General features: G+C 40.0%; 1 protein-coding gene across 5 annotated transcripts; it reads left to right on the forward strand.

Moving 5' to 3' along the window:
• The first annotated feature begins 20,185 nt into the window (after window positions 1-20,185).
• LOC133807103 (uncharacterized) lies at window positions 20,186-48,620 on the forward strand. 5 transcript variants are annotated; one of them, XM_062245258.1, is made up of 10 exons: window positions 20,186-20,343; window positions 20,510-20,581; window positions 20,648-20,722; window positions 20,895-20,978; window positions 21,613-21,693; window positions 22,507-22,576; window positions 22,655-22,746; window positions 28,946-28,987; window positions 29,085-29,165; window positions 48,264-48,620. In XM_062245258.1, exons 1-10 carry the CDS (start codon window positions 20,317-20,319, stop codon window positions 48,333-48,335), a joined length of 696 nt encoding a protein of 231 aa, XP_062101242.1. In that variant the 5' UTR covers window positions 20,186-20,316; the 3' UTR covers window positions 48,336-48,620. The 5 variants fall into 5 exon arrangements, with proteins under 5 accessions (XP_062101242.1, XP_062101244.1, XP_062101243.1 ...); XM_062245260.1 differs by lacking the exon at window positions 29,085-29,165; XM_062245259.1 differs by lacking the exon at window positions 21,613-21,693.
• The last annotated feature ends 23,469 nt before the right edge of the window (window positions 48,621-72,089 follow it).

Genomic DNA, 72,089 nt, shown 5'->3' on the forward strand with positions numbered 1-72,089 from the left:
ATCTTCATCCTAGTAGCCATATCCTTCAACATTGATTTGTCACTTAAACACCATTTCATTAGTTTCCCACGTATTAAACACATTTCATGAAAATATGAATTAGAAGTAACAAACAAAGAGGCACTAAATTTTAGGGTAGCTTCATAAAATACTTTCAAAAACCTACAAAAAGTCACACAATTCTCCCAATCTTTAGAATTTGGTGGCCCCACTAATTTCCTCCCATTCCTATCTTTGTCACAAAAATAATGCATATAAAAACCATCTTCTTCTTCTAACAATTTGAAAGCATCGACATACTTTAATGCATGATCCAACCTCATAAAGATAGAGTTCCACCTTGTTGGCACATCCAAGCAAACAAGAGCCTTCTCCTCTTTAGAAGTATTTTTCACACAACTTTGAAATCTTGCCAACCTAGAGGGAGAAGCTCTAACATATCTAACTGCATTACGAACAACTGCAATAGATTCATCAAAATCTTTCAATCCATCACCCACAATTAAATTAAGAATATGAGTCGAACACCTCATATGCAAGAATTCTCCATCACAAACAACATTTTTCCAAATTTTCAATCTTTTCTTAATGTGAATAATAGCCACATTATTAGAGGATGCATTATCAACTGTGATTGCAAATACCCTATTGATACCCCAATCTCTTAAATATGTCTTAATTGCTTTGCCTATTGTCTCTCATTTGTGATTAGCAATTTGACAAAAATTCAAAATCCTCTTTTGCATTTTCCACTCATGATCTATAAAGTGTGATGTCAATACCATATAACAAACATTTTGAAGGGAAGTCCATGTGTAGGTGGTTAAGGAAACTCTTTGTGAATTTTTAATAAAGTAATCCCTCAATTTTTTCTTCTCATCATTATACAACTTCATAATATCCCTAGCAATTGTAATGCGTGAAGGAGGAACAAACTTAGGGCATGCAACACTACAAAATAATTTAAAACCTTCTTGCTCCACAAACCTAAAAGATAATTCGTCACTGATAATCATTTTTGCACACGCAAGCCTACAATTAGATTGACTAAATCCCACAGCCACCAAATTACTACCTCCTAACCTTTCAGACCCATTACAAATTTTCTTTTGAAAACACAAAGTTTTTTGCTTTTTATCCTCCAATCTAAATGGATATTTTGGACACTGATTCATCAAATGACTCCTAATGGTACTAGTTCCATATTTTCTATGACCACCAGCATAATCCTTGTTACAATAATTACAAATAGCTCTAGGATCATTTGGGTCATCTTCATTTGCAATAAAATGCTCCCAAACATTGAGGTTTGCCCAGAAGTTTTAGAAGTATTACTAGAATCAGGAGTATGGGACTGGTCTTCGCTTGTTTGGGTGATGGGAGTATCAACAGATTGTGAACTTTGCTCCATCTAAAAAAACAAAATAGAATAAAACATTTAATATTAAAGTTAAAAAAGTTATTAATAAAAAATAATAAATTTTGTCTAAATATATATATATATATCTATTTATAATTCTTTATTTCATATCATAGTAAGACAAAGTCAAAAGTTGTTTAATTTAAACATATTATATATAAGTTATATAACATATTATATATAGTAAGACAAAGTCACAAGCTCCTGAACTTCATCTGCCTGTGCAGTAGCAGATATATATCATTTCAAAAATCAAAATAATATATACATATATTTAAGTATATGATACAACCATAATCTTTAATTTAAACATATTATACATATATATACATATATACCTGCTCGTTAACCTTAATCTGTGGAGCAACAACTTGACGAATGTCTTGGAGCTCCTTGGCGGTGGCGACGACAACAACAAACAGTGAAGTGGGAGAAGGAGAGTAGTGGTAAGGACATGCGCTGTTATGACTTGCGAAGAGGGAGAAAGCAAGCGATGGTGACTCGGTGAGATTGAGTTGTGAAGAGGGAGAAAAAGAAGGACAAAGAGAAGCCAAAAGTTGCAGAGGATGGTGAGGCTGAGAGTGAAGAAGGTTAGTCGTGCTTGAGGAGGGAGTAGGAGAGTGTTGGTTAAGACTAAGAGACGAAGTGAAAAGAGAGAGATTGTGATTTTGAGACTTTGTTTTCAGTAATAAGATTAAGATGTTGCCTTAACAATAATGGGCTTGGATGTAATTGTAAACATATATGGGTTGGGCTAGTGTGATATAAATAAAAACTATATTTAGAAAATTGGTATTTTTTAAAGTGCGGTGCGGTTTGAACTGCATTAATTAATTTCTAAACCACAAACCGCACTGCGCGGTTTGGAAAATATTCTAACCGCAACCACACCGTGAAATGTTTCAAACCACATTTTGTGGTGTAGTGTGGGCAGTTTATGCGGTGTGGGCAGTTTGATCAACACCCCTAACTAATCATATCACTAATAATACCGGTGGAGATGCTAAGCATTCTAGGTGTGGGGTATTAGCTCCCCACTCAGTCGGGCCAACTTGTATGTCCCTAGACATACAATGCTCTCGACAGGCCTTCCAAGTTAAGGCCCAACACTCCAGCACCAGGATCTCAGGTGGCTAAGAATACTCTTCATGACACCAAATCTCCAACCCCAAATTTTCTATCCTTTACTTTAGAGTTAAAGTATCAGGTCACTTTCTACTGGTAGGACGTTACTCGAAGATGAGAAGTTTCACAGAGCTCCTTCACGAGTTCCAGAGACTCTTGGAGTAAAGTATGGTTTGTGGTCGGATCATACGAATCCTATCAGTGTGTGGAGATTGCTGCCTCAACTGGGAGCATAGCCTCTTACCCGGAGGGCATGGAGAAAGGTGAGTGACTGATGGAGGTCCTGGCAGTGGTGCGGTAACTCCACAATACCTTGGGCAGCTCCTCGGGTAATGCGTCTTTCGCCTATTCCAACCTTTTCTTCAAAGTGGCTTTAAGTGTCTTGTTGACTGCTTCCATCTGTCCATTTTCCTGCGGGTGGGCTACATGGGAGAAGCTCTTCATAACTCTATGCCATTGACTAAAATTCGTGAACAACTGTAATGCCCCGACTATTTTTAAGACCTCAGACCTTTAAAACTACTAAGACATAGCTACTACTTTGATACAAACATAAGAAATAACATAGCTTTATTTAAAGCCCAAATATTGTATCAAATACAAAATAATGTATTAATATAAAATATGGTATGGGATCCCATTATTATAAAACATAAACATAAACTTTAATTTGTTTAAATACTAATTGTGGAATTACATCAAAACATAATTTAAAAGACTTAAAAATAACGTCATCCTCGATCAACACGCAGTCCATTCAATCCATTCATCGTCAACACACAAGCCAAGCCTCCATGAATCTTTCCGCCTTCCATAATCATTTTCCTGCATCAAGCTAAACATAAAGGAATGAGCCTAATGCCCAGCAAGGAAAATCTACTAACACATAAATCATAAACATTAGGCTTTATCATAAACATACACTATAAAACATGTGACTATAAAAACGTATATTATATAAGACTACAATATTAATGGCCATTAACTCATTAACATGGCATGTGATAAACCATCTAGGTCCTCTATCTACTAATCGAGGTAGGTTAGATCACATGGCAGTATATGATAACCCATCTAGGTCCTCTGTCTACTAATCGAGATAGGGTAAATCATAACTCTAAACCATAAAAATGATAAAAATTCTTGGGGCTTGCTATCTAAGCAAGTCATATGCCCAATGACTATAAAACATATTTATACATATACATATTATAGCATAAAACATATCATAACATAAACTTATAAGCACATATAATCTATCCTATTTTCCTTACCAAAAACCGGGATTTTTGAGAACAAGAGCGGGATTGGAACACTCCTAAAAACCAACAGTAAAACCATGAGTATTTCTAAAGAATGAAGATGAAAAGAGAACTAAACCATCAAGAAGAAACTTACCAAAAAGAACCTTAAGTTTCAAGAAACTTAAACACCTAATCAAGAATCATAAACAAGAGTTAGGATCTGAAAGAAAGAAAATAAGGAAAACTAAAGAACCTTAAAGGATTGAACTTAAGGATAAGAATACCTTGGTTGATCTTATGACTTGATCTAAACCTCGATACCGAAATCTCACTATATCTCACTTCCCAAGTGTTTAGAAAAGCTTAGATTGAAAAAGCTTTTAACCCAAAACCCAAGTGTTTCTCTCTATAATAACACTAGTAACTTGGAGGCTCTGAAGACTGCTTGAAGAATGAAGAAAATGGCTGAGTGCTAGGTCCTATTTATAGAGTTTAAGGAGTGAAACTAACCCCTTTTAATTTGAATAAATAAATTAATATAAAATGAAAAATATTTGAATTTTCGTTCAACAGACGCCCAGAACTCGGTAAAAATCATTCAAAGGCAGGTCTAAGTGGTTAAGGCTATTTTTAAAATTAAAATCACAAACTTAAAAAAAAAAAAAAGAGTTGGAGTCAATATATCGCTCCCTATATGCGATATATCGCCTCCCCCATATTCCCGAGCCCCGTTCAATCACTCGTGCAAAGTTGACTTGTTTTCCGTATCTTTCGTAGGCGATATATCGGCCCCTATAGTTGCGATATATCGGCATACATTGATATATCAAACAAATATTTGCACTTTTTCAGCCTATTTTGAAATGATAAAACAACTTTGACTAAGTCTAAACGTGATCCTAACAGTTTCTGGAAGGTTCTAGAGCTTCTAGATCTTTCTTTTATTTAAAGTATTCATCAAAAATACTTAAATCCTTAATAAACATGATTATGACAAGTGTCATGCTCTTAATAATTGTATCTAAACCTTAGGTTATAATAAATATATTTCTAGAACCAACAATATTAATCAAACCTTATGTTATAATTAATATTCTTAAAATATAGGTTAAACTTATAAAATCCATAACTGTTGCTATGAGTGTCCAACTAAGTCCCGGCTTGAACCAAAATCCACGGAAACTAACATACTACAAACTATTACTAACTACTACTACTACTATCTAGTTAAGTAAAATTTTAGGACACTAAAATTCGCCCCTACCAACAAGAATTTCATCCCCGAAATTTACTTACCAAACAATTCCGGATAACGTGCTAACATGTCTCCCTCCAACTCCCATGTTGCCCACCGTTCAGAACTATTACTCCATAGGACCTTGACTATCAGAATATTATTAGACCGCAATTCCTTCATCCCTTTATCTAGGATGCTAACCGGTCGTTCCTCGTAACTCAAGTCTTTCTGGAGTGCTATCGTATCGTACTAGAGGATGTGAGATGGGTCTGACACATAACTATGCAGCATCGAGATGTGGAACACATTGTGGCTATCTTCTAGAGCTGGCGGTAGGGCTAATCTATATGCAATTGTTCCCACCTTGTCCAATATCTCAAAAGGACCTATAAACTTGGGACTAAGCTTGCATTTCTTCCCAAACCGCTTCACACCTTTCATAGGAGATATCTTTAAGAAAACTTGATCTCCGACTTTGAATTCCACATCACGTCGCTTGGCATCCGCATAACTTTTCTGACGGCTCTGAGCAGCGAGCATACACTTTTTAATCAGCGCTACTGCATCCTGAGCCTCTCTAACAGCTTCGGGTCCAAGAAGTTTCCTTTCTCCTACCTTATCCCAATGTAACGGCGATCGACACCTCCTTCCATAAAGCAACTCATAGGGTGCCATCCCGATTGTTGACTGGTAGCTATTGTTGTAGGAGAATTCTATTAGTGTCAAATACTTACTCCATGATCCTCCGAAATCGAGTACACAAGCGCGCAACATATCTTCTAAAATTTGTATGGTACGCTCGGATGGACTATCGGTCTAAGGATGAAATGTTGTACTGAGACTTAACTTGGTACCCATGGCTTGCTGCAAGCTTCCCGAAAATCTCGATGTAAATACTGATCCTCTATCAGACACTATGGTCTTAGGGATTCCATGCAGTCGTACTATTTCTTGAACATAAATGTCTGCGTACTGGTCGACTGTGTACGTAGTATTGACAGGCAGGAAGTGAGCTGACTTGGTTAGTCTATCTACTACTACCCAAGCTAAGTCATGTTGCTTCCTATCATCACGGATAGTACGAGGCGTACCGATCAAAATTGAGGACGTAGAACTAGAAGGAGACTTGATAGAGCTAGAGATTAAAGACTTCGACGTAATACTGGGCATGGATTGGCTAGCAAGGCTTGGTGCAACCATCGACTGTAGACGCAAGCAAGTGACATTCGAGACTCCTGACGACTTACCAGGGTTGTCGCCGACTCGGGAAATTGACTTCACAATCGAACTAGTATCGGGCACCGAGCCTATCTCAAAGGCATCATACCGAATGGCACCAATCAAACTCAAGGAGTTGAAGATGCAGTTACAAGAACTCTTAGACTTGGGTTTTATTAGACCAAGCCATTCACCATGGGGAGCACCGGTTCTATTTGTGAAGAAGAAGGATGGAAGCATGCGGATGTGTATAGATTACCGCGAGTTGAACAAGGTGACAATTAAGAATAAGTACCCGCTACCTCAGATTGATGACTTGTTTGATCAACTTCGAGGAGCGACTGTGTTTTCCAAGATTGATCTACGATCCTGGTATCACTAGCTCAAGGTACGAGAATATGATATTCCCAAAATAGCTTTTAGAACACGATATGGACATTACGAGTTTCTAGTTATGTCGTTTGGTCTTACCAACGCTCCAACCACATTTATGGATTTAATGAATCAGGTCTTCAAGGATTACTTGGACAAATTCGTCGTAGTGTTCATCGACGAAGCTGAGCACGAGGAACATTTAAGAATGACCATGTCGCGACTAAAGGAGCATCAACTTTACGCCAAGTTCAAGAAGTGCGAATTTTGGCTTTCACAAGTAGCATTCCTCGGCCACATAGTATCCAAGGACGGAGTTGCTGTAGACCCAACTAAGGTAAAGGCTGTGAAGGATTGGCCAAGACCTAAGAATGCGTCAGAGGTTAGAAGTTATCTCAGGCTAGTAAGCTATTATCGGAGGTTTGTAGAAGGCTTTTCCAAGATAGCCACTCTGCTTACCAACCTGACCTGGAAACAGCAAAAGTTCAGCTAGACAGACAGATGTGAAGAGAGCTTCCAGTTGCTTAAAGATAAGCTATGCTCAACACCAGTACTTTGTGTACCGACACCCAACGACAAGTTTGTAGTCTATTGTAATGCGTCAAAGCAAGGTTTGGGTTGTGTGCTAATGCAGAATGACAAAGTAATAGCCTATGCCTCAAGGCAACTAAAGGAATATGAGCAACACTATCCAACGCATGACATTGAGTTGGCAGCGGTGGTCTTGGCATTGAAAATATGGCGTTGTTATCTTTATGGGGAACGGTGTGAGATTTATACGAACCAAAAAAACTTAAAGTATTTCTTCACACAAAAGGAGCTCAACATGAGGCAGTGTAGGTGGTTAGAACTAGTAAAGGATTATGACCGCGAAATCCTATACCACCCGGGAAAAGCAAACGTAATTGGTTCCATGTACCGAGCTGGGTAAGGCGCATAGTTCGCCATTGGCCATCCCCCATAAGGACCTACTTGATGGGGTGCTTGAGCTATTTGCTGAGGCTGCGATTGCAGCTGAGGCTGTGGCTGAGCCTGTTGTCGTTGTTGCTGCAGTAATTCTTCCACTTGTTGCCGTAGTCGGACAATCTTAGCGGTGTTGTCAACCGGAGGTGGGGATGCACTTCTATTAGCAGCAGCATTGGTAACACGTGCTCCCCTTCTTCAGACTGGAGGGACTTCACTAGTCTCATTAGCGGTGTTGGAGGCATTGTCATTTGTGCGTGCAGACCTTCTAAGCGACATCTTTAGTGGAGTTCTAACAGTTGAGAAAACACATATTATAACTTACCCTAATGGGCTCTAAAGCAAAACTTAATCTAAGCAAACATAACTCGGACCTACTAGTTATGATTTCTTATAAAGAATTATGTAAGCCTTCTTCATAATTAGGGTGTGTTTCTATACTTAGAAAAATAAGCCATCTATATTACTTTCTAAGTCTGTTTCTAATCATCCTATATGACTTAATTCTCAGGATCGAAACTCGTTGTTGTTCCAAAGTTAACCATATTGAGGGAGAGCTGGGATTAGTAAAATCGTTCCCACTACTATGGCCCCCTAACTTTCAATATAGAGCCTGGTCCATTGATTCGTATCCACCCTCACTGAACTTGGTCATTATTTATTATGATTGTAAGAAAAAAAATCAAACTCATACATGTCATTCAAAAATAACAATAATATTCATTTTGAAAAAGGTTTTCACCAAGTATAATCATAAATGCAGAGATAATAAATAAATAAATAAACAAACTAAACTAAACTAACATAACTAGGGTGAATATAAAAAAATCAGGATCTTCTACATCTGACCCTTCATCTAACATATTATCATCTATCTCCTCATAATCATCATTATCTTGAGCCTCAAAATTGCCTAGGGGAAGATTCATAAAGATTCTATGTTTTTGCTCATTAGTGAATTGAAATTCCAACTTAGAGGTGAACTTAAGTATGAGAAAATAATATCTCATGGCTACCAGTAAATCATCTTCATCATCTATAGTTTCCCATATTTCTTCTAAAGTTGAAATTACAGAAGAAAAATCTTTAAAAAGCCTAATTACTAAGACATATTGCTCCGTAGCTCTCATCATAATTTGCTTAGTAGTCTTAAGATGAACTATCTCCTTGTGGAATAAGATTAAACTCTGAGTGATTCTTTCTAACACTCCTACTGTATTCCTTGGCTCTCGAATCCTTTTCAATGCCTTAATGGCTCGGATATCCTCATAGGTCAAGGCTCCATCTATTCTTAACTGAAAACATAAAGGCTAAAACGTTATCTATAAATATAAACATAATAACTATAACATAAACACTTACATTGGCGGTTAAATTCGGAGCTTGTGCGTGTGTATCAAGGAGAACTTCATGCATATGAATTGTTGCTCTGATACCAACTGTAATGCTCCGACTATTTTTAAGACCTCAGACCATTAAAACTACTAAGATATAGCTACTAATTTAATACAAACATAAGAAATAACATAACTTTATTTAAAACCCAAAATATTGTATCAAATACAAAATAATGTATGAATATAAAATATGGTATGGGATCCCATTATTATAAAACAAAAACATAAACTTTAATTTGTTTAAATACTAATTGTGGAATTACATCAAAACATAATTTAAAAGACTTAAAAATAATGTCATCCTTGATCAACACACAATCCATTCAATCCATTCATCCTCAACACACAAGCCAAGCCTCCATGAATCTTTTCGCCTTCCATAATCATTTTCCTGCATCAAGCTAAAAATAAAGGAATGAGCCTAATGCCCAGCAAGGAAAATCTACTCACACATAAATCATAAACATAAGACTTTATCATAAACATACACTATAAAATATATGACTATAAAAACGTACATCATATAGGACTACATTATTAATGGCCATTAACTCATTAACATGGCATGTGATAAACCATCTAGGTCCTCTGTCTACTAATCGAGGTAGGTTAGATCACATGGTAGTATATGATAACCCATCTAGGTCCTCTGTCTACTAATCGAGGTAGGGTAAATCATAACTCTAAACCATAAAAATGATAAAAATTCTTGGGGCTTGCTATCTAAGCAAGTCATATGCCCAAGCGTCTATAAAACATATTCTTGGGGCTTGCTATTTAAGCAAGTCATATGCCCAAGGACTATAAAACATATTTATACATATACATATTATAGCATAAAACATATCATAACATAAACTTATAAGCACATATAATTTATCCTATTTTCCTTACAAAAAATCGGGATATTTGAGAACAAGAACGGGATTGGAACACTCCTAAAAACCAACAGTAAAACCATGAGTATTTCTAAAGAATGAAGATGAAAAGAGAACTAAACCATCAAGAAGAAACTTACCAAAAAGAACCTTGAGTTTCAAAAAACTTAAACACCTAATCAAGAATCATAAACAAGAGTTAGGATCTAAAAGAAAGAAAATAAAGAAAACTAAAGAACCATAAAGAGCTGAACTTAAGGATAAGAATACCTTGGTTGATCTTATGAATTGATCTAAACCTTGATACCGAAATCTCACTATATCTCACTTCCCAAGTGTTTAGAAAAGCTTACAATGATAAAGCTTTTAACCCAAAACCCAAGTGTTTCTCTCTATAATAACACTAGCAACTTGGAGGCTCTGAAGACTGCTTGAAGAATGAAGAAAATGGATGAGTACTAGGTCCTATTTATAGAGTTCAAGGAGTGAAACTAACCCTTTTTAATTTGAATAAATAAATGAATATAAAATGAAAAAGATTTGAATTTTCGTTCAACAGACGTCCAGAACTTGGTTAAAATCGTTCAAAGGCAGGTCTAAGTGGTTAAGGCTATATTTAAAATTAAAATCACAAACTTTCAAAAAAATAAGAGTTGGAGCCGATATATCGCCTCCCCCATATTCCCGAGCCCCGTTCGGTCGCTCGTGCAAAGTCGACGTGTTTTCCATACCTTCCGCAGGCGATATATCGGCCCCTATAGCTGCGATATATCAGCATACGTTGATATATCAAACATGTATTTGCACTTTTTCAGCCTATTTTGAAATGATAAAACAGCTTTGACTAAGTCTAAACGTGATCCTAACAGATTCTGAAAGGTTCTAGAGCTTCTAGATCTTTCTTTTATTTAAACTATTCATCAAAAATACTTAAATCCTTAATAATTCTATCTAAACCTTAGGTTATAATAAATATATTTCTAGAACCAGCAATATTAATCAAACCTTATGTTATAATTAATATTCTTAAACTATAGGTTAAACTTATAAAATCCATAATTGTTGTTATGAGTGTCCAACTAAGTCCCGGCTTAAACCAAAATCCACGGAAACTAACATACTACAAACTAATACTAACTACTACTACTACTACTATCTAGTCAAGTAAAATTCTGGGACACTTCAACAACTCAGTGTCGAACTGTAGCCCATTGTTAGAGACTATCTTCCTCGGGAGACTATAGCGACAAACAATATTCTTGATGTCGAAGTCCAACATCTTCTTAGAGATGATGGTAGGAAGAGGTTCAGCCTCAATCCACTTTGTGAAGTAGTCTTTCGCCACAATTGCATATTTCATTCCTTCCTTTCCCGTGGGCAAGGACCCGATAAGGTCAATGCCCCAGACTACGAAGGGCCATGGACTTGTCATCTGAGTGAGCTCATTTGGAGGAGCTTGGGATATGTTGGCGAAGCATTGGCACTTGTCACACTTTTTGACATAATCCATCACATCTCCATTCATAGCGGGCCAGAAGTATCCTTGTCTCAAGATTTTCTTGGCGAGGCTCTGCCCCCCAGCGTGGTCCCGCAAAAGCCTTCATGCACTTCCCGGAGTATAAGACCAGCTCCTTGCTTGGACACACTAGAGTAAGGGCAATGAATATCCTCGCCTGTACAACTTACTGCCCATGATCACATATCAAGGTACCTGATAAAGCAGCTTCTGAGCTGCTTTCTTGTCCTCCGGTAACTCCCCAGAGACAAGATACTTCACAATGGGCTCCATCCAGCCATCCTGGGGTTGGACCGCTTCTACCTCCTCGGGGTTGAGATGCTCAGAGTGGCCAAGTAGCCAATAGGGACTACATTGATTAACTCATCATCATTGGTGATAGCAAGCTTAGCCAGGGCATCGGCATTAGAATTTTGTTCCCGTTGCACTTGTCGTATGGTAAATTTCTTGAAGTTGTGTAGCATTTCTTGGGCTTTTGCCAGGTAAGCAATCATCTTTGTCCCTCGGGCCTGGTACTCTCCGAGTACCTGGTTGACTATGAGCTGGGAGTCACTGAAGATCTTGAGGCCCTCAGCCTTGAGTTCTAGGGATGCCCAGAGCCTAGCGATAAGTGCTTCGTATTCAGCTTCGTTGTTGGAAGCATCGAATCCAAACACATGGCACTGTGGACCCTGTGCCCTTCGGGGGATACCAAGATTAGGCACACTCTGGCTTCGTTCTCATTGGAAGACTCATCTACATACAGCTTCCATGTAGGCCCGACCACTGAGGCATCCCCAGGTCTCTCATGGTTTTGCGTGCACTCAACAATGAAATATGCCAACGCCTGCCCCTTGATGGCAGTCCTCGGGTGATAGGTGAAGGACATGCCACAAGGGATGGTTAGTGAGGACCTTGATGGGATGCATCTAGAAATAGGGCCTTAACTTCCAAGAAGCCACCATTAGACAAAAGGTTAAATTCTCCATAAGCAAGTATATGGACTCTGCCCTGAGGAGTCTCTTACTTATATAGTACACATGGTGTTGGACATGTCCTTCCTCGCGCACCAGGGTGGCACTAATGGCACCCTCCGACACAGCCATATAGAGGAGGAGGGTTCTCCATCTATGGGCTTCGAGAGGATCGATGGGTTAGCCATGTGCATCTTTAACTGCTGGAATGCCTGTTTGCACTCCTTCGTCCATTGAAACCTCTGACCTCCTTGGAGTATGTTGAAGAATGGTATGCACTTATTAGTTACCTTGGAGACAAAGCCACTTAGGGCTGTTATCCTCCTGGTGAGGCTCTGAACATCTTTATGCTTGCAAGGGATGGCATCTCAACAAGAGATTTGATCTTCTCAGGGTTTGCCTCTATTCCCCAAGTGCTGACAATGAAACCCTGGAACTTCCCAGAGGAGACTCCAAAAGTGCACCTTTTGGGATTCAACTTCATCTCAAACCTGGGAACTACCGAAAACACTTCCGCCAGGTTTTTCACGTGGTTGGGAGTCGTCCTAGATTTGACCAGCATGTCATCCACATAAACCTCCATGTTCTGACCCAACTAGATTTTGAACATACAGTTTACCAATCTCTGATAGGTGGCACCTGCATTCCTGAGCCTGAAGGGAATCACTTTGTAGTAGTACACTCATTTATCAGTTTGGAAGTTGGTGTGTTCTTGGTCCGCGATATGCATGGAAATCTGGTTGTACCCTAAGTACGCGTCCATAAAGGACAAGAGTTCATACTCGGAGGTGGCATCGACCATCTAATCTATCTCTAGCAATGGAAAACAATCCTTTGGGCATGCCTTGTTGAGGTCGGAGAAATCTATACATGCCCTCCAAGTACCATTTGGCTTGGGCACTAGAACCGGATTAGATAATTATTTCGGATACTGAGCCTCTCCAATGAACCTATTCGCAAGAAGCTTGTCCATCTTAGCCTTCAAACCTAGTGCCTGGGTTGGGTCGATAGTCCTACACTCCTACTGAATTGGAGCAATATTGGGATCGATGTTCAAGGCGTGGCATATGTTATTTGGGTCAATGTCCGTCATGTCAGAGTGAGACCAAGCAAAGACATCTTGGTTGTCTTGGAGAAAACTCATCAGTGCTTCTCGGACCTCCACCTTGAGGGTCTTTCTAACCTTAGTTTTCCTGTCAAGGAGGGAGGCGTCAAGGGTCACCTAATCAGACTCCTCCACGGGTTCGACGACCCTCTCTTCTTGAACTCTGGGATCCAACTCATTGGGATCCTCTACTTGAACAACCTGTACCTCCCTCTCCTCGGGACGAGGCTGCTCGGGGGCTGCTGCCTGAATCACCATTATTGGTTGCTTGAGGGACATGTTGTAGCACTGCCTAGCCTCCTTCTGGTCCCCACAGACTGTGTCAATTCCTGCCTCTGTCAGGAACTTCATGCACAGGTGGCGAATTGAAGTGACTGCTAGAATCAAATGCCCTAAGATGACGTTATACGCTGAGGAGTAGTCCACTACAATGAATGTGCAGAACTTGAAGGTCTGACGAGGCGTTTCTCTAAGAGTCACAAGCAACTTGATTTTCCACATCGGAATGAGACCTTCCCCTGAGAACCCATATAGAGTCGAAGTGCACAGGGATAGGTCGCTTGTGGTTAGCCCAATCTTCTCATAGGCTGACTTAAACAGGATGTTCACAGAATTCTCGTTGTCCACCAGGAACCGAGCCACCATAATGTTGGAAATCTGGATCTCGACCATTAAAGGATCATGGTGGAGAAAATGCACCCTCCGAGCATTGTCCTCGGAGAATATGATAACCTGGTCAGTCATCCTAAGCATCTGCGCTGGCAGCTGAGTTAACGGCAGTATCTCATCGCTGTGATTTAGGGCCTGCGCATACCTATTCACGCGAACCCCAGGAGGTGCACCCCAAGTGGGGTCCTCCAGAGATAGTTCCCACTCTCTCAGTCACTAGGGGAGGTCGGTGGACTACTTGCTGTGGGGCTGGGGGTACTACTCCTAAAGCCTGGGTAATTGCCTGCTACGGAGGCACTCCTATGGCCGGGGCCTGGACCGAGCGTGCTCCACCCCTAGTATACTGGTGCAGATGCCCTAGCTTGATGAGGTTCTTAATCTCATCCTTTAGTTGTCGACACTCGTTGATGTGGTGCCCCTCATCATTATAGAACCGACAAAATTTGTTGGGATCTCTCCTATCCTTGTCCCTCCTGATGGGTTGTGGTTTCTGGTAGTGGATATGTTGTTCCATGGACAAGAAGATGTTCTCCCGAGAGTCCACCAGGTCCATGTACTCGGAGTACTGCTAGACATACTTCTCCTTGGGGGTCTCTCCTTGTCCTACTGAAGATGTCCTAGTTCCCTTAGGCTTTTTGCCCTTGCCCCTGCACCTACTCCTACTGGGTGCAGCTGACTGGGCTGGAACCGCAATTCCAGCACTGAATGCAGGCTGAAAAGCACTGTATCTAGTGGGCGGGGTTCCATATCCCGTCGAAGCAGCTCTGAAGCCAGCAGGAGGCATGACACTAAAGCCAACCTACTGGACAGTTGGGCTGGACTGCAGGGCACTCACAACACTCAGTTGGATAGGAGTGTAAGGTGGGTACTAGTGTTGGGGTTTTATGCCCTAATTAAAACCCAATTTATTTGTAATCTCATTTTATTATCAATAAAAGAATAGAAATCATTTTTTTTACTTGGTCAATCACTTTGCTCACATGTTTTATTTTCATGATTATTTGTTTAATATAAACTTCTATTAATTCTCGAGCATATAGCTAATCATATTTATAATGACGTAATCACAGTGGAATATAAATATGAATATATGTTCGAAATAAGTTAGTCCTAAGATTATTCAGTGCATATGATTTACACTGACTTGCCAATCTACGATATGATCTACTTACACATCGCAGTTTTCATAACATTAGAAAAGTAGATAAGATCGGATGTATTTGTTAAATCGGACTGGACTGATATTGACAGTTGATAGGATAAGTAAACATACCGTTATTATCTATTCTAGTCATATCATATAGTTGACCATATGTCAATGCAATCTCAATTCTCAGTGGTTAGTATTCTATCTGATTGTATTATTTCAGTTATTTGACTTGTTCGTTACCAGCTTACCCTACAGACTAGCCCATACTTACATCTTGGGAACTCGGTAGTATAATTGAGTGAGAGTGTTAATCATAGATATGAACATCTATAGCTTCTGATGAAGAAGTGAAACAATGGTTTCCTTTTAGTTTGGTTCAATGTGCTAAATGATAGAGATCTCATTTCAATAATTAATATTAGTTTACTGAAATATCATTTACAAGGAACTAAGTGTTTTAAGGATAAAATACAATGAGGGTAAAACAGTATTTTAGTTCCATCTTATTGTAAACCGCCTATAAAGGATTGAGTGACAATTATGGTTGTAACAATGGATAATTAATAACGTATCTATATTGCATATAGAGCATTCTATGAATTCAAGAGTGCAATTTCGAGTCTTTAGTGGAGTCACGAGGAATTAATAAGTTAGTAAATTTATCTGTTAGATTTATGATAACTTATTGAAGCTTGATTTCATAGGCCCATGGTCCCCACTTACCTTGGATAAAATCATCTAGATAGTCTCAATTAATTGATTTAATTATCAATTAGAATTATCAAAGTTGACCAGGTCAATTTTGGATAGTTTCACAGAGTTATGTAATTCAGAGAAGAAAAGAGAAATTATGGCAAATTTATTAATTAAGATAAATTGGTATCTAAATTAATAAATAAGTTTAAATCAAGGTTCAAATTATAAATAATTAATTTGATAAAGGATTTGGATAATTATTTAATTAATTAATCAATAGAAAATAATACAGGTCTTGATTTTAAGTCCAACGGGCTTATAATTAAATGGGAAATTCACGGGCCTAAAGCCCATGAGAATTTCGACCTAGGGCTGATTATTGGCTATTATTTTATTGGGTTTTTAATTAAATAAATGACATAATTGAGCCTATAAAAGGAATGCTAAGTGAGAGTTGAAATCAGATTTTTGAATCACAAGTTTCTGAGAAGATCAGAAGATCTAGTAGGTTTTAGATTCTCTCTACAGCATAAGTCATTTTCTAAGCCTCAATATTCTTTTCTCTTCTTCTCTCTGTATCTACCTCATGTGTTGAGAATTTCCCACCTTAGTCTAGGTGATTCTAAGATACTTTGGAATGCGCTGAAGAAAATTGAAGAACGATTCAATTTCTTTGTAATACTCTGCGATAGAAATGATACAATGGTTAGAGAAACTGAAGGAAAGACTATCATTCCGCTGCGTATAATGTAAGTGTTCTTATCATTATTTTTGTTTGAATTCAATTTTAGAAACATGTTCTAGGTTGTCTCATATTAATTTGTTTAATATAAGATCTACATGAAAATAAATAAGATCCTGTATAAGTTTTTCCAACAACTAGCCCTCCGGAGCCACGGTGTCCAGAGTTAGTGGAGTGGGGAAAGCAATGGGTACGCCAAATTCTCCAATATGGGCATCCTCCCAGTTTATATATTATTGTGCTGGACGAATGAAGTCGTCGAGCCTGCGGCATCACATTCACTGGAGGTCATCCCACAATGGAGACCCTGCACGGATGTAACACCCCAAGTTGCTAATAAGGTTTAGGACCTTGGTTAGCGTGCCTGGAGGGCAATAAGTGAATTAACATGATAATATATGAATTCAAATGAATATGTGATTAGAATGCATGTTTAGGTGGTATAAATATGCATGTGGACCCCGTTTGCATGATAGGGGTAAATTGGTAATTTTAGCCCGCTGAGGGCATAAATGTGATAATTGTATTATGTGATTTGTACCACGTGAGTGTGGTGATATTAGTGTGATGCACGTGCCAAGACGGTCCTAGAGAGTTAGTTAACTTAAAAGTCACAACGGGATTTTATATCTGGCTCGGGAGGAGCCTAGGGGTACTTTGGGAATCTTGTAAATTCAAGAATTAGTGGTTAATGGTTATTGTTGATTGGGTAACCTGGTTAACCATTAGTAACTGCTGAGAGTAACAAGGTTAGATAGAAAATGGTAGAATTGTAAAATAGGTGGAAGGACAAGAGTGCCCTTGAGGTTTAGTTAGGAAGGAATTCTTATGAAAGGGTAAAGTGATCATTAGATTACTTCGGCTGAAGGAAAAGGGAATACGTATTACATTTAGTCATATGCTGGTTTATGCTGAAATTGGAAGAAAATCAAAAGGAAAGGGGAAAAGAAGAAGGGGCTGAAGTTAGGAGACCTAGGAGGAAATTCAAGAGGGATTGGAGACAACCAATGTCAAATTTAAGCTAGGACTACTCAGAGGTAAGGATTATGTTCTGTTATTGCTTGAGTTCAAGGTTGATTTTCAAGGATTGTGTGTGGGAACCTAAAGGAAAGATGGCTGGTTTTACTTGTAATTCAGTTAGGATAATCAAGAGGAAAGAGGTTGGAAGCTGGAATTGAGAGAAGTTCAAGCTGAGCTTTGATTGAGGTAAGAATCCTTAGCATGTTTAATTTTCATATCTGGTGTGGTTTAAGATTTTAGAGGCATGATTTATAGTTTTCAAGCTCTGGTTTAAGTCTTGGAAGCCATGGTTTAAGTTTCAGGAATTTGGGACTCAAGAATGGATTTTGGAGTGGGATTGTGTAATTGAGTTTGTTTTGATGTTTATAGGTTGTTAAAGGGTTCATTTGGGGTTTTAAATTGATTTTGGGGCTTAGGTACTTGTTTGGGATGATTTGGGGTTGTTTTGGCTCGGGAAAAATGTAGGAGAAAACCCAGAAATCTGGGTTCGCGTAGGAGCGTCGTGGCCTTGTTCTTTGGTGTCGCGGCGCAAGCTTGCATCAGGATAAGGGGAAAGCTCCTGGGCGCCACGACCCTTAATGGGAGTGCCGCGGCCCTAGGCCATTTTTGACAGCCAAATAATGTGTTTTTAGGGCTTTTGCCCGGGGACTTGGGGAATAGTTCCAATGCATTGTTTTAGGGAATTAGAGGTCCCGAGAGTACGGGATTGGTCCCGGGAAGTGGTTTTGGAATTGGTTAGTATTAAAAGTGTTTTATATATGTTGTGACTAGGATTTTGGAGAGGCTTGTGGTAGAGGACCGTGCTTGTGGCCTTGGTGCGTCGGAAAGCTCAGGATACAGGTAAGAAAACTGTAGCACCCGTAGAGCAGGGCTTGGGTCCATAGTATTGTTGCAAGGCGCGCCCCTAGATTGTGTCATTGCTAGGATGTAGCTTTAAATGAATGATTATATATTTGATTGTTATTTGAGAACACTAAACGTGGTAATAGCAGAGTGAACGACAAAGGGGCCGGGAACGACGAAGGGCCGAGAACGGCAGTGGGGCCGGGAATATCACTTAGCACATGGAGTGCTTGTGATTAGGGTGAGACCCCAATGGGTACATGGGATATCCTTACGGTGTAGATCGAGATCCCAGGCTTTAGTAATGCCTCTGGGACGGCATGGCCGTATATGTGTTTTAATCTTGTGGACTGTCTGATTAATTGTGAGTTATCTGCTATAGTGATTATGTGATATGCATATGTTATGTGCTGTATGAGTTTTCTTGCTGGGCTTCGGCTCACGGGTGCTCTGTGTTGCAGGTAGGGCAAAGAGAAAGTCAACCAGCCATGAGTACGGAGAGCGTGGGGGTGGCGTGTACATGTTTCGCCTGCCCGACTGCTTTAGTTGGGGCGTTTTGAGAAATGGCTGTATTAAACTCTGTTTTTGGTAATTAGTCAACTGTAAATCTATCTTTAGTTGTAAATATTTTACAAACCTCGTTTTGGGATCCCAAATGTTAAACTCTTGGAACTTTTAGTGAAATGAAGTATTTTTAAAGATTACAGCCTTGTCTTTTTGTTTAATCACACTTTTGTTCTAAAAACCTCGCAGTGCGAGTTAATTGCACTTTATAAACTCACTTAGTAACGACTCTAAGGTAGTAGGGCGTTACAACGGATGTCTGCCTGCAAGGCCATCAACTGCTGGCCATCGTCGACCCTCTTGGTCTGAGCGACTTCTTCCTTGAAGTGTTTCATGTAGGCCTTGAGAGTTTCGAGGGAAACTTAACAAGAAAAGTTAAAGAAAAACTAAGAGTAAAGTGAGAATGGCAAGCCAATTAGATGTCTACAAGTGGCTTTGGCTTCTAGCTTCACTCTTTTTTCTCTCCTCTTCTTCTTCACATTTAAAACTCCAAAAAAATGGGTGTCTTTGTACCAGTCAGCTCTCCTCCTTTTTCTTTGTTATGTACGTGTATATAATCTAAAGGAAAAGCTAATGATCATCCAATTAAGTCTTTCTCTATATTAACCTACATGGGTCTCTTTCTTCAATCTCCTTTCTTTCTTTTTAAGCAAAATGGACCCAAGTAAATTAAAGGCCCAAAAGTTATTTAATTATCTTTCGACACAACTCAAATAAGTCTAAAAAAAAAAACTAGGTTGGATATGATAGCCTCCCACGTGGATCTTCCAAATAGATTGCTAAAAGGATCCAGTGTTGCTACGATGCTGCCATATCTTAAAATCTTAATTCCACTTTAAACTTCAAATTCCTCTCAAAATGTCCAAAGCTTTACCAATCATATCTTAAGACAAAATTTGATATTTTAAGATATATTCCAATGGTAATAATAAATAGTCAAAATCACAAAACCCTAACATCACAAATAAGTATCGTACTGCTATTAGTACAATTATCATACCTCGGTTAGTCCAATCTAATATTAGATTTAACGTATTTTACAAGTGTTAAATGACTAGCTAATCGGCCAACTCATGTGGTGCAGGGTATATGGATGGTTGTTGTACATTAAGGTGCTGTCAAATAGCAACACTTATGTATATATAGGGTTTTGGGTTTATTCTCACTTTCGAAGTTTAGACTTGTAAAAAGTTTCCGGAGAATCATGGCGGCCAATTCTTCTCCGTTCAAGGTAGTGCTTGTAATTAGGACTTATTCCTTCTCTCCTATGTAAATTTCCGAAAGGAACGATTTACATGCTTCTTTGCGAGATCGAGAGAATATTAAGTGTTCTGTTTGATTGGTAGTTTCTGTTCTACCAGTAAATTGTCGAAGTAACTGGCGTTTATTGTGTGCAGATAATTTTGGGATCGTCTTCAGTAGCACGTCGGAAAATATTGGCTGAAATGGGATACGATTTTGCAATCATGGTAAAATTTCTGATTGTCTTTTTTTGGTTTTGAATTTTCTGGGAACTTCAGTGTTTCTACTTGTAGACTGCAGACATTGACGAAAAGAGTATCCGAAAGGAGATTCCAGAAGAGTTGGTTGTGGCTCTTGCTGAGGCCAAGGTCAGGTTTTAAATTTGATAGTGTCTAGTTGATTTGATAAGTTAGTGCCGGTTGGTAAGGTCTTGTTGTTATTCTTTCTTTTTTTCCCCCTTTTTTATTGGGTGTCTGCTTTCTCTGCTTTGGGCTTGAGTTCAAGTATTTTCCGTTGATTACATATCAATTACTCACTCAGGCTGAAGCCATCATATCAAAATTAGAATCTTTGGATAATCAAAACAAGGATGACAACGCAACATTATTGATTGCAGCGGATACAGTATGTCTTTTTGTTTTCTTCATTTTAGGCATATTTTTAAAAAAAAAAAGATGGTGTCACCTAGGGCCATTTATGGATGGAGAATGCATTTCATTTTTAACAAGGATACGTTTTTGCTCAATCAATATCTGGGGCATTGTCTTATGAGTAATGCTAAAGACAAACATGATTATACCCAACGTTTACATTCACTAATTTGATATCTATTCTAACAAATAATAAATATAATGTGATTTGAAAAAAAACATAAGTGATCGAGTAGCAGGTCCCATTTATTGTTTGTGATTTTTTTGTCTGGATTCTTCCATTTATTTCTGTCTTAAAAAAATATCCTCAATTGACAAAATATTTAAGATCATTTGTTCCTAGTTTGGTATTTCAGGAGGGGTTTTTTTTTTTTTGGGCCGAAACTAAGCTGCTTCAAGTAGCGTTTGTGCTCCTTGCTACCAGTTTACTCCATGTTTAGTTGGTAGTAAATATACTGGGTATTTATTAGGGTCCTAGCTCTACAGTTAGACACTACGTCTTTGTAGTTTATACTAATGGTAATCATATTATTGTTCTTTTCCAAGCATTACTAGTCTGGTTGTAGTGTAACTGTGTTGGCACTTACCTGGTGGAAACTTCTTCTCAGGCAGCAGCCATCCTTCCAAGGATCCCCACTGGTGACTACATAAATGCTGTCGAGCCAACACTGTTAATTACTGCAGATCAAGTATAAGCAAAGCTCTCTATATTTTTGTTCTCACAATTTGTAATGTGTTGTATGTGCCTTTTGAAGAAAATTGGAAAATAGGTTATTGTCCATGTTGGTTTTTTTACCCTTAGCCTTTAACAATTTCGTTTCACTTGTTAAGTAGCGTGGTAAAGTCAATTATGTAGGAACTTTCTTCCACTAGTTTTGGGTTTGATAGAATTCAATTAATAATAGTAGAAAAAAAAATAATGGATTTTTTTAACGTGGTCTGGGCATTTTGACAACATGTATGAATATTTGTCTTCTTTCAGGATAGAAGGATATAGAAGTACTACTTGAACATTTCTCATAATTTTTTCTTTTCCTTTCAAGTGGAGCTATATATCTAGGATGAAGAGTTCCTTAGCTTTTCATTTTAAAAGTTTGAATTCTGGATTCACAACTTTCCAATATTTGTCTCTCTTTTTTTTCAACATATCTAAATACATATGAGAAAAGGTCTTTATTTAGTTTTTGTAAGTTAAATATTGGAGTGTAAATAAAAGGAATAGAATCTCTGCCCTAGTTTTTTCTTTCCACCTCTGTGCTCCCTTTTTCTAAAATTTTATATTGACATCATACTTCATGAAAGTATCTAATTCATCTCTTATTTTGTGACATTTGTCTCATAATGATATCTTTTTTTGAAGTAGCAAGTATAAAGCATGAATCCTCCCTCCAACATATCTGGCCCTTTGGTGATCATATTTTTTTACACGTGCAATTGCTCTTTATTGGGAGATGAACTTTTGTTTGTGTTATTTCTTACGTTTAATGTAAAATGATTTGGAGGTGGTGGTCTATGAAGGTGTAATCAGGGAAAAACCTTCCAGCAAGGAAGAGGCTCGAAAATTTATGAAAGGTTTGGTTCATATTGCAGATTACTTCAGTTTCAGACTTTTTATTCTTATTGACTCCTATTTTGTGACATTAATGGTAGATTACTCTGGGGGCCAGGCTGCCACAGTTAGCTCAGTGTTTGTTTCAAACCTCAAAACTGGATTTAGAAAAGGAGATTGGGACCGGGTGGAGGTACCACAGTCTTCCATTTTTCTTAATGAAATTTGTTTGAGCTTTTCTTCACCTTTTCGCAGTTCTCTTTTTTAAACATGATTTCCATTAGATAATGTTAGAATATATTAGCTGTATATTAGTTGTAGAAATTAGAGTTAATTGTATTTAGTTAGTTTCCTATTTAGTCTCTCTAATTTTGTATATAAATACATACTATTCTATTGAATAAATATACAATTCATTCACCATATTTTACATGGTATCAGAGCTGATTTTGGGATTGGGAATTCGAAATTCGAAATTAGGGTTCATCACAAATTTGGGTTTTTCAATTAGGGTTCTTTTTCGGAAACCATCTTTAGAGTGATCATTTGTTCTCACCGCCCACTCAGAAAGATTGCCCAGCCGCCGATCTGCCAAACCCCAAAGTCCGGTCGCCGGATTCCTCGCGTGTGTGGCTCACGCGCCGCTTGTTCCTTCTGCCACCTACCCCACGCGCTGGCGCGTGGAGGCGCGTGTGACGGGGATTTCGACGGAGAATCATCTCCAGTTCGTTTCTCGGCTCCTCTTGAGCCTACTCGCATCTGTCTCAGGTTGTAGTTTGGTATTTCTCACTTCTTCGTATCTGGGTGTTCTTTACTTGTTCTTCGTTGTTCGATTATGTCTTGTCTCTTCCGATATTTGTTTTTGAGGTTATGGCAGAGATGAAATCAGATCCAAAAGCACTAGTTATTTCTGATGTGGTTCCCGTGATGTCTAAAATCACAGACCATAAATTGATTGGTTCGAATTATTTGGAATGGAGTAAGACGATTCGACTTTATCCAAGGAGTATTGACAAAGATAATCACTTGACTGATGATCCTCCCAAAGAAAAAGACGATTCAAGAAAAGTGTGGCTACGTGAGGATGCTCGCTTGTTTCTTCAAATTCGAAAATCTATTGATAATGAGGTAATTAGTTTAATTAATCATTCTGAATTGGCTAAAGAACTAATGGATTACTTGGAGTTTTTGTATTCTGGAAAAGGCAATCTATCACGTATGTATGATGTTTGCAAAGCCTTTTATCGCGCGGAGAAACAAGATCAGTCTCTTATGAACTACTTTATGACATTTAAGAGGACATACGAAAAGCTTAATGTGTTGCTGCCATTTAGTCCTGATGTGAAGGTTCAACAGCGCCAGCGAGAGCAGATGGCTATCATGAGCTTTCTATCAGGACTCTCATCTGACTTTGACTCTGCAAAGTCACAGGTTCTTTCTGGGTCTGATGTCTCTTTTTTACAATATGTCTTTAGCCGTGTTCTTCGTACAGAAACTACTCCATCTGTTTCTCTTAATAGTGCTTTGGTTGGTCATAATAATCTTACACCATGGAGAAACTCTACTCCAAGTGGTTGCAAAGGAGGCAATTCCCAAAGGCCTGACAATCGAACACCGGAATCCGGGAGCATTATGTGCAATTATTGTAAGAAACCAAGTCATACCAGGTTCGAGTGTAAGAAGCTACAGTTTAAAAATCAGCAAAAACATTATGCTAATGTTGCAAGCACTAGTGATGCATCTGACAAATCGGTCATTATTTCTGCGGATGAATTTGCCAAGTTCTCAAGGTACAAAGAATCACTCCAGTCTTCATCTCCTTCTGTCACTGCAATTGCTGATTCAGGTAAATCTAATGCATGCCTTCTTTCCACATCCTCGAAATGGGTCATTGATTCTGGTGCCACAGATCACATGACAGGTAATTCTAGTCCCTTTTCCACTCTTCAGTCTTATAGTCCCACTTCTTTTGTTACCTTAGCTGATGGATCACCATCTTCTGTTCTTGGATCTGGCACTCTTACTCCTACACCTTTGCTTACTTTGTCATCAGTCTTACATTTACCTAATTTATTCTTTAATTTGCTTTCTGTTAGTCAACTCACTCGTAATTTGAATTGTTGCATCTTTTTCTTTCCCGATCATTGTTTATTTCAGGATCTTATGACGAAGAAGATTATTGGTAAAGGACATAAATCTGGCGGCATGTATGTTCTTGATCCACTGTCCTCAACTCCTATTGCTTGTCCGAGTGTCGCTTCTGCTTTTGAGGCTCATTGTCGTTTGAGCCATCCATCCCTTCCTTTGCTCAAGAAGCTTTGTCCCCAATATAGTAAGGTATCTTCATTAGATTGTGAGTCATGTCAGTTTGCCAAACATCATCGTGTTAGTTTGAGTCTTAGAGTCAATAAACATGCTAGTGTTCCTTTTGAGTTAGTTCATTCTGATGTTTGGGGTCCTTCTCCTATTTTGTCTAAACCTGGATTCAGGTATTTTGTTACTTTTATGGATGATTATTCTCGTGTAACTTGGTTATATGTAATGAAAAATCGTTCTGAGTTGTTTTCTATATTTTGTGCTTTTTGTGCTGAGATTCAAAATCAATTTAATGTGCCTGTTCGTACTTTGCGAAGTGATAATGCCAAGGAATACACATCTGCTCAATTTCAATCTTATATGATCTCTAATGGCATGCTTCATGAAACTTCTTGCGTTGATACTGCACCCCAAAATGGTGTAGCAGAACGTAAAAACAGACATCTTCTTGAAACTGCACGTTGTTTCAAATGAAAGTTCCTAAACATTTTTGGGCTGGCCTTGCCTGCTTAGTGCAGAAGTGCGTAAAGTAGGCTCAGCTTCTTTTCTAAAGATCTTGTAGTATCCTCAGGTAGTCCGCTTGTTAGATTGAATTGAATCTTATATAACCAACGATAGCTTAAGAGACTTTCTCAATAGTATAAGTGGACCTCTCAAAGGTATAAGTATACATTAGTCTTGCTGGTTCGGTCTTTTTCTTTTATTATTTATATGCCCACATTGAATACAATTAAATTCCAGTTCATGGCTTCGTGGGTGCAAATGGGTGTTTACGATTAAAGTCAATCTAGATGGAACAATTGCTCGCTTAAAGGGCTGTCTTGTTGCCAAGGGTTATTCTCAAACCTATGGAGTGGACAATTGTGATACTTTTTCTCCTGTTGCTAAACTCACATCTGTTCGACTGTTCATTTCCATGGCAGCTACTCATCATTGGCCTTTGCATCAGCTTGATATTAAAAATGCTTTTCTTCATGAAGATCTTGAGGAAGAAGTGTATATGGAGCAACCTCATGGGTTTGTTGCTCAGGGGGAGTTAGGGCGAGTTTGCCATCTTCGCAAATCTTTATATGGGTTGAAACAAAATCCTCATGCTTGGTTTGGTAAATTTAGTCAGGCTGTTGAGAAATTTGGTTTGTTGAAAAGTAAGTCAGATCATTCTGTGTTCTATAAAAGATCAACTGCTGGTATTATTTTGTTAGTTGTGTATGTGGATGACATCGTTATTACTGGAAATGATACTGGAGGCATCTCATTCCTTAAATCTTTCATTCATACCCAGTTTCACACGAAGGATTTAGGGGTGCTCAAGTATTTCTTGGGAGTTGAAGTTACTCGGAGTAAACAATGTATTTTTTTGTCTCAAAGAAAGTATGTACTTGATTTGTTAATTGAGACAGGAAAATTGGGAGCAAAACCTTGTAGTACTCCAATGAATCCAGTTGTGCGTCTTACACGTGATGGGGAACCATTTGAAGATCCTGAGAAATATCGCAGATTGGAAAGCTGAATTATCTAACTGTGACTCGTCAAGATATTGCATTCTCTGTTAGTGTTGTTAGTCAGTTTATGTCTTCTCCAACAATTCATCATTGGGCAGCATTAGAGCAAATTTTGTGTTACTTGAAAGGAGCACTAGGAGCACCAAGACGAGGTATTATTTACAAGGATCATGGACACACCCAGATTGAGTGTTTCTTTGATGCAGATTGGGCAGGTTCCAAGGTAGATAGACGATCCACTTCAGGTTATTGTGTCTTTGTTGGGGGCAATCTAATCTCTTGGAAGAGTAAGAAGCAAAATGTTGTGTCTAGATCTAGTGCAGAATCAGAATATAGAGCTATGGCACAGTCTGTGTGTGAGATAGTATGGATTTATCAGCTTTTGATTGAATTCGGGTTTAAGATTTCAGTTCCAGCAAAATTGTGGTGTGATAATCAAGCTGCTCTTCATATTGCCTCAAATCCTGTGTTCCACGAGCGAACTAAGCACATTGAGATTGATTGTCATTTTGTTTGTAAGAAAATTCAACAAGGCCTGATCTCCACAAGATATGTGAAGATTGGAGAACAATTAGGAGATATTTTTACAAAAGGCTTTGAATGGGTTGCGGGTTGATTATCTTTGTAACAAGCTGGGCATGATTAACATTTATGCTCCAGCTTGAGGGGAGTGTTAGAATATATTAGCTGTATATTAGTTGTAGAAATTAAAGTTAATTGTATTTAGTTAGTTTCCTATTTAGTCTCTCTAATTTTGTATATAAATACATATTATTCTATTGAATAAATATACAATTCATTCACCATATTTTACAGATAATAATAGAGTAGTGTTGATCTATGATAATTGCCTTAGTTGTTAATGTGCTATGTGTCACTGGCTGACATTTTGATAGCGGAAATGTCCGTGCGACACCTTGACACTCCTCTGAGCTAAGGTCAGCCTTCCAACCATTTAGATAATAATGGGCACATTTTTCGCGCGACCATGTGCCTCTGCGCACTTCCGTCTCTCGAACAACTCTTCTCGAGTCACGCTCTCAATCATCTATGAGTGCATTTGTGAATCATGGCTATCTAGCCAAGTTACTCACACTGCCCATAGGTTCTCACTATGACAAGACAAAACCCAACACTGATGCTCACCTAGACATTCGCGAGCCAAGGTACCATGTGTGGCCAAGAGCGAACACTAAGCTGATGTGCCAACACCTCTCGTCATGCCCTATTCAATACTATCTGAATCTCACGGTCCAAGGACTCCCATACGTCCATGGTCCAATACTCGAGGCACCATGCCTTCACTCATGTTGGTAGGCTCCCGAGACTAGCTGCCAAACTAGCACCACACATTGGACCTCTGTCATTCTCAAGCATAGTGCACCCTCCAATGCCTGTATGCTAACAAGTCCCACGAATGACTTTCCGTGCCATCTTGTGTCCAGATTTGTGGCCATGGTGCATCACGATATCTATTGGAGGTTTATGCCATGTTTCATACAAGCGACATATTGGCAAGCTAAGGGAACCCTACCCATAAACCTCTTGCAGCACACTTCGGCGCACTACTGTGGTAGTTCGGTAATGTCCACGAGTACTCCTACTCATGGAGGCATGAGTCCCATCGTGGTCGTCATATGCTCGCTATACTACCCATTCTTATTAGTAGTAGCTCACTTGATGCACCTGCATCAGGGGTAGTGGAGAGCTAACATCAGGTGCTCCCCCTACATAGAGCCTTTTGAGCTTTTAGCATTCTATTAGGAACATATATGATCTTTGCTTGGGAGACATATTTAGCTCTTAGCTCATCAATTCTTCGATTCTCCCAAATCCGACTGCACCATTGCGTTCATTGCCCCTTCAATATGGTAATTACCAAGTCTCGCCCATTTCTAGGCAATATTGAAGATATTTACGAAAATGTCACTATCGTACAAACTAGGCATCAACATGCTCACCAGCTTGCACCCTAGCGTGCGCATCTGTCCGAACACCAACCTAACTTGTAACATGCCCTCAAGGCTGTCATGTTACACTATGCAATCTACGTAAAAAAATGTACAAGCATGGGTGGAGCAAGCAAAGATTTACAGAGAGGACAAAAAATTAGTGTAAAGTTTTCAATAATAATAAAATAAAATCTATAATAAGGATATTGTTGAAAAATATTATTTTTGTGAGGGCCAAAATAAAAATAAGTAAAAATTTACACAAAATTAACGGGGCACAACATCCACTTGCTCCCCCGGGCTCCGCCTACGTGTACAAGGGATGTCCATAAGTTGTTTGTACAAAGACAAATGTTCTGCATTTCCAGAGCTCCTTGTGCAAGAGTTATGAGTTTATAAACTTATCTCTTCTAATTTTATTGAGGCAAACTATTGTCTATGCTTCCAACTTCACAACTTTTATTTTATCTATATTTCTATATGAAATTGTACTTGTGTAACCATTTGAGTGAGATTATTTTTCCAATTAAAAAGATGTTTATTTAAACTAAAAGTTGAAATATTTGCTTTCACTTTTCTTTAAGGATAAGCAGAATAATATTTATTTTATTATCCCTTGCAGATCCATTTCCATGAAATACCTGATGATGTTATTGAGAAATTGGTAAGAAAGTCTTTTCTTTGTTCAATTTTAGTTTTTACTCATTTCTTTTGATTGAACAACAATCATGTTGGTTTTCCCCTCTTTGTATTTATGTCAGATTGACGAGGGAACTGTTCTTTACGTTGCTGGTGGATTGATAATAGAGCATCCTTTAATTCTGCCGTTAGTAAAGAAAGTGGTTAGTATGTTTGTCTCTTTCTATAGTATTCCTGGTATATGGATTTAAGTATTTAGTTAGCTCCAAATCCGAGTCGGGTATGGAAATGTGAGTCCCTAAGTGAGATTCACCTATTCTAGACATAGGGGCAAATTTGGTATTGCAAATAAAGGCAATGGCTGATTATGTTGGTGTGTGAGGTGGTAGTATTAGGTAGTGGAATTTTGTTAATGTTGGGTCTGTTGAATATATATATGAGGTGCTTTTGTGAGAGGGCAAAAGAATTATTTTGTTAACGAGCCTTGCACGTGTGAAGAGTACCAAGCTTCTCAAATGCTTGGAGTGATTGTATATTGATCACACAGAGGATAAATAACAACATTCAACATTTTCTATTCTATATCAGTTTGTTTGCATTTTTACCTTTCAAATTGGTACCAGAGCATCAATCTTGGCTTTATGAAGGTGAATTAAGTACAAGCTCGGATGGATTCCATGGAGAAAGTAGTTGACACTACTCATGAGGTTGGATCCATCAGGATAGAGATGCAAACTATGTTCCAAAAGTTTGTTCAATTCTTCAAAACTCAATTAGAACTTCATCATTCCTCTTCATCACTAGTGGCAAGGGGAAGGAAGGACCAGCAATGTCGATAGAGCCTATCAAGGCATAGATGTAGAATGTGTTCCAAAAGTTTCAAGGGGAAGGAAGGACCTGTAATGTCTCTGATAATGGCAACGTGGATAGGCCTATCAAGACAGAGATGTATATTGTATTCCAAAAGTTTGATCCATTCTTCAAAACTTAATCATAACTTTACTGTTCCTCTTCATCGGCTAGCAACAAGGAGAAGGAAGGACCAACAATATCTCTGACAATGGCAACATCGACTAGGCCTAAAGGCAATACTCACTTCATGGAGCTCCAACGAGATTTTTGTTTTCAGAAGTTAGAGATGCCTATTTATTATGGGACCAATTTGAATGGGTGGATTCTTAAAGTGGAGCACTATTTTGATCTTCAATAATTTACCAATGACGAGAACTTATTGGGTTCGAAGGAGATGCACTATTGTGGTATCAATGGGAACATAAGATGAGACCTATGGTTCTGTAGGACGAGATGAACTTTTATTGTTGAAACAATTTTGCTGCACTCAAGAGGGTTCGATTCACAAGCAATTTCTTGCTTTGCACCCGGAGGCGACCTTGAAAGAATATTGCTGGGTGTTCATTGAATTACTCGTGCTATTGGAGAATGTATTAGACGAGGTCACTTTAAGCTGCATCATCAATGGGCTTAAACGTGACATAAGGAATGTAGTTAGAACTCTGAGGCCTATTAACTTGGGCTTGGGCTTGGGCTTGGCCATGGATTTGCTTCGATTGATTTCCACTATATTATTTATATACATTTCCATGGTCTTTCCGACAACACTTTCGAACATGCGGTTTACTAACTTTTGGTATGTCACTCCTGCATTTCTTAAGTCGAACGTCATGATCTTGTAGTAGTATGTCTCTCTTTTTGATATGAAGGATGTCTTCTTCTAGTCAGCAAGGTGCAACAAGACCTGATTGTACCCTGAGAAGGCGTCAAGGAAGCTAAACATTTTGTGTCAAGCCGTGGCGTCAACCATCCGATCAAATATCTGGAAGACGAAAGTTGTCTTTCAAGCAAACATTATTTAAATCAGCGACGCATTTTCCCATTCTTATTCGGCACCACTACGACATTTGCCAACCAAACTAGTATTGGACTTATTTGTTTTTATCCAAGCTTAACTTTCTTCTCTTTTGTCGGATCGACTTGGCTTTAGGGTCGGCATTTAGGCAATGGTTGGCAATATCAGGATTTACTCTAGCCATGTCGTGGCTCCATGCAAAGTTATCTTTATTTCTCGTGAGAAAATCCACGAGTTTCGTCTTGAATAATTTTTTTTTTGAAAAAGATACAGAGGTCAAGGATTGACCTCCTCTCAAATAAATTGAGGGCTCTCACTTATGACGGAGGAATGCCGTGGTGACAACAAAAACAACAAAAAACAACCAAAATAAACACTCAATGCCATAACCACGCCCAAGGACTCAAACTCAACAAAAGCTAATGCGCCCATAAACTACTCCATTCCCTACAAAGATCCAAAAAAGACAAACCCTCAAAGTCTGTCGATCTACACACCCAAGTTGCCACCCAGAACTTGATTTTATCCCAAAGGCTGTCCACTGCAGAAGAGACGTCTTCAAAGATTCTACTATTCCTCTTCAACCAAATTGACCAATAAGTCGCCAAAACATCACTCTGCCACAGACGTGCCATCCTTCGCCTGCCCCCCATATGGCAAAGGAACAGTTGAGAACAAGAAGAAGGCATACACCAAGAAACTCCGAACTCAGCCAATACTTTTATCTACACCTCCCTTGCAAGGAGACAATCTAAGAAAAGATGACGAATTGATTCCCCTTCATTCTTACAGCAAACACACCAATTCGGCGAAAGATAGTGAAAAGGTCTACGCCTTTGTAAATTCTCGTGGACGTTCACCTTATCCAAGAACAGCAACCAACCAAACAGTTTAACTTTATACGGAGCAACACTCCTCCACAAAAATTTAGCCCAATCCAACTCTGGGCCTAAATGAGCATAGCTCAAGGAATGGAAGGCGGACTTACAACTAAAAATTCCACTGGTATCCGGAATCCAATTCCTTCTATCCTCCAAAATTGACGGGAGAGCCACCACATGAAGCATATGCGTACACTGAGCGAAATTGGCCACCTCCCTATCAAACAAATTGTACACTGAGCGAAATTGGCCACCTCCCTATCAAACAAATTCCTTCTGAAACGAAAATTCCATCCTATGACCCCCACACTCCCTTCACCGCCCAAGACTGCCAAATCTTTAATCACACAATTCTTGGCCATGGACACCAAGAATAAATCCGGGAAGTGAGACTTCAAGGGATCTTCGCCTAGCCAAACATCCTCCCAAAACTGAATCCTATCTCCCTTCCCACCTTAAAACATACCATCCTTCTGTACTTCTCGTATAATGCCGCAATATCCCTCCACGGACCACGAATCGAAAATCTTCCCCCTCCTCCCATATCCCAATGACCCTCATCTATTCCATACCTACTCTTCACCACCTTATGCCATAAAGCCTTTCTTTCTAAAGGAAAGCGCCATAACCATTTCATAAGAAAAGCTTTGTTCCTCTCCTCAATATTCCCAATACCCAACCCTCCATGACTTCGAGATTTACAGACTTCTTGCCAGGAAACCAAATGATCATCCCCCGACCGATCTGCTCCCTCCCACAGAAAATCTCTCATCAATTTATCTATACTCCTTGCCACATTCTCAGGAATTCGAAAAAGGGACAGATAGTAAATTGAAATAGAAGACAGGATTGACTGAATAAGAGTCAATCTTCCACCGCAAGACAGAAAATCACTTTTCCAGCCATCCAGCCGCTTAATGCATTTTGACATCATCGGTTCCCAAAACAATTTGAATCTTGGTGAACTTCCCAAAGGAAGACCCAAATACTGAATAGGCCATTGGCTCACTTCACACCCTATCTCACTAGCCCGAAGATCCACTACCTCCTCGGGCAAATTTATCCCCAACAATTGACACTTGTGCAAATTAATAGATAGCCCAGACACCTCACTGAAGACCTTCAGGATGTCAAGGAACACCCCCAAGGAATCATCATCATTAAGAAAGAAAATGGTATCGTCCGCAAATTGAAGATGGCTAACATCAACTCCATCACTGCCCACTATAAATCCTCTAATAGCCAAACTACTCTTAGCCTTATCAATCATTCTTCCCAAAACATCCACCACCAAAGTGAACAAGAAAGGGGACAAGGAATCCCCTTGACGAAGACCCCTCGATCCCTTAAATTTACCCCCAGGACGACCATTTAAAAACAGAGAAAAACGTAGACGACAGGCAGCCTTGCATCCATCGCCTCCAAACCTCTCCAAAACCTTTTTTCTGCAGAACAAAATCCAAAAAACCCCAATCCACACAATCATTAGCCTTTGTAAAGTCAATTTTGAAGACCCAACCCTTTCTACCCTTACTCCTGTATTCCTCTACCGCCTCATTAGCAACCAAAAGAATCTGCCTACCCTCCACAAAAGCTCCCTGAGTCTCTGCTATTGTATCGGGCAGAACACCTCGAAGTCTACAAGCCAACACTTTAGAGATGATTTTATACAGACTAGTGACAAGACTGATAGGCCTATAATCCTTCACACGACAACTATTAATTTTCTTGGGAATAAGGCATATGTAAGTTTCATTGGCTCTCTCTTGAATAATTCCATCCTTAAATAACCCATCCAAGACTGTCATCAGATCGCATTTCACTGTGTCCCAGTTTTTCTGATAAACCGCCATGGAGAAACCATCTGGCCCCGGAGCTTTGGACCCATCACAATCAAACACTGCCTGTCTTAACTCTTCCTTAGAAAAAGGCTGCTCAATCATAGAAGCCAACACAGACGGAATAGGTTCCCAAGAAATCCCGTCCACCCCAATCCATTTTCTGTAGACCGACGCGTACAGGGAAGAATAAAAACCCACAATAGTCTTTTCAATATCGATGTCGTCAACCAAAACAGTTCCATCATCTTTTTCTATCCTTAAAATGAAATTTTTAGCTTTCCGAGCACTAAGAATATTGTGAAAGAGCTTGGAATTGGCATCCCCTTCCCTTGCCCATTGACATTTTGACTTAAGCCACACACTTCTCTCTTCCTCCAAGACCATTTGCTACCACTCTTTTTTCAACTTTGAACGTTCCTGACAAAATTGTTCATTCCATAATCCCCCCTCCTCTATTCTATCCAAAGCAACCAACCTCCTTTCCGTCGACTGTTTAGACTCCATTCTTAATCCAAAGGCTTCCCTGCTCCATTTCTTTATTGTCTCTGACCAAGTCTAACTTGCACATAAACTGATACCCAGGCCACCCTTGCCCCTTGTCCCGACCCCACCACTTCCTGAAAAGGCTAGTAAAATCTTTATGGTCCAACCAAGCATTATCAAATCTAAACGGGCTAGGCCCCCAGGAGAGAGGATTTGAGTCCAACACCATTGGACTATGATCCGACACAACGCGAACCAATACTTCCTGTCGCACAAAATAGTATAACCCTGACCATGCCGAAGAGTATAGGAATCTGTACAGTCTACAACAAATTGGATTCTGTCTATAATTTGACCACGTGAAACGACCATGCTGAAGGGTTGGGTCTATTAATTTTAACTCTCTAATCAGTGCATCAAACCTCTTCATACTTCTGGTATTAGACCCACTATTCAATTTCTCGTCCACCTTTCTGACCACATTAAAATCGCCCCCCACACACCACTTATCAGCATAAATAGCACTCAAGCCTGATAATTCATCCCAAAAACAATCTCTTTTTTTGTACACCACTGGCCCATACACACTAGTAAACCACCAAGGATCCTCCCCTCTGCCTCAATACAAACAGAAACAGAGAAGTCTCCCACTAAAGAATCAATAACAGAGACAGCTCTTGTGTCCCAAGCTACTAAAGTACCTCCCGATCGACCTGTAGCCTGCTGATAAATCCAAGCCTTGAATCTGGATCACCAAATGCTTCCCACGAAACTTCTGTCTATTTTGTCCTTTTTCACCTCCTGAAGCACGATAATATCTGGGCTAGCTCTACAAATAGTTTCTTTAATCGCCTTCTGTTTATCTCTGTTGCCACACCCCCTCACATTCCAAGACAGAATCTTCACAACTCACTATTGCACCCCACTCCTCTCTTCTTCCTCTTTTCATTATTTACATTGAATCTCAACTTTCTAAGTTCACGATAGCTTCTTTGAGATAGACTAATGGAATCTCCTTCCTCCTTCTCCCCCAAATCGTTTGGATACACCGAAATACCTAATGAATCCATGGCTGTAAGAAGTCTAGAAGACTCAACATCTTCCAACCCCAACTTAATACCTTGATCCCCTATCTCCCCTTGCAAAGGGTCCCCTTTGTTGATAGCTAATGGCTCGGCCAAGTTCAAACTCACGCCCTCCCCCTTAGTTGTTTCACAAACCTCGTATTCTTCTTCCTTTTTTCCTTCATTCCACAAACAGCCCCCCAGAAACACACTATCCTCCCATTCCCTTCTTTCCCCTTCTGAACCATTTTCCTCAATGTCATCTTCCGAGCTGCCGGATTCTAGATCATCAAACATCGGACATATGAAGTCCTCTTCCAGAGCCATGTCATTAATTTTCGTCCCCTCTTCCCATTCCTCAACGAGTAAAGTACTTCTTGGACAAATTTGAGGATGTTTCCGGGTATAGACTTTCTAGCCAGAACTCTGTGTGTTTGACTTTGAGTCATACTCCAAATTCTCAACCAACACGCTACGCTTCCCTTGGAGTAGGCCTAGGAGCTGTGTCATCCCAAAACGTGACAACTCCTTTTGAAAAAGAAGCACGTTCTTTTTGTATGAACCTACGTGTGGATCCCTTATTAAAAACTGAATTGGGCTTACTTAAAGCTTGCTGGCCCAAAAACTTAGTTGCCAACTTTGGATTGAAGAGAGCCCAAAGAGAGCTAAATATCTACTTTTATTAAGTATGGCCCACCCTCCAAAAACATAGTCCAGCCGAAATATTTGACTGAAAAGAAAATCTGCTTTATCCCATCAGTGCATATTTTATTTAAACAAAATTCCTCCTTCACATTAGGGCACGTGCAGGACAAAAAGCAGTCCACCTCTTTTTTAAAACAGGAAACTGTGTCATTTAAGCTGAAATCTTTGACCAAAAGATCTGCCCTCAATCTGTTGTAAATTTTTTTTAAGGATGGGCAAAAATTTCGGGAATTAATTTCCATTGAAGTTTCAGTTACTTTCGGCAAATCAAGACCCGAAGCTCGCTCAGCATGCACCTCCAGCCTATTACCGACGACTGCCGTAGCACGTCCCTTCAACTCATCGGGAATCTTTCGGCTCTCATTCCTTGCACCCCCAGATGCTTCAGTCCCCTCCAATTGGGACTCAGCCGCAACCTCAACTCCACTCTTATCCTTCCTCACTGATTTCCTCATCCAAACTTGCCCTGGACGTTTGCCCTCCTTCCCATCTTTCTTCTGAATTCGAAACAGATTCAAGCTAAGAGTATCACCCTCGTACGGCACCGAAATTCTTTCTGGTACAAAACCAGAGCCATCCCCAACAACCTTGAGTCGAGCATTTTTTAAATTCTTACCCCTTATTGTGTCGTCATCAATTTCTAATAAGCCTCCACAGAAAGAACCTATCACCTTAAACACATGAAAATTCCAAATGTTAAACGGAATTCCTTCGACACCTATCCATTCTTTTCTGCAAGAAAATTTCCTGTCAATTGTTTGATTCCTCCAACTCCATTTAAGGAAAGTAACTGTTGTGATTGCCGGAATGTTAACCGAACCCATAGAGGCCAAATTCTCTTACTCCCTCTCATTGGCACATTGAATGACTAAACGGTCATCTGAGAAACTGGAAAAGGTGATATTTTTTCCCCACCAACGTTTCACTCCTCTCTGAACCGCAGACCAAGGGAGTCGACAATCCTCCCTAAGCATGAGAACAGCATAACGGCAATCCATGATCGGTTTCTCCCCCTTCTCCTCCATTCCCATCTCCCATAATTCTGTCTTCACTTCTTTATCATGCGCTTCCTTCCCTCGTAATATTTCCTCATCCTTTAAGGATTTCGAGTGAAGGTTCTTCTTAACTACGGAAGCCCAAGAGGTCGAACTTTCCACCCTCCGAACAGTATTCTTGTGAGGAAAATTACCTTTTTTTCTAACCAGATGCTCCAAGCAAAATGCTAAATCTTTCCAACCCTTGGTACACCCCTCCTCAGGCACTATGATGGACTCAAAGACGCTATGTTTGAGAACATAAATTTTTCAAAAAGACTCCTCGAGCATTCTGGAAACATTCCAACAGAAGCCTCATGGAATTGTTCCTAAAAGTCCTCCTCCGATCTGCTCTGCGGTATTCCTTAGCTTCGATCATCCATTCCACTTCTTCTAAGAGCCACATGGTTGCGTCTAGCGTTATAGAGATCTCATACCCTGTAAATCTAGTTCTCTCACATAATCTAACTGATCCACCATCCTTTGAAAGGGATAACATGAAAACCTTATGAATTGTTCTAAAGCTCCAATATCTAAAACCAAAATTCGACTCTTGTCCAATCCCAGTGGGGAAAAGGACGTTTTTCTTCCCATAACCAGTAGGGTTATGGTGCACCCTCGACCTATTCCTTTGAAATGAACTGCATCTCATTTCTCAATTTGAATATCAATTCTCTACCAAGTTAATTCATTCAGATTTCCCCCAGACCAACTATGACTAATACAAGGCTGAAAAGGATGATTAGCCAATGAACTCACTCCTTCAATACAAGTAAACACAAGTAAAATCAATTCTAGTGTGTGCTTTACATTGCATTTTAAGTATATAGTTTCGTCTTGAATTATTGGCTATTATTCGTGCCACCATAGGTGATTCTCTCAGGACGTCTATGATCCAGGCATACTTCTGCCAGGTTCTTGACAGTTCCTTCATTGTCCCTCTTTCTCAAAAACTTCTCAAGCGATTTCCTTGGCCATTTCTTCCTTTGATCACTATGCTTGGTTTTTGGCTTTGAGAGAAGCATTGTAACACTCTCAAGCAGATTGTTTTGGTCTTCTCTTACCTCTTGGTTGGAAACTTGATCACTGATGATAGGTAGACAAGATGGTCTAAGAGCATGGATCCATGGCTTGTCCAAGATGGCATTGACTGTTCAAAAAGATTTGCAACCTGCTCAACCCAACAATTTTTAACCCAAAAAAAATGCAACTCGAATTTTTTTCAACTCCAACTATTTATTACATAGGCGAGTTGAAAATTGGTGTTAACCTACATTTAGAGCCAAGAACAATCTTATTATCTTATTGTATGGTGAAAACAAGAGAGTCGTCAACTGTGACATAGCTAGGTATTTTTCTAGTAGCAAGTATAACACATGGAAATACCATTGGAAGTTACATCATTGCTAGTTAGTGGGGATGATGGTAATGGTAAAATTCATATCAGCCATGGTTATTCATGTAAGAAGGGCCATGTTGTGTTGTTGTTTCGAAACGATAACCAATCCTCATGGAGGTTTATTTTGGGAGGCATACAGAGGAAATTAGGCATAAGGATCGAACTATCCCATTTGTCTGATGATAGAGGTATTCTTTGGTGCCCCAATGAAGCGCCATACAATAAGATTTAATATCCAAAGGGGAGATGATTATTTCAGGTGATTTAAAGATTTCTGTCGTTCCTTGGAGTTTGATCGTGATTGATGGCATTCCCTTAAACATCTGAAACATTCACGTATTTAAGGTTAGAAGGGCTCTTTGCAGTGGGTTGATGGCTGTGGACAAAAATATGGTAGAGATGACAAATGTATCTTATGCTCGGATGAGATTGGTTGGGGATTCCAAATACTTTATCCCGACGTCAATCATTATGCCTTATGATGGAAGTTTTATTTCCTTAAGATTATACAAATTGGGAGAATCGTTTAACCAGGTAAGCAACGGTGGTGGAGGTGTTTGGGTAAGGAAGGAGGTTCAAAGTTGCTCCATTCCAGTAGAGAAGGAAGGAGGTGTGTCGCAGAAAATAGTTCAAGAAGATGAAGGTGGCGAAAAATCGACTGCACGTACAGTTCAGGTATCGACGCTTGTTGTGTTAGCGATGACTAGAGGAGTCAATTCGAAAGGAGGAGCAACAAAATCAACGTTAAAGACTTTCCTTTATTTTCAAGAATCGGTTTGCAATTCCCTGATATCTAGGAAGGATAAGGAGAAGATTTTGTTAAAAAGGAATGCATTAAATTCAGTTGACTTGCCAAGAATTTATAGAATAAAAAGTGATCTGGCAAGGAGCAATAAAAAGTTATGCAATGCATAATCTTTGCATGGAGTGGAGAATTATGTGAAGGACACGTGTGGGCTTTCTTTTAATTATAGAGGTGGGGTCACATGGGATAGGCATGTGTGCCTTGTAAGATGGGCTGGACAGGTGGGCTTTGGAGGATGGACTAAGAGGTTTTTTAATTTGTCAAAACAAGAGGCTTTACTAAATAAGTATGTCTTGTTGAAGTTTGTGGACCCAATAGAAAAAGTGAACCATCTTTTGTCAGTTAAGTTATCAAAGATTAATCCTAAAGGCCAAAATTCTTTTTCCAAGGCAGCTGTATATTATTGGGCCAATTTCCCCATTTTTGAGAAGAAATCTTCTTCTATCCTTATCAAGGAAATTGTGGAAGAGTAGTCTGTCACAAAGTTCTCTGAACAACATTTATTAGTCTATGAACGAAAGAAAAAAAATCCTAGTGATAAGTTTGCAAGGCAAGGATTCTGACAAGGGGGAAAAAGAGTTAAAACTTGATTTTGATGATATGGAGAGAAATCAAGGGATGGAATGTGATGGTCAGGAGGTTGGAGGGTCTTTTTTTAATGAGGCTAGTTTAGGAGGTTGGAGGGTCTTTTTTTGATGAGGCTAGTTTAGATGGTAATGTTTCTGATATTGACAGAGAAGACTTGAATGAGGATGGCCTTCATAATTATGAGGAAACAATTGTACACATAAGGAATTTGTGGGAGGACAAAGAAGTTGTGTCTTAAAAAAATGTTATCTCTTCGGAAAATTTGGGTACTCTTTGTGGTAAGGAGGGTATGGTAGGAGAGGAAATATTTGAATATTTTAAGGCAGCCGGGGAGAGTTTTCAACATGAGAAAGAGGGAAGTATGCAAGGTGAGGCTAGGGACACCTCAGGCGAGACTTTAGCAGCAATGGGAGTGGAGTTGGTCACGCACAAACGAGATAACTTTGAAACTTCCAGGCAGGTTTTGGCTTCTGATAGGATGGCTTCTGATAGGAAGAGTAGAGAGTTGAAGAAATTGGCTTTCAACATAAACTATGATAAAGGGTTTCAGAAAAAACGGGGTGACAGTTCTTATAAATGAAGATTCTTTCCTAGAATGTTCGAGGCAGCGGTGCAGTAGAGAAGAGGAAAGCAATAAAAGAGACAGTATACAAAATTAATCTAGATATTATTGTCCTTTAGGAGGTGAAAAGAAGTCAAGTGGATAGGCGTTTTGTTGGAAGTATTTGGAGGTCTAGGTTCAAAGCGTGGATTTTATTGCCCTCTATTGGGAGATCATGTGGAATTTTAGTAGTGTGGGATACTAGAAGCATCAAGGTTATTGATACTTTAGTGGGTGCTTTTTCAGTGTCTATACTTGTTCAACTAGAAGGTAATCAACCATGGTGGTACTCAGGGATTTATGTTCCAGCTCATTATGGTAGTAGAAATGAGTTATTGGAAGAGATCGCACGATTAAGTTCTATTTGTGGGGATACTTGGTGTGTGGGGGGAGACTTCAATGTAGTTCGTCGGGTGGATGAGAAAGCTAACAATACTTCTAATACGAGGAGTATGAAGATCTTCGATGAGTTAATTAGGGAGCTTAAGTTGCTTGATCCAAGACTTAATAATGGAAGATTCACATGGTATGACTTTAGAAATCGTCTCATTTGTTGCCGTTTGGATAGATTCCTCTTTGCTAATAACTGGATGGTGTTATATCCTTTTGTTGGACAGGAAGTGTGCGTACGAGTGGTTTCAGATCATAGTCCAGTGGTTTTGGATTCTAATCCTCTTATTTGGGGTCCAAGCCCTTTCAAATTCGACAACCTTTGGCTGGAGTATAGGGAGTTTCGTTCGAACTTTAGCAATGGTGGCATAGTGCTTCGGTGAGAGGTGGATCTAGAAACAAGTTTATGTCAAAACTGAGAGATGTTCGGAGGAGGATTCAAGTGTGGAGTAAAGGGGTTTATGGCCCTAGGAAGTTGGAGAAGTAGGCTCTTGAAAGACGTGTATCAGAATTAGATAGGATGGAGGAAAATGGTACTTGGGATGCTAATCTCATCGCTAAAAGAGGAAGAGTTAAGAGGGAGTGGTATAATTTGATTTTAGAGGAGAGAGGGAGCTGGTTGAAGCTCAAGTGTCAGTAGGCCAAAGATTGAGACTCCAATTCTAGACTTTTTCATAATGTTCTAAGTGCTCGAAAGGCTAAGAATTTTATTTCCCAGATTGAGAAAGCGGATGGGACTGTGCTAAACGGGGAGGTTGAGATTGTTAGATTTTATTCAACCTTGTATTCTTCGGTTGACCGACACTGGAGAGGAATCTGGGGTATTGAGTGGAGAAGGATATCTGTTTTCCTAGGTCTTTTATCGAAAGGCCCTTTGAGGAGGAGGAGGAGAATAAGCATGTTGTCTTTGATTGTTTTGGCGACAAAGCACGGTGGCTTGATGGGTTTTCGATGGCTGTGTTTCATTTTAATTGGGAGGTTATAAATGATGATTTGGTGGAGGTTATTGAGGGGTTTCATGCAGATGGTATCATCCCCAGATTATCCAACCAGACTTTCATCTGCCTTATTCCTAAGAAGCTCAATAGCTGTCGGGTAAATGATTTTAGGCCAATAAGTCTTATCACAAGTGTGTATAAGGTCATTTGGAAAGTCTTGGCCAACAGATTGAGAAGGGTGCTTTCGGAAACCATTCTTGAAACTAATAATTCATATATTAGGTATCGTTCTTGTGGCCAATGAAGTGGTGGAAGAGTATCGTAGCAAAGGGAAGAGTGGTTGGGTGTTAAAATAGATTTTGAGAAAGCCTATGATTGTGTGGAATGGGACTTTCTTGATTTTGTTATGGAATTCAAAGGTTTTGGCTCTCTTTGGAGGAGGTGGTTGAAGGGATGCCTCACTTCTATGTCGTTTTCGGTATTCGTGAATGGTAGGCCGAGGGGTAATTTTGGAGCCTCTCATGGGCTTCGGCAAGGTGATCCTTTATCCCATTTCTTGTTTACTCTTGTGGTGGATGTACTTGGTAGTTTGGTGGACAAAGCCAACGCTTCGTCTTTATTTCGAGGTTTTTCGGTGGGGAACGATAAGATAGTAGTGAGCCATCTTCAATTCCAATTTCTCCTTGACATACTTAAGGCTTTTTCAGTCATCTCTAGGTTGAAGGTTAATTTGTAGGAGTGTCAATTGTTGGGGCTTAATGTGGCAGAGGAGGTTGTGAACTCTCGCGCCTCAATTATCAGTTGTGAGGTTGGAAAATGGCCAATGAAATATTTAGGTCTCCCGTTGGGAGATAATCCGAGGCTTCAAACCTTTTGGGAGCCAGTGTTGGCTAAGTGCGCAAAAAGATTAGCTGGGTGGAAGTGTGCTTCTCTCTAGAGGGGGTCGACTTACCTTAATTCAATCGGTGCTTTTGTCACTCCCGGTGTATTATGTGTTGCTTTTTAAAGCTCCTAAAAGTGTTTTGAAAGTGTTGAAAAGGATGATGCGTGATTTCTTGTGGGATGAAGTTGATATTGCGGGTTCTGAGCATTTGGTGGAATGTGGTCTGTAAACCTTTATTTAAAGGAGGACTTGAGATTGGAAATTTGGAAGTAAGGAATAAAGCTTTCCTTTTTAAGTGGTTATAGAGATTCCTGTTGAAGCGTAATTCTCTGTGGCATAAGGTGGTGTCGAGCCGTTATGGGCGTGCTGCAAATCTTTGGGATACAAATGTGGTGAGATTTACTGTGAGGGGCTGTGGAAGGACATTGCATCCCTTTATGGTGAGCATGGGAGGTTGGTTCATTTTAAAGTGGGGCGTGGTAATTCAGTGAGGTTTTGGGAGGATGTGTGGATTGAAGGGCAAGCTTTGAAGGATAGGTTTCCAGACTTGGCAGTTATTTCCCAAGCTAAAAATGCTCCGATAGCTGAGTTGGGTGTAACTAGGGAGGTGGGAGCAAGAGTGGATTGGAATTTGCATTTCAGAAGACACTGTAGAAATAATCTGAATTATTAGTTAGTGTTTTACAACTTATTAATTAGTGTTTTACAACTCATTACTTCGTATTTTACAGCTAAGGTGTAATTAATGTAAATTAGTTTATACCTAGAATATTCCTTTGTACTTAGCCTATTTAAAGGCTATTCCTTTAGAATTAGTTGATACCATGTGGAAAAATATACTCTTGATCGTTATCTTTACTTCTAAAGGAATAGCCTTTAAATAGGCCGAGTACAAAGAAATATTCTAGGCATAAATTAATTTACATTAATTACACCTTAGCTGTAAAATACTAAGTAATGAGTTGTAAAACACTAACTAATACGTTGTAAAACACTAACTAATAATTCAGATTATTTCTACACCCTCCCTCAAGCTGGTGCATACAAGTCCCACATGCCCAGCTTGCACACTTGCTCATCAAAGCTTTCTTTTGATAATCCTTTTGTTAGCAAATCAACAACTTGTTGTATGCTTGACACATAGTTCTTTTTCTTTTATGAAATGACGGTCCACCTCCACATGTTTGGTTCTATCATGATGAACCGGATTGTGTGCTATATTAATAGCTGATTTATTGTCACTGTATAGTTTCAAAGGATTCACTCTTTGAAGTTGCAGTTCTTCAAGAACTCGTTTGATCCAGATCAATTCACATACTCCTTGAGCAAGAGCTTTAAGCTCGGCTTCAACACTGCTTCTTGCAACAACAGGTTGTTTCTTGCTTCTCCAAGTAACAAAGTTTCCCCATACATTGGTACAATATCTAGATGTTGATCTTCTGTCCTCAATTGAACTTGCCCAGTCTGCATCAGTGAAAGCTTCTATGCCTCTTTCTCCATTTTTTCTGAACAACAGACCTTTTTTAAGGTAACTTCTTTAGATACCGTAATATCTTGTAAACTGCCTCCAAGTGTTCTTCAAAAGGGTTGTGCATATACTGACTGACCATGCTAACTGCAAAGGCAATGTCATGTCTGGTGTGAGATAAATAGATAAATTTTCCCCTAGTCGTTGATACATCCCTTTGTCTACAGGTTTCTCCTTTTCTATCTGCCATTTGATGAGACACTAAGGCAACGAGTGAGAGGGTTGTAACATTTGTAGCCCTTTTTGGTGGAAGAATACCCAAGGAAAATACACTTTGGGGAACGAGGATCAAGTTTGGTATGATTAGGTCCTAAAACATGAACATAGGCTGTACAACCAAACGTTTTTAGTGGAATATCTGAGAGTAGGCGTCTGAGGATAAATCTTAAGAAGAGAAGATATTGGAGTTTGATAGTGTAAGACACGAGAAGGCATTCTATTGATTAAATAAGCTGCTGTCAAAATAGCTTTTCCCAAAAAAATCTTAGGAACAGAATTAGTAAATATGAGAGCCCTAGCAACTTCTAACAGATGTCGATTTGTCCTTTCAGCAATCCCATTTTGTTGGGGAGTACGAACACATGAACTTTGATGGACAATCTCATTAGAGATAAGATAATCACCTAAGATGGATTTAAAATATTATGTACCATTATCAGTGTGCATAACTTGGAGATTAACTTGAAATTGATTTTTAATCATTGAATGGAATTTTTTGAAGATGGCAACGGCATCAGATTTGTCTTTTAAAAGAAACACCCAAGTTAAACGAGTATGATCATCTATAAATGATATAAACCAACGAGTATTAGAGATATTTGTAACCCTGGATGGCCCCCACATGTCACTATGAATGAGAGTGAAATGATGAAATGCCTTATAGGGGCGAGAACGAAAAACACTTCGAGTATGTTTTGCAAATTGACACACTTCACATTGGAACATGTTCAAGTGTTTGTTTTTAAACAGACTAGGAAACAGATGTTTCAGATAGGGAAAACTAGGATGTCCTAATCGATAATGCTATCTCATTATCAACGACTAGTGGCAAAATTGATCTATTTATCTCACACCAGACCTGACATTGCTTTTGCAGTTAGCTTGGTCAGTTAGTATATGCACAACCTTTTGAAGAACACTTGGAGGCAGTTTACAGGATATTACAATATTTAAAGAAGACACCTGGAAAATGTCTGTTGTTTAGAAAAAATGGAGAAAGAGGCATATAAGCTTTCACTGATGCAGACTGGGCAAGTTCAATTGAGGACAGAAGATCAACATCTGGATATTGTACCAAGGTATGTGGAAACCTTGGAGAAGCAAGAAACAACCTGTTGTTGCAAGAAGCAGTGCTGAAGCGGAGCTTAGAGCTCTTGCTCAAGGAGTATGTGAATTGATCTGGATCAAACGAGTTCTTGAAGAACTACAACTTCAAAGAGCGAATCCTTTGAAACTATACAATGACAATAAATCAGCTATTAATATAGCACACAATCTGATTCATCATGATAGAACCAAACATGTGGAGGTGGACCATCATTTCATAAAAGAAAAAGAACTATGTGTTGTTTATGTGCCAAGCAAACAAGCCGCTGATTTGCTAACAAAAGGATTATCAAAAGAAAGCTTTGATGTGCAAGCTGGGCATGTGGGACTTGTATGCACCAGTTTGAGGGAGGGTGTAGAAATAATCTGAATGATTAGTTAGTGTTTTACAACTCATTACTTAGTATCATACAGCTAAGGTGTAATTAATGTAAATTTGTTTTTACCTAGAATATTCCTTTGTACTCAACCTATTTAAAGGCTATTCCTTTAGAAGTAAAGATAACGATCAAGAGTATATTTTTCCACACACACCTATTTTTGATAGAGAAGTGCCTTCTCTAGTTGAGTTGTTAAGGATCCTAGAGTTTATTCATTTGTCAGCGATTCTGGATGATAGAAGGGTTTGAGAGCCTGAATCTAGCGAGCTTTTCTCTTGTAAGTCTACTTTTCAGAAGCCTTGCGGATGGGCAAGCTGTTGTGTTGTGGGCTAAGATATTATGGAAGAGTCGAGCTCCTTCTAAAGTCAAGGTGTTTGGTTGGCTGTTGTTTGTTGAGAAGCTTAGCGTTAACGATTAGGGGTGAGCACGGTGTGGTTTGGGCGGTTTGAACACTTTTTAATACACCACGCCACAAGTGCGGTTTAGTAACTAGAACACACCATGCGGTGTGATTTGGTTGCACCAAACCGACCAAACCAAACCATTTTTTGCGGTGTGGTTTGGGCGGTTTTCCACGGTTTGTGTTAAAAAATATGTCATAACAAAATTTAAATTTTTAAAAAAATACTAAATCCTTAGTTCATAACAAATCCTTAATAAGTTCTAAACAACATCACAAGTTATCAATTAAGTTCAGTGAAACACAAAAAAAATATACAAGTCTCCCATATTGGGTAACTATAAAAAATGGTATATATGTAAAGTTTATTTTTTTTAATATATTTGTAAGTATGCGGTGCGGTGCGGTGCAAACCAAAATTTTACACCGCCAAACCGCGCACCGCACCACACCGCACGGTTTAGCTCAAATACAAACCATACCGAACCATTACACTTTTGACACCGCAGTTTGCGGTGTAGTATGGTGCGGTGCGGTCGGTCACCGCGGTTTGTCGGTTTAGATGCTCACCCCTATTAACGATGTTCTTCAATGTTGTCGTCCTTTTCAATGCCTCTCTCCTAGCTGGTGTCTGTTGTAACAGGGGGGCTGAATCTCTCAATCATTTGTTTCTGTTTTGTGATTTGGCTCAGATGTTATGGTCAAGAGTGCGAGTGAGTTTGGCTTAAGTTGGTGTTTGTCGAGTTCCGGCTATCAGCTGTTATGTTGTGGTTTAGAAGGGGATAAGCAGTTGAACAAGCTATGGAGGTCTACGATCTTGGCTTGCTTTTGGGCAATTTGGCTAGAACAGAATAGCATAATTTTTTTATGATAAATCATCTTCGTGCGAGACCATATTTGGGAGAGGGTCAAATTCTAGGTGGCCACTTGGGTGTATCGTACAAAAGATTTCGAGGGGTTATCTTTCTTAGATCTCACTAGGAAGTGGGTAGTTTTTTTATTTTTCTCTTGTGTTCTCTTTTGTGTTTTTGTTTTTGTTTGTCACCACATTTTTCCTCCGCTATAAGTGAGAGATTTCTATTTAAGTGAGAGGAGGTCATTCTAAGACAAGGACCTCTGCCTCTATTTCTTTAAAAATTTAATTTAATTTAGCACACCAAGAAATGTGACATTAGGTGTCTCTTGTCTAGGTGCGACATTATTGAGGTGTGTGAATTCGAGAAATTGAAATATTCTTATTTTATTTAAAGAGTTTTTGAATGATAAATTTAGTAACATCTTTGTGCTGAGATGTTAAAAGGTTGAATTTTCAATTTTATTAGCTGCTTAAAATTTAAGAATTATGAGTTTAAAGATGAAGAATTTTGTATTGTTATATATGGATGGCCTAAATTTTCAACTTTTGGTGTTTAAAATTTAAGAATTTCACATTGTTAAATGATAAAGATTATACTTTAAAGGTTAAGCTTTTATAGTTTAAGAATTTTGCACTGCTAAACTTGCTGGGGTTATTCTTTTTCAATTTGATTTATATTGTTAGAATATCTCAATTTATAACTATATATAAATGATAGGCATTAGTTCGTACGTGCTAGGTGAAACTTTTTATTAATAAATATTTCATGAATAATAATATCATTTGTTTGTTATCACTAATTTAAATTATATGATTAATTAAAACTTCAAAAATATGTAATTTTTGTTTGTTTTTCTGATTAGATTTGAATTACTTATTTGTTTATTTTTAAAAAGTGCATTCGTACACATGGTCTTAAGGTGGGTCAGGATCGGGCTTGTCCCATGGTCTTAGTGGACCAGATCAATGTTGACCTAGTGAGTAGTGAACCAAGACTAACCTGCGTTATGCATTAGTGGGTTCGACGGCTTTAGTGTGGGCCAGTGCTTTGTTAGGACCATGGTCAGTGATGTGTTAGGGCCTAATGGGTCTGGACCGAGTCAGGGCCTGGTGGGTCAAGATCCGGCCAGGGCCTAATGGGCCTGAGTTTAGAGTTTATAGCTCTAGGGGCGAATTGAAATTTTTTACATGAGTACGATGATTACGATATTTGCATTGGCCCGTACATTTTGCCAAAGTGGCAAATTGTAAATGTCAGTAGTTTACTCGAGTACGTTAGTTTGCTTCTATTTTCGTAGACGATTGATTGTGGTGTTGTGTTGATGCTTGCAGGTTGGAACAACTGATAGCGTGATGGGACTCCCGAAAGCACTCACTGAGAGACTTTTAAAAGAGGCTCTCTAGTTTCCGTCAACTTGTTCCCTTGTTTCGTTTACTTGGTATGTATCTAATTTGAACTCCATTCTCTATTAATTGCTCCCCTCCTTTGAAGCATATTGGAGAGTGGAAATGACTACTTATTGGCTGCCTTTCTAAATACACAGACTCTGCAACATCAAGGCAAGTTATTATTTCTTGTGTTGAGGAGCATAACAGGCTTTTAACTTTGTGAAATTATATTGTATTGTCGACAACCTACACTAAGATAGGCTATGAAGATTTATGTTAGATTTTATTAGTCTTATCCTATTCACCGCTTCTTTTAAAATTTTGTTTGTCTAAAGCAAATTCTAAGAAGTCGTGAAATAAGTTCCCTCGTGTTTAAACAAAAATTTCAAATTTTAATCACAACAAAATTTCACCGGAGTTTATTAAGTTTGAGTTAGACATCCAATATTATAAGAATAATCTTGATTATAATCACATTTTGATTTTAATTATGATGGTATTAATTATTTGTGTAATTTTGGAAAAATTTGGGTGAATTTTGAATTGTGGCCGAAATCATTGAGTTTGGTTGACGAACTGCCTACATTCTCTAGTTAAGAAGTCAAGCCACTTGTAATTCTGAATGAAATATTTTAGAAAATAAATTGAATAATTTCAGTGAAAATTAAGAAATTTTGAAAATTCTGTTTGATATTTAAAAATTTTGAGAACTTGTAATCAGTGGTGAAACCTGTTAACGACGAGTCGGGTCATTTGCCCCACCCAAGCTTACCTACCATATATTTTTATATTATTTTTTTTCTGAGCTTCCCCAAAATTCAACAAAGGTAGGTTAAAAGAAAAGCGAAAAGATGAGACCCTTCAAAGACTACAACTAAAGTATCAGCAATCATAAAATAATTCATTTTTAATTTGTAACTTATCCCAAATATCTTTAGCTATTTCACAATTAGCTATAGCCTTCATTTGATTCATAGACATGATATTAAAAATGGCATGAGTCTCAGCCATGGTCCATTCGGATATGGGCTTCTTTTTGGTCTCCTCACCATCCTTCACAGCAGGAGGATTCCAACTATCAACAATTGCATAGCACACACGTTCATCAATAGCCTTGAGAAAAACTCTCATTTGAGCTTTCCAATAAGTATAGTTGATTCCATAAAGCATGAGTGGTCTAAAAGTAGACCCACTTTCTTTGAAACAATCCATCAAACACTAATAAGGCAGCAGGCAAGTAAGCAACAAAAAAATTCAGCAAGCCAACAAAAACTAACAACACCTAAGTAACCAACACAAGGACCAAAACTAAATAGTAGATGCAACAAAATCAACCAAGAAAAGCAAGGATCAACACACAAAGCAAGTTGATTAACTACTCCTACCAATTACCCATTTGAACTAATTACTAAAATTCAAATTTAACATAACAACATAGTGCATAAAATAAAAATAACACAATCATTTTACATGGTTCAGCCATAATTTCTCACAACCTACTACATGAGACCTAGTCCAGACTAACACATACTCAAAGTTATTACAAGCACTTATACAAAAAAAACAACCAAAAACTCCAATTTGAATTGATTCAAGCAACATGTAACAAATTCCCTATTTTTAATGAAGATCTTCAAGCAACCAGCCTCTCACTGGTATAATGGTTTGTTGGACTCCCTCCAGTTGCTGGAATCCCCCAGCTCCCCTCGAGAATCTGCTGCTTGAACTCCCTTCAAGTTTTGAACCAAAAAACCAAAGATAGAATGGTGAACTCTCACCAAAACGTCACAGGCAATGAGCAATGAAGCATTGAATGCTTCAGACTTTTTACAGAGGTTGTTTATTGAAGAAACCACTTTTTAACAGCTCAGAAAGGTAGGGTAAACACGCACAAAGAGAATATATATATACTAAGGCACAAATGTGGAAAGACAGCTCATCAAGACATGTGCTAAATTAAAATCACGTGTTCAGTGTTTCCGAAATCTCATCATTCAAAAGCATGTCTTAACATGATATTCAAAATATGAAAAACATAAGAGTAATAAAATGAGCTTCCAGTTTGTTAACATGCAAATGCATGTCTAAACATGATGTTCAATACATGACAAAATAGATGCATTTACAATTCATTATCAAGATGCAAACGATTTCACATTTGTTTATTCATATTTGTAAAATTAAAATTAATATATCTTTCCTTTAGCGTAAAAAAAATTGGAAAAATAGAATTACCAAACTTTTTTAAGAAATTTTATTAGACCCCTACAGAAATTCACCATAGTCTATGTACTAACCATTAAAATATATGTATATATCATGTGGGAAAGTGGAGTCATACTTAAGTTAAATAACAATAAACAGGTAATGTGATGGGGCCTTTGTCACCTCCTTAATCCTTACCTGTTCCCTCCTCCTGAAACGACAGAAGTTCTTCAACTTAAGGAGTTGTTCATATCGAAAGCCAACCACAAAATTGGATTGCACTGGGAAAAAACCAAAACCAAAGGAAGGAGTAAAGTAAACGTTGCCAAAAACGTGCAGTAATACTCAGTGGCCGAGAGAACTACGTTTGGGCAGCTGTTTGACTTGGTGTGCAACATCATTACAAGCATTATTTCTTTTACCTTTTGTTGGATCTTGGATTTTAAGATTGAGATAAAATGAATTTCAAAATTTTCATTTTCTCATATTTAGATTCAAACAAAAAATTGAGAATTTTATTTTTAGAAAAAATAAAACTTAAATATACTATAAGGGTATCAATTTCAAATATATTTTACGTTAAAATACACCACAAAATTTAATATTATGTAGTTAAAAATAAAACCACATGATAAATTTATAGGTATTGCACCTAAATTTTGAGTGTCTAATCAAATTTTTTTTTAAACGAAGAGAAATTATAAAAATGAGCTCTTTTTATAATTAATGTCCATGTTTTATTATCTTTTTTTTTAATTTACGGTATAATGTGAGTGTCTTTCTTATTGTGTCCCTGATTCAATGCAAAATTTAAGTTTTTGTCTAGTTAAAATAACAAGAACAATACATAATTGCACAAAGTTAAGGTCTTGTTTTCATTTGAAAAGGAAAAAAAATTATGATGGAAAAGAGTAAAAAAAATGAAAAGGAAAATACTTTGAGATTTTTTTTTAATAATATTTCTTTTTAAATATATTTAAAATTGTTCTGGCTCTTATAAATTACCTAGTGTTAGTTTTGTGCGCTATAATTCATAATAAATCAGAGAACAAAAAACACATATAATGTGCTCATTGAACCTGAATATTATTACATATTTTATAGCAAAATATTATATTGGCGTTGTTGCAAATGTAACACTTAAATACTATGGTAAAAATATATTAAATTAATAATTTGGTACTCCCTACCCAACTAGCCTTAATTTTTTTTGTTAATTGTTGATGTAACAGAAATTAAATTAATTTTTTTATTAAAAAATTATTTAACTTCTAATTTGAAACTAAAAAAAATAAAAACTTAAAATAAAATTAAAAATTTATTAAAACTCATTTTATTTAATTAAATTAAATAATTAAAACTAAATATTTAATAAACAAAAGCCATTCAAGCTTAATCCCAAACCTGAAAATAAACAAAATCCATTCAAAGTTTACTTCCCATCCCATTTCTTGGTTCTGAAGATGGTGCTTGACGTGGGTCGTGGATGTGAATGGCTTGAAGTCATGGACACTTGATGTCAAAACTTGGGTCGTGAATATGGTACCTACTGAGAACACTTGTCGTGGATCTAAGATGGTGCCTACGGGGTTAGGTGATGGACAAGGCTCTCTTCGAGATAGAGCAAATCTCCCAAAGTAACACTGATATTTCATTCAACAACTTGATAATCATAATTGTTTACAGAAAAAACTATTTATACTCCTATTACATTCCCTTAGGCAATAACATAATTTGTTACAAGATCTTCTCTCTCTTCTCAACGTTCCAAGAGCATCACAAAATCCCTCAACCAAAATAGTTTCACACGCACTCTCCTATTACGCGCCATCTTCCATCCTCTATTGGTGTAACCTTCGTTCTCCCCTTCTTCATTGTTGTCAATAGTTTCTTTGGGCTGGACTTCCATCATGGGCTGAGTTGTAACCAAGTCTTGGGCTGACTCCTCTATCCAACCTCTCACTTGGTGCTTAATAGCATCGGGGTCCAAAGGAATTGGGCTACCAAGTTGGACTGGTGTATCACCGCTTCCCTCCCCGAAAAAAACCTTGTCCTCAAGGTTGGCCAAATCGTACATCTTGAGGAATGTGGTGAAATCTTCCCAAGAGGCATCCTTCAATGAGCTCAAAGTCCACTGAACAAGAACTTGTAGTACCTAGCGAAAATCGCCAAGGGTGTCATAAGTGGACCGTAGCGTCCCAAATTTGTTAATAAGGCTTAGGGTCTTGATTAGCGTGTCTGGAGGGCAATAATTGATTTAATTATGTTAATAAATGAATTTAATGATTATGTGATTAGAAATGCATGTTTAGGTGAATTACATATGCATGTGGGCCCCATTTGGCTATTAGGGGCATATTTGTAATTTTAGCCCGTTGAGGGCATAAATGTAATATTTGTGTATATTATGATTGATACCATGAGTGAGTGGTGATATATTTGTGATTCACGATCCGAGATGGTCCTAGGAAGCAGTTTAGCTAGAGAGTCACAACGGGGTCAAATACCCAGCTCAGGAGGAGTCTAGGGATATTTTGGGAACGTAATATGTGTTCGGGATTTATCGAGTAATAGGTAGTAATTTAGTAATTATTTGGACATGTCGAGATTAAACGGGTATTTATAGGAACACTCGAGGAATTAGCGGGATTTGGCAAATGGTGAAATTTCCCTTGGTGGCACTTGAGGATTTAGATAGACTTAAGGGGTATTCTGGACTTTTACTAAAGGATATACATGAAATCTTGACGCTGGGACTTAGAAGAAAAAAAAACCAAAGGGGAAAACAAAACAGAAGGAAATCAGCTCCAAGACTCTCTCTCTCTCTCTCTCCATCGGTTCTTTTTCTCTCTCTCTCTCTCCCCCTTCTGGATTTGAGGCTGAAGCTTTAGGAAAACTGAAGTTTGGGGCAATTGAAGTTAGCTCAGGGTCGAGTACAAATTAGAGGTAAGCTCTTGGACTTGATCTTTATGTTGAATTATGCTAGGATTATAGGTTTGCATGAAATGGACTCTAAGTATGATTTTGGGTGTTTGCTGAGTATATAATTGTTTCTGAGATTTGTTATGGAGCCTAGGTTGTGTGGAAGGGAAGTCTAGGCTTGATTTTGGGTTAAATTGGAGTTTGGAGTGTGAAATTGGGGTTTAGGCTTGAGGAAAAACGCAGGAAGAATGTTAATTTTCTGGGTTTGGGGGCTCGGGCTGCAGCCCTGTTCTTTAGGCGCCGCGACCCGTGTGTGTCGAAGAGGCTAGAAACCTCTGTCTGCCTAGGCATGTCATGGCCTGTGTCTCTTAGCAGAGATGCATTTTGCCTCTGACTTGAGCGCGTCGCGGCCCTTAAGGGGCTGGGTCGTGGCTCAAATGCAAGATATTGGTTGTTTGAAGGATTTTAGCTTGGGAACTCAAATGTTAAGGCTCGGGAAGGATTTTACCACCCGGATTGGTAGAATCCAAGGTCTTGGAGGCTAGAATTATATTCCGAAGTTATTTATTGGATTAGAACTTGATGGATGGCTATTATGAATATGTTGTGACTAGGTTTTCAACGAAGCTTGGGTTAGAGGACTGTGCTCGGGATTGCGGTGCTCATATAGCTTGGGACACAAGTAAGAAAATTGTTGTACTCATAGAGCAAGGTGTGACCCTATTGTTTGTATTGCAGGGTGTGGCCCTATTGATTGAATTGCAGGGTGTTTACCCTAAGTTCAATCATGCGGACAGATGTTATAATAACATAAAAATATTATAATATCAAAAGGAATTCCTTTACACCGCGATCAGTAACTGCTCAGATGTAATTGTTTGTTAAAAGTAAAATCTGCCCATGCAGCAATAAAAATTAAAAAAGTAATTGTCTTTACATCACGACCCGTAGGTCGTATATTCAAAAGATAACAAGAAAAATAAAAAAGATTACGAGGCTAGAGGATCTCGAGGAGCGTTCCGGTCGACAGTAGCGCCAGCTTCATTGTCCGCGCCATCAATCCCCGTTGCCAGGGAAATCTCTAGGGAAGTAGGAACTTTAGCTCTTTCTTCTTCCTCCAGGAGAATGGCGCATTGGGACATGAGAGTCCGTCTCAAGCGCTCAGACAGATAGCTGAAGTCGACCTTTTGATTATGCTTCCAAAACTCGTAGAAGAAAAGGTGGGTGGCTTCCTTATACTTCTCCAAGTTTTTGGCATCAGTTTCTTCGAGCTCCTTCACGTGCCTTTCCAGCTCCTCCGTCTCCTTCCTGCTCGGAATCAGATCGAGCTCAAGCTGTTTGGATTGTTGATAATTGAGTTTGGCACTCTCCCTAAACTTTTCTTTATCTTCATTGGATTTGTAACGCCCTGGTTACCCCAGAACAGTTACAGTGAACCGGAAATTTGACCCGCTACCCGAGTCCTTTGGTTAAAAACGTGATCTAAGTGTTATTATCAGGTTAAGGTGAAAGCCAGTAAAAAGGGAAGGGTACATTTCATTAAGTAAATAAACAGCTCATGAGCCTTTCAAAATGTTTACAAGTGGTTCGTAATACAAAAGAGTCGCTTCAGTTCCAAATTTACAATCCCTGCCGGCCTAAGCGGCAAAAATAGGGTAAACCCCTAGTCCCTCTGAGAACTCCTTGACTGTGGCGGTCAAGCGACCCTGTATGTACACAACATCGCCCAAGCTCTCCACTCAGGGCTGGTTAAGCTTTTCCTTCCCTTACCTGCACCACATAGCACCCATGAGCCAAGGCTCAGCAAGAAAACACAATAAGACATGATATAGTATTAACAATGATCATAATAACCATTTTGGACTATCAGTCCAACAAATAGGTGACAATAGCCAAAAGTCACAATAATGAGCATCGCTCCCTCTAGCCATGTGACAATAGGGTCACCAGGGCTTAACTGATAAGTGATTCTTTCATATGTTTGATCAGGACAGGAGCATGGTGATTAGTCACCAACATAACCTTCCTCACGACTCTAGAGTCGAAGCTATGGACAACGCCCCTCAGCCACGTGACAAACGGTCACCGGGGTCATATACCTTGGCTATAGACATCTGGTCGTAGACCAGGCAAGCACTTATAAGTTCATCGACCTTAGGGTCGGTCCCGCATTAATGCCATAGAGCCGTTCAATGCGTGATCATCGACTTTAGAGTCGGTCCCTGACTAGTCAGTGTCTCAAACAGGTAATCAGCATTCACTAGCATTTAATATGCAATCCACGCTCACTTATATCAACCAACATGCCTCAATATCAAACCATGCATGTCATATACCTGTACAGGGTGCAACTGTACTCATACACCATTTTCTTACCTCAAGTTCGAGCGAGAAGTATGATAAAGACAACCCCTGAGAACGATCGATCTTTTAGTTCCTTAGCGGTTACCTAATCACAACCAATTATAGCCTCCATTAATGAGAATCCACAATAATAGGGTCTTAACCTAAGCACTACCCTCGGGACCTCGAAACATGCCCACACGGTGAGTAGATTCGATCTCGGGCCTTAAGGATTGAAACCCCAAGTCAAAAACCCTTAAAAACACTCAAAACGGGGTTTGGAAGGAACAGGGTAGCGCTACGACGCTCAACCCCTAGCGCCACAGCGCTCTACACAGAACCACCCAAGAGCCAAAAAGCCTCCTGAGGAGCGCTATAGCGCCCTAGGGTGGGCGCTGTAGCGCTACCTCTAGGCCCAGACACCCCTGAACCGACCTTCTTCATCTCCTTCGATTCTAACTCGATTTGCAAGCTTCCAAAGCCTATTCTTGATGCCAAATAAACCCAAAAACCATCCCAACACATCCCAAACATCACAAGCATGGGAACCCTAGCCAAAACTCCCAACAAAACCATGAATTCACCCTAGTAAACTCAGCTGCAAAACAAAACCAAAACAGAGCAAACCAGAGAAAACCATGGTTAGAAACTTACCCAAAGCTTGGCTTATGATGGTCTTCAATGGTGGAACACACTCCCAAACTCCCAAGGCTTGCTTCCTAAGCTTGAATCCTCAAAATTGGTTCAAAAACCACAAAGAACAGTGAGGAGAAGAAGGTACGGGAGAACTCTAAAGTATACTCTGTTTTTCCATCATTTCCTTCAGCCATCAAGGGTTATGTCTATCCTAGGGGTGAAATGTCCATTTTACCCCTAGGTCAATTAATACTTTCTAAAGGCTCCCAAGGGAATTTTGGTACTTCCCTCCTATCTCGTTAATCATAATTAACGCTCTCCAATTCCCGCTATTCTCAATAATCTCAAACACCAATAATTCACATCCCGTTACCCTTTATCCACCGGTAACGCTCTAATCATCAAAATCACCCCGAGACTCAACCCAAGCTCCGACACTTAATCCCGTTGTGACTAAACCGCTAATCAATATTCTACGATCGTCTCATGTCGAATAACTCGAACAAACCCACATCATAATGTGGTCTCAACATATATCACCAACATGCATACAATTAACATTATATTATAATATAATTCTCACAAACATGCATAAACACATTCAATGGCATAATTAAACAATTATGGCCCTCCCGTCCTACTAATCCAGCCGTTAACCATAATAGGGAATCCGGGGCATTACAGGATTTGTTCAGGGTAGCCCTGCTTTCCAACAGCTCCTCGGTTAGCGTAGCCTTCTACTCGAGCAGTTCATCGTTCTGCTTGGTCAGCTCTGGGTTTTTCTCGAGTAGTTCACCGTTCTGCTGGACCAGTTCAGTATTTTTCTCGAGCAGGTCAGCATTCTTTCCCTCGAGCGCCTTCATTGCCTCGGCGAGCCTGGTGTCAAAGTTTTTGGTCTGGGAGACCATTGCACCCGCACGGCGCCAGCCAGCAGCCATGGTTAGCAATCCCTGCGACCAGATGAAAGAAATAAGGTGATGGCAGAAAATTAAGAATAAATTACTCAGCAACGGAAAACAACTTACACTGACTATCTCATTTAGCCCTCGATTTATTATTTGGTCGGTTTCCATGGAGATGGTATCGTTGATGGCCTCTTGACTACGCTTGTGTTTGGAGAGTTTGTATATTCTCGCCCTGGCTGAACTGACCACGGTGCTGGACAGGGAGCCTTCGGGTAGAGTACGATGTGGCTGGTTGGAAGGCGCTGGAAGAGTGGAGTGCTGGTCGACCTGTAGAGTTGAGGCCAGCTGGTCGAGTGGAGAGGGAGGTGGCATGGTTTCCTTCGAAGGAACAGCTGCTGAAGGGCCTTCATTGAAGCAGTTTTGCTGCTCTCCCCCCAAACCCTCTTGCTGTCTTTCTTCCTGCCTGAGGAAGCAGCAACGGCCTTATAATGCTCGAACACGTCTTCAGACAACATATATGCACAAAAGGAAACAATACGAGCAGTGAGACAAAATATATAGATGGAACTAAAAAAGAAAGTAAGGAGATTATAAGTAAAGTACCCATGCTACAACTACTGGTTGCTACATTACTTACTGAACTACTTCTACCCTCACTTACTGCCTAGAAGAAATATGAATTTAAGTTTGGAGTATACTTAAATTTGTCGTCCCCGTCAAATAAGTGACAGGGAATTGACAAACTATCTAAGAATGAGAAAACAGTACCGTTCTCATCTGAGGATTCGTCGATAGGAGCAGAGGGTTCGGTGGCTTTCTTTTTTCCCTTTCCCAATGGGGCACCTCCTCCTTTGAGGTTGCGACACGTCTGGGTGTTGTTCGGGAATCTCCACATCGGTGGCAGTCCCCGCTATCGACTCTGTAATGCCCTGGTTACCCCAGAATAGTTACGGTGAACCGTGAACCGGAAATTTGACTCATTGCCTGAGTCCTTTGGTTAAAAACGTGATCTAAGTGTTATTAACAGGTTAAGGTGAAAACCAGTAAAAAGGAAAGGATATGTTTTATTGATACATAAAACTGTTCATGGGCCCACAAGAACATTTACAAGTTATTTACAACTCAAAAAGGTCATTACTGTTCCAAAATTTCAAACCCCGCCGACCTAAGCGACAAAAATAAGGTAAACCCCCTAGTTCCTCTGAGAACTCATTAGCCGTGGTGGTCAAGCGGCCGCATATGTACACATCACCACCTAAGCTCTCCACTCAGGGCTGGGTGAGCTTTTCTTTTCCTTTACCTGCACCACATAGCACCCATGAGCCAAAGCCCAGCAAGAAAACATAACATTATATGTAAACATCATCAAATGATTATCATTATAATCACACAGAGCTCATAGCTTTCAAACAAATGAGTGAATATCACTTGAGGTTCTGATAAACCATACTGAGTGACTGACAAGCAAGTCACTAATCCGAATGGAAGAGTGGCTGCTAGGTAAGCCACTAGCCTTCAACAGGTTATGGTAAACCATACTGAGTGATTAACAAGCAAGTCACTAATTCGAATGGAAGAGTGGCTGATGGGTAAGCCACTAGCCTTCAAGTGCTTATAATGTTCCTCGAACTTGAGGTCGGTCCGACATTAATGCTCTTTGAGTCATTCAATGCAGAAAGTCAATTAGATCTAATCTTTATTGGCTTGCATTGAACACGCTAAGACCGTCCTGACTAATGAGTCAGCGCTATGTGACCAGTGCCCAGTACCACTGCCGAACCTGACTAATAAGTCACAGCTTCGCAGTTGATACTAGCACCTATGCCAAATCTGACTAATGAGTCAGTACCATGCACAAGTGAGCAACATTTGCTAAGTATTCCACAATCAATTCATGTCCACATTTATACAACCAACATGCTTCATGAATAACCACGCATGTCACATTTAGGGTGCAGTTTTCTTACCTCTGATTCGAGCTAGAATGAACAAAAGAACGACCCTTGAGAACGGTTTAGCTTTTAGTCCTTTAGCGGTTACCTAATCACAGCACATCATAGGATACCATCAATAACATGATAATCAAAGGTTCTCAAACCAAGATTTATCCTCCGAGACATCAATCCTCACTAATCCGGGTGGTAGGAGTGATCCCAAGGCCTAAAACCATGATCCCGGGGTCAAAACATGCAAATGGGCTCAACCCTGCACCTGAGCCGCAGCCCTGGCACCTTGTGCCGCGGCCCCCAGAAATTCCAGAGGCAAGCGCCGCAGCGCCCAACCCAAGGGCCGCGGCGCCCAGCGCAAACAGAACCTCTCCCCTACCTCGAGCTAGGGCCGCGGCGCCCAAGAACAGAGCCGCGGCCCCCAACCCTGGGCCATTCTCAAACGCGTTTTCAACTTCTCAAAACCTCCAAAATCATCCCTAAACCTTCCCCAATCATCAAAACAAGGTTCCCAAGCTTCCCAATGCATCAAAACCCTCAAAACCCAAGGTCCAAACGAATCGAAAACCCCACAATTCACAAAGTCCAATTCAAAGCATAGAAACTCTAAAAACTCAAAACTTTAAACTTAGATTACGTTCGATTAGGTTGTTTTCTGTCAAATCCTTCAGTCAAGAAGCTTCTAATCTTTCCTAGGATCGCTATGCCTCGATCCTCACTTGATTCTGACTCCTAGAACTCAAGATTTCTTCAAATATGCTTCGGGTGACAAAAATGAACTAACGAAGGAGAACGAGAGGTTTTCTTATCGTACGTTCTATTTGACAGCTACTTCAAGCTTAAGTAACCTCAAATAAAACCTAATGCTTGGGGTCCCGAAAACACCCCCGGGGACATTATAGTCAAAACCTCCAGAATTTCACCCTGATCTCAAATATTCCCAATTTATCATCAAATAAACATTTCTACTACCCCAAAATTGACCCCATTATGAAAAAACCGCTAATCCACTAAAAATGACCGTCTCATGCCAAATAGCTCGAATATATCTCCATAATAATGGAATCTCATTCACAAATCACATCATGCACCCAAATACACAAATTACCCTCAATGGGCCAAATTATCAAGACATCATAATATATCAAATGTGGACCCACATGCATGCATATATCATTATTCCATAATATAATTCACATAAACATGCATCTATTCATTTAATGGCGCAATTAAACAATTACGGCCCTCCCGGCCAACTAAACCGCCACTAAACCACATCGGAGAATTCGGGGCATTACAACTATCCCCTCCTTACTGAAATTTCATCCTCGAAATTTACCTGAGCAGCTCGGGATACTAACTCTGCATGTCTGACTCCAGCTCTCAGGTCGCTTCTTCGACCTTGCTGTTCCTCCACAATACCTTAACCAAAGGTATCATTTTATTCCTAAGGACCTTGTCCTTTCTGTCAGTATCTGAACTGGCTGCTCCTCAAAGGAGAGATCTGGCTCGAGCTCCAGATCTTCATAGCTCAAAATATGATTCACATCAGTTACATACCTCCGAAGAGCTGAAACATGGAATACATTATGCACGGCTGACAACGCCAAAGGCAAAGCCAATCTGTAAGCCACTTTACCAATCCTCTCCAGGATCTCAATTGGACCTACAAACCTGGGGCTCAGCTTACCTTTCTTCCCAAACCTTCTCACCCATTTCCATGGTGAGACTCTAAGGAAGACATAGTCTCCCACTTGGAACCCCACGTTCCTGCGCTTGGGATCTACATAGCTCTTTTGTCTACTCTGAGAAGTAAGCATCCGAGCTCTAATCTTCTCAATAGCCTCACTGGTCCTCTGAAATGCTTCAGGACCCAAGTATCTCCTTTCACCTGTCTTATCCCAATGAATGGGAGATCTGCACTTCCTACGATACATCATCTCATAAGGTGCAACTCCAATGGTAGATTGATAACAGTTGTTGTAGGAGAACTCTATCAAAGGCAGATACTTACTCCAAGATCCACCGAAGTCCAGCACACATGCTCTCAGCATGTCTTCCAGAATCTGAATTGTCCTCTCAGATTGCCCATCTGTCTGAGGATGATAAGCTGTACTGAACTTCAACTGTGTTCCCATGGCTTTCTGCAAACTTCCCCAGAACTTGGAAGTAAAAGTGGGGTCCCAATCTGACACGATCGACCTAGGTGCTCCATGGAGGCGCACGATCTCTCTCACATAGAGATCTGCATACTGATCAAATGTATATGTAGTCCTCACTGGCAGGAAGTGAGCTGATTGGGTGCAGCGATCCACTATCACCCAAATAGAATCATGCTGACCAATAGTCTTGGGTAAGCCCACCACAAAATCCATTGTGATGTCTTCCCACTTCCACTCTGGGATATCCAGAGGCTGCAATGATCTTGCCGGCCTCTGATGCTCAGCCTTGACCTGTTGACATGTCAAGCACTTAGCCACATACTCTACTACATCTCTCTTCATCCCTGGCCACCAATACAGCGATCTCACATCCTGATACATCTTCGTGGTGCCTGGATGCAAAGAGTAAGGTGTAGTATGAGATTCATCCAGAATCTCTCACCTCAGTGCAATGTCTAACGGAACACATATCCGCCCTTTGTATCTCAACAAGCCTATCTCAGACACTGAATAATCTCTAGACGCTTCAGCCAGAACATCCTCTCTAATCTTGATCAGCTGTGGATCACTCAACTGAACTTCTTTAATTCTCTCCAATAGCGTAGACTGTAGCGTAATGTTAGCCAACTGGCCCACCAGCAACTCTATACTAGCTCTGGTCATATCATCTGCTAACTCTCTGGCTATCAGCCTCATACCATGAATCTGCCCCGGACCCTTCTGGCTCAAAGCATCAGCTACCACATTGGCTTTTCCTGGATGATACAGAATCTCACAGTCATAATCTTTTACCAACTCCAGCCAACGCCTTTGTCTCATGTTCAGGTCTTTCTGGGTGAAGAAGTACTTCAAGCTCTTATGGTCTGTATAAATCTCACACTTCTCTCCATAGAGATAATGCCTCCATATCTTCAAGGAAAAAACCACAGCCGCCAACACTAAATCATGAGTGGGATATCTTTTTTCATACTCCTTCAACTGACGAGAAGCATAAGCTATTACCTTCTCTGATTGCATCAAAATACAGCCTAAACCCTGATGAGAAGCATCACAGTAAATCACAAACTTCTCCTGGTCTGTTGGAAGACTCAGAATCGGAGCTGTAATCAATCTCTGCTTCAGTTCCTGGAAGCTGTTCTCACATTTATCTGACCATACAAATTTCTGGCTCTTGCGTGTCAGTTCAGTCAAAGCACTAGCAATCTTCGAGAACCCTTCCACGAAACGCCTGTAATAACCTGCCAATCCAAGGAAACTTCTAACCTCAGAAGCATTCTTTGGCCTTGGCCAATCTTTGACTGCCTCGATCTTTGCTGGATCTACCTTAATCCCCTCCTTACTGACAATGTGTCCAAGAAAGGATACTTGAGACAACCAGAACTCACACTTCTTGAATTTAGCAAACAGCCTGTGCTCTCTCAGTCTCTGTAGAACCAACCTCAGATGATGCTCATGCTCTAGCTCAGTCTGAGAATATACCAGAATATCATCGATGAAGACGATCACAAATTGGTCTAAGTAATCCTTGAACACTCTGTTCATCGAATCCATAAAAGCAGCAGGGGCATTAGTCAATCCAAATGACATAACTAGAAACTCATAATGCCCATACCTGGTACAAAAGGCAGTCTTCGGTATGTCTCCTTCCTTGACCCTCAACTGATGATAACCAGAACGAAGGTCAATCTTTGAGAATACCTTCTTATCTTGCAACTGATCGAACAGATCATCTATCCTTGGCAAATGATACTTATTCTTAATTGTCAACTTGTTCAGTTCTCTGTAATCTATACACATTCTCAGAGAACCGTCCTTCTTTTTCACAAACAGAACTGGCGCACCCCAAGGTGAGAAAGTAGGTCTAATAAAACCCAAGTCTAACAGCTCTTGCAACTGCACCTTCAATTCTTTCAATTCAGCTGGGGCCATTCTGTATGGTGCTCTAGACACTGGCTCCATCCCTGGTGCCAGTTCTATAATGAACTCAATTTCCCTATGTGGTGGCAATCCTGGCAAATCTTCTAGAAACACATCTGGGAATTCGCATACAAGACTAGTATCCTCTGGTCTCAATGGCATGACCTGGGTGGTATCAACCACACTGGCTAAGAATCCAATGCAACCTCTTTGCAACAGATCCCTGGCCCTCAACACAGAAATCATAGGACTGCGAGGTCCATGCACATCACCAACAAACACAAAAGGATCCTCACCTTCAGGCTCAAAGGTGACCATCTTCCTTCTGCAATCAATAGTTGCCCCATACTTTGCCAACCAATCCATACCCAGTATCATATCGAAGTCAGTCATAACTAACTCTATCAAGTCCACTGACAACTCTCTGCCCTCCACTGTCACTGGCAAAGATCTGACCCACCTCCTGGATACCACTAACTCTCCAGTGGGTAACAAAGTACCAAATCCCACAGCATAGAAATCACAAGGTCTACACAATCTATCAATAATGCTACTAGCAACAAAAGAATGTGTAGCACCAGAATCAATCAGCACATTATAAGGGATTCCGGCACTAAGAAGCTGACCTGTAAAAACTGAGGGGGAAGCCTCAGCTTCTGCTTGTGTCAACGTGAACACTCGAGCTGGGGCCGAGCTGTCCACCTTCCTGGGTTCTTCTTTCCCTACCTGAGGGAAATCTTTCTTAAGATGACCCACTGCTCCACACAAGTAGCAGGCCTTTGCCCTACACTCTCCCAAATGACGCCTCTTGCATCTAGGGCATTCAGGACGAGTCTTTCAGGCTTCACTACCCCCAGGACGACCCATTGTAATACCACGGGGCCTCCTGTTAGGACCTGGAACTGGGAAGGTATCAAGAACCTTCCTCTTCTGATCACTGGGGCCAACACCCCTACCAGAACCCACAAATGGAGGAACTGTCCTCCTGAAATCCTTTCTGGCTGCACTGTCACGCCAGATCTTGGTCTTTGCACTCTCAGCTGTGAGTGCCTTCTCAACCACCTGTGCGTAGGTAGTAACCCCTGCCACGGTGGTGATACGTACATCACGGGCTAGTCTGGGCTGTAGCCCCTTGAGGAATCTCTCTCTCCTGGTCCCATCAATGGGCACCAGTTCCTAGGCAAACTTTGCCAAACGGTCAAATTTTAAGGCGTATTCAGTAATTGATAAGCTTCCCTGAACTAGCCTGATGAATTCCTCAGCTTTAGCTACCCTGATGGCATCATTGTAATACTTTTCATTAAATAAGGTCTGAAACTCCTCCCAGCTCAGAGCATTAACATTCCTGGTCTGGGTAATCATTTCCCACCAAATCCGGGCATCATCCCGGAACATATAGGTAGCACAGGCCACCCTCTCACTACCAGCTACCCTCATAAAGTCAATTATAGTGGTAATCATGCTCATCCATTGTTCTGCCTTGGCAGGATCTGCACTGCCCTAAAAAGTAGGAGGTTGTTGCTTTCTGAACCTTTCATAAAGAGGTTCCCATTTGTTTCATACCTCAGGCAGCTGCCCTGCTGCTGGCACTGACACAGAAGGTGCCTCTGATACACCAACCACTGCAGGCACTTGTTGCTATCTCAGGAGACGAAGCTCCTCTCCTTGTTTCAACACCGTTGCTTGTAAGTCATTAAACAATTGTTGCCAGTTTGCAGGAGTTGGCTGTGGAATCTGAGACTGGTCATTTTCCTGACCCTGGCTGTTGTTGTTATTCTGGCCTTGATCACTCTGGCCAGTTGTAGTATCTGTCTGTTCTGGATTCATTCTTATCTGATACCTTGCTGAAACATTGATCAATACGGCCAGTCAGGTAGTAATAACTAAACCTCTTGCCGCCTCACAGTCCAAGAACAAGCAGACAATTATCATATTCCACAGTCATTCAATATTCACAAGCAGATACATGTTTATGGCACTCAGCATGTATCACATAACAACTCATAATATTTCAGGGGCACAGGTTCAACAAAGTGCCTCATGCACACAGGTAAAGTATATGCACCACATTTAGGCAGTTATGCACATAACTACATAAATAGTTACCAAACCATGAGTCGAGCTTGACTTCAGTGATGTGTGTACATGCCCAGCCAGTCTACAGGAACCTTAACCTTGGCATTGCTCTGATACCAAGTTGTAACGCCCTGGTTACCCAAGAACAGTTACGGTGAACCGTGAACCGGAAATTTGACTCATTGCCTGAGTCCTTTGGTTAAAAACGTGATCTAAGTGTTATTAACAGGTTAAGGTGAAAACCAGTAAAAAGGAAAGGATATGTTTTATTGATACATAAAACTGTTCATGGGCCCACAAGAACATTTACAAGTTATTTACAACTCAAAAAGGTCATTACTGTTCCAAAATTTCAAACCCCGCCGACCTAAGCGACAAAAATAAGGTAAACCCCCTAGTTCCTCTGAGAACTCATTAGCCGTGGTGGTCAAGCGGCCGCATATGTACACATCACCACCTAAGCTCTCCACTCAGGGCTGGGTGAGCTTTTCTTTTCCTTTACCTGCACCACATAGCACCCATGAGCCAAAGCCCAGCAAGAAAACATAACATTATATGTAAACATCATCAAATTATTATCATTATAATCACACAGAGCTCATAGCTTTCAAACAAATGAGTGAATATCACTTGAGGTTCTGATAAACCATACTGAGTGACTGACAAGCAAGTCACTAATCCGAATGGAAGAGTGGCTGCTAGGTAAGCCACTAGCCTTCAACAGGTTATGGTAAACCATACTGAGTGATTAACAAGCAAGTCACTAATTCGAATGGAAGAGTGGCTGATGGGTAAGCCACTAGCCTTCAAGTGCTTATAATGTTCCTCGAACTTGAGGTCGGTCCGACATTAATGCTCTTTGAGTCATTCAATGCAGAAAGTCAATTAGATCTAATCTTTATTGGCTTGCATTGAACACGCTAAGACCGTCCTGACTAATGAGTCAGCGCTATGTGACCAGTGCCCAGTACCACTGCCGAACCTGACTAATAAGTCACAGCTTCGCAGTTGATACTAGCACCTATGCCAAATCTGAATAATGAGTCAGTACCATGCACAAGTGAGCAACATTTGCTAAGTATTCCACAATCAATTCATGTCCACATTTATACAACCAACATGCTTCATGAATAACCACGCATGTCACATTTGGGGTGCAGTTTTCTTACCTCTGATTCGAGCTAGAATGAACAAAAGAACGACCCTTGAGAACGGTTTAGCTTTTAGTCCTTTAGCGGTTACCTAATCACAGCACATCATAGGATACCATCAATAACATGATAATCAAAGGTTCTCAAACCAAGATTTATCCTCCGAGACATCAATCCTCACTAATCCGGGTGGTAGGAGTGATCCCAAGGCCTAAAACCATGATCCCGGGGTCAAAACATGCAAATGGGCTCAACCCTGCACCTGAGTCGCGGCCCTGGCACCTTGTGCTGCGGCCCCCAGAAATTCCAGAGGCAAGCGCCGCGGTGCCCAACCCAAGGGCCGCGGTGCCCAGCGCAAACAGAACCTCTCCCCTACCTCGAGCTAGGGCTGCGGCGCCCAAGAACAGAGCCGCGGCCCCCAACCCTGGGCCATTCTCAAACGCGTTTTCAACTTCTCAAAACCTCCAAAATCATCCCTAAACATTCCCCAATCATCAAAACAAGGTTCCCAAGCTTCCCAATGCATCAAAACCCTCAAAACCCAAGGTTCAAATGAATCGAAAACCCCATAATTCACAAAGTCCAATTCAAAGCATAGAAACTCTAAAAACTCAAAACTTTAAACTTAGATTACCTTCGATTAGGTTGTTTTCTGTCAAATCCTTCAGTCAAGAAGCTTCTAATCTTTCCTAGGATCGCTATGCCTCGATCCTCACTTGATTCTGACTCCTAGAACTCAAGATTTCTTCAAATATGCTTTGGGTGACAAAAATGAACTAACGAAGGAGAACGAGAGGTTTTCTTATCGTACGTTCTATCTGACAGCTACTTCAAGCTTAAGTAACCTCAAATAAAACCTAATGCTCGGGGTCCCGAAAACACCCCCGGGGACATTATAGTCAATACCTCCAGAATTTCACCCTGATCTCAAATATTCCCAATTTATCATCAAATAAACATTTCTACTACCCCAAAATTGACCCCGTTATGACAAAACCGCTAATCCACTAAAAATGACCGTCTCATGCCAAATAGCTCGAATATATCTCCATAATAATGGAATCTCATTCACAAATCACATCATGCACCCAAATACACAAATTACCCTCAATGGGCCAAATTATCAAGACATCATAATATATCAAATGTGGACCCACATGCATGCATATATCATTATATCATAATATAATTCACATAAACATGCATATATTCATTTAATGGCGCAATTAAACAATTACGGCCCTCCCGGCCAACTAAGCCGCCACTAAACCACATCGGAGAATTCGGGGCATTACAGACTCCCTCACATCCTGGTGAGGTGCCGAAAGCCCGACCAGCCTCATGTTAGCCTCTGTGACCAACTGTTTGACGCTCTTCTCTATGTCAGTCATGCTGACCAAGAGTGCTGATCGGACTTCCATGTCTGGAGTGGGAGACGGTCGCAGCCACGGGCCTGAAATGCACTAAATCTCTAAGGGAAATGCAGGAATAATTAAAGGAAAATAGACGACCAGGGGAGTAAAAATATTACCTCCTTGGGTGAAGGCCAGGTTGTTGGCGACCATGTTTGTAGTCAGAAAGTACTCTAGATGGTACTTCCCCACATTGGATATGAAGGTGGTGTCACTCAGGAAAGTGCGGGTCGTTTCCTGGTGGCAGAAATGGAAGAACCCCATGTTTTCTTGATTGGGGTTGGATTTTAGGTCGAACAAATAGTTGACCTCGTGTGGTGTAGGGACAGGCCATTTCTTATGGCTATAAAGGATATAGAGTGCAGAGAGCATTCTATACCCGTTTGGGGTTATTTGGAAAGGAGCAACCCCAAAATAGTTGGCCACTCCTTGGAAGAAAGGATGGAGAGGCAGGATCGCTCCTGCCTTGATGTGATACCTCGACCAGGCGCTGAAGGCGCCTCTAGGCAGATTCGTCCGTTGGTCTCTGGTAGGTTGGACTAGGGTCACCCCAGGAGGCCCGTACTTCTTAATGTAATTGGCAATCGTCCTAATCGTTACTCGGCTAGGAGGGGCAACGTACCATTCAACATTTGGTTGAATGGAATTTCGGAGTTAGGCTTGAGTTTGGATTTTAGGGTTGGGGGTGTTTTCTTCTCGACCACTGGTCGAAGGAATTTCAGCACGAGGAGCAAGATGATTAGAAGGAGAAGTGGATGGTTTCTTTTTCTGGGCTTTGGACTTTACTCTACCCATATTTTAAAGTGGGGACAATGGAATGTTTGGGATGGCACGAGAAAAAGGGATCTCTGGTATCAACAGCGATGGTTGCTCCTTATCCTCAATCAATTGGACCAGCAAGTCATCGTCGATAGGCCTCTCACCTCCCCACGGATCTTGCATGAAAATCTGCGAACAGAAAAGGGGGAGATGAGAATTTAAGGCCTAAAACCTTGTGTTTAAAAGTTGAAATAACGCTGCTCGTGTTTAAAAGTTAAGCTTTTATACGACCAGTAGCATTCTGATAAAAAACACTGTATTTCAAGCGAATAGTTTGGAAAATAGATTAAAAAGCAGAAGTGAAAAAATTTTCAGGAAAAACTTTTCGACTCTGAAAGGGCGGGAAAAACCCAATTTTTCAACTAGCTTAAAAATCAAATTTTTACTTCGATTTTACGCCCTAAATTTATAACCCTGAATACCAAACTAATTCTTAACCCCAACAAAGCATTTTTTCCCTACTATATCAAACATCGATCAATATGCCCATTTACCACAAAACAGTTTCAGGCAAGAACATTTAAGAGCTCAAATACGAAACATATAAGAAATGGTATTGCATGGCATCTTAAACAACTGAAAGGTTCAGGAAACTTACTTGGATGAAAGTTAAAGTACGAACACGAACGTTTTGAACGTCTGAGCGAAAGTTCCCTAGATCAGCGATGAAAGCTTATGGGTTGTTTGGCTCTGTTCTTCAAAGTTCTTGAAGAAGAAAAGATAAGTGAAAAGTAAAAAGTAAAAAATGAGCTTGGGGGGAGTATTTATATTGATCGCGGCACTGTAAAAGAGGTAATCATGGAATTACTTTTTTCAAAGTATGGGGAAGTGCAATAACCGTCAGACAAGTTTTTGGGAAACCGAAAAGACTTGATTGGACATGATTAGTTGCCTTTTTCGAGAAGGCATGAGCGGCTCTGACAGATTTGGTGAGGTATGCAAATGATCAGTTTCTTAAGTTTACTTTATGCTGGTCGCAGTAAAATAAACTTGGGGGGCAAATGTTTACCCAAAAACAGCTGCTGATGACATGGCAAGAATTTCTCACACGTGGTTGACACATGGCAGAGTCGAAATGAAGAGGTGTTGTTTGCTTATCGACCAGCTCCCTGATGCTTTATCAAACCTCACGATTAGATGCGACCAAACTGGTCGTATTGATTATTTCCTCTTTATTGCCTTGATACACGGATATTAAGGATAGTTAAGGCCCATTGGCCCATGTAACCCCCCTTGAGCCTATAAATATGCATGAAAGAGCTCAAGGAAGGGACTTTTGACTTTTGAACCTTTTTTCTGAATACTGAGGGAATTAGCATATAGTGTGATTATCCTCCAAAAGTTTTATTTTCTCCTAAGGCTTGTGAAACTCAAGAACCCTAGTTCTTTGATCACGCCATTGAGATTCAATATCAATAATAGCAATAAGTGGACGTAGGTTATTACCATTCATTGGGGCCGAACCACTATAAATCATCTGTGTCATTTCTTTACCATTGGATTCCATTCTTGATTACCATCTCATTTCTTGTCGTATTTCTGACTCCGTGTTGTTGGCCAAATCGAGGGTCAACATAAGGTGTAGCCCTATTGTTTATGTTTAGGATATGTTTAAATATTTGTTGATATTAAGCTATGTAATGCATATTTGTGAGCAAACGGCGAAGACCAGGAACGACGAAGGCCGAGAATGGTAGGAAGCCGAGTACGGCAAGGGGTCGGGATCGACGTTGAGCACGCGGAGTGCAGGCCGTTAGAGTGAGACCCTCCTAGGATGTTGGAGACATCCTCTCGGTGAATACCACGAACCCAGGGCCTGGTAAAGCACCTGGGACGGCATGGCCGCTATGTGTTTGGCCTGTTGGCTGCTTTGTTATATGTTGTTGATAGACATGAATATGTTATTTGTTTTGTGTTGAGTTTTCTTGCTGGGCTTCGGCTCACGGGTGCTCTATGGTGCAGGTAAGGGCAAGGGAAAGGTTGATCAACCATGAGTATGGAGAGTGTGGAGCGACGGGTACATGTTTGGCCTACTTGGCCGCCACGGCCAGGGTTATTTTGGGATGATGTAATGTATTTGGTTGATTTGTCGCTTAAGTCAACCTTAAATGTATTTTGAGATGTAAAGTATTTTCTAAACAGGATTTTGGGATCCCAAATGTATAACACTTTACGTTTTCAATGAATGACCACATTTTTATATCAAATGCCTTTAAATGACTTTTATTACAGTTTAGCTACACTTTTATCCTAAAACCTCGATTAGCGAGCTAAATGCACGTTTTTAACTCACTTAGTGACGACTTTAAGGAAGTAGGGCGTTACATGGACGATTCGCAACGCTCAGCTCCGGTAAAGGAAAATATCGCAGGGGTGTTGCTCCATGGTACAACTTAAGCAAGGAGACATGAAATGTGGGGTGTATATAGGGGTGGCAATTCGTGTAAACGTGTCAGATTCGTGTCGACACGATTATGACACGACACGATTAAGGTCAACACGAACACGACACGATTATTAAACGTGTCAAAAATATGAACACGAACACGACACGATTATTAAACGGGTCAACACGACACGAACACGATAACACGATTATGACACGATTAATCATAATTATACGAAAAAAATCAGAAAACCTATGTAAAGTATTCGTGTTATCGTGTCTGACACGATTATGACACGACACGATTATTAAATGGGTCGACACGATTATGACACGACACGATTAAGGTAAACACGAACACGACACGATTATTAAACGTGTCAAAAACTCAAACACGAACACGACACGATTATTAAACGTGTCGTGTTCGTGTTTACCTTAATCGTGTCGTGTCGTGTCGTGTCATCGTGTCGTGACCCAAATTGCCACCCCTAGGTGTATACGACTACCGAGAGGAAGTTTGAGCGTGTATGCTACTGGTCTGGCTCTACCGACCACTTTAAAAGGGCCAAAGTACCTGCGACATAGCTTCGAATTAAATCGACTAGCAATTGTGGTTTGCCAATACGGCTGCAGCTTGACGAGCACCAAGTTACCCGACTTAAATTCGATATCTTTCCTCTTCTTATCAACTTGTTGCTTCATGCAGTTTTGAGCTTGCTGCAGGTTGTTTTTTAACTGGTGTAGGATGTCATCACATGAGAGAAGGTTGTCCTCAACTGCTTAAATGGACGTAGCACCTCGCGTCTAGGAAGGAATTGTTGGTGGCATCCGACCATACACCGCCTGAAAAGGGGTCATCACAATCGAAGAGTGAAAACTAGTGTTA

The sequence above is a fragment of the Humulus lupulus genome, chromosome X (genome assembly GCF_963169125.1).
Source record: "Humulus lupulus chromosome X, drHumLupu1.1, whole genome shotgun sequence".
Taxonomy (NCBI): domain Eukaryota; kingdom Viridiplantae; phylum Streptophyta; class Magnoliopsida; order Rosales; family Cannabaceae; genus Humulus; species Humulus lupulus.

What these genes read in the sequence shown, in the direction of transcription:
- LOC133807103 (XM_062245258.1), top strand. Translation starts at nt 20,317, where the DNA reads ATGGCGGCCAATTCTTCTCCGTTCAAG. An exon ending in TGGCTCTTGCTGAGGCCAAG is followed by an intron (nt 20,723 to 20,894) that starts GTCAGGTTTTAA and finishes TTACTCACTCAG; the next exon opens with GCTGAAGCCATCATATCAAA. An exon ending in TGCCGTTAGTAAAGAAAGTG is followed by an intron (nt 29,166 to 48,263) that starts GTTAGTATGTTT and finishes TGATGCTTGCAG; the next exon opens with GTTGGAACAACTGATAGCGT.